Source organism: Hevea brasiliensis, chromosome 2, assembly GCF_030052815.1.
Source record: "Hevea brasiliensis isolate MT/VB/25A 57/8 chromosome 2, ASM3005281v1, whole genome shotgun sequence".
Taxonomy (NCBI): Eukaryota; Viridiplantae; Streptophyta; class Magnoliopsida; order Malpighiales; family Euphorbiaceae; genus Hevea; species Hevea brasiliensis.
This window is the reverse complement of record NC_079494.1, coordinates 4,303,315-4,374,663: the sequence shown is the minus strand read 5'-3', so window position 1 is coordinate 4,374,663 and position 71,349 is coordinate 4,303,315. Positions and strand designations below refer to the sequence as shown.

At 32.0% G+C, this 71,349-nt stretch overlaps 8 protein-coding genes and 1 non-coding gene across 28 annotated transcripts in view; 6 read left to right on the top strand and 3 right to left on the bottom strand.

The window, feature by feature from the left end:
• LOC110665243 (NAC domain-containing protein 83) overlaps positions 1-659 on the bottom strand; it is a 5,786-nt gene extending 5,127 nt beyond the window's left edge. For 3 of the 4 annotated variants that reach the window (XM_021825269.2, XM_021825270.2, XM_058132929.1), the window contains exons 1-2: positions 529-646; positions 37-75 (exon numbers count right to left, since the gene is read on the bottom strand). The gene's annotated coding sequence lies outside the window, so the exon portion shown is untranslated. Of the gene's footprint in view, positions 1-36; positions 76-528 lie in introns of all 4 variants that reach the window. The other variant, XM_021825267.2, reaches the window with a different exon arrangement.
• A 24,223-nt stretch (positions 660-24,882) lies between these two features.
• LOC110656867 (methyltransferase-like protein 2) lies at positions 24,883-29,113 on the top strand. 4 transcript variants are annotated; one of them, XR_009142696.1, is made up of 10 exons: positions 24,884-25,310; positions 25,391-25,616; positions 25,855-25,922; positions 26,135-26,168; positions 26,642-26,717; positions 27,554-27,731; positions 27,827-27,916; positions 28,007-28,106; positions 28,271-28,502; positions 28,634-28,964. XR_009142696.1 is itself a non-coding variant. In XM_058132904.1 (9 exons), the coding sequence occupies exons 1-9, from the start codon at positions 25,020-25,022 to the stop codon at positions 28,726-28,728; spliced, it is 1,230 nt and encodes a 409-aa protein (XP_057988887.1). In that variant the 5' UTR covers positions 24,883-25,019; the 3' UTR covers positions 28,729-29,113. The 4 variants fall into 4 exon arrangements, 1 of the variants encoding a protein (XP_057988887.1); XR_009142695.1 differs by having other exon boundaries at positions 24,885-25,310; positions 25,783-25,922; XM_058132904.1 differs by lacking the exon at positions 28,271-28,502 and having other exon boundaries at positions 24,883-25,310; positions 25,783-25,922; positions 28,634-29,113.
• Positions 29,114-29,322: 209 nt separating this feature from the next.
• Positions 29,323-29,394, top strand: TRNAD-GUC (transfer RNA aspartic acid (anticodon GUC)). The gene has a single exon. It is a non-coding gene; the product is annotated as a tRNA-Asp (tRNA).
• A 2,703-nt stretch (positions 29,395-32,097) lies between these two features.
• LOC110656865 (protein BRASSINAZOLE-RESISTANT 1) lies at positions 32,098-34,184 on the top strand. The gene is made up of 2 exons (XM_021813845.2): positions 32,098-32,522; positions 33,070-34,184. Exons 1-2 carry the CDS (start codon positions 32,280-32,282, stop codon positions 33,763-33,765), a joined length of 939 nt encoding a protein of 312 aa, XP_021669537.1. The 5' UTR covers positions 32,098-32,279; the 3' UTR covers positions 33,766-34,184.
• Positions 34,185-34,452: 268 nt separating this feature from the next.
• LOC110656864 (uncharacterized) lies at positions 34,453-37,987 on the bottom strand. Its single transcript, XM_021813843.2, has 4 exons — positions 37,386-37,987; positions 35,810-35,951; positions 35,572-35,713; positions 34,453-35,262 (listed from the first exon to the last, which is right to left on the bottom strand). Exons 1-4 carry the CDS (start codon positions 37,804-37,806, stop codon positions 34,930-34,932), a joined length of 1,038 nt encoding a protein of 345 aa, XP_021669535.2. The 5' UTR covers positions 37,807-37,987; the 3' UTR covers positions 34,453-34,929.
• Positions 37,988-42,578: 4,591 nt separating this feature from the next.
• LOC110656856 (hydroquinone glucosyltransferase-like) lies at positions 42,579-44,166 on the top strand. Its single transcript, XM_058129525.1, has one exon. It carries the CDS (start codon positions 42,683-42,685, stop codon positions 44,138-44,140), a length of 1,458 nt encoding a protein of 485 aa, XP_057985508.1. The 5' UTR covers positions 42,579-42,682; the 3' UTR covers positions 44,141-44,166.
• Positions 44,167-55,346: 11,180 nt separating this feature from the next.
• LOC110640057 (peroxisomal membrane protein 11A-like) lies at positions 55,347-56,426 on the top strand. The gene has a single exon (XM_021791227.2). It carries the CDS (start codon positions 55,358-55,360, stop codon positions 56,147-56,149), a length of 792 nt encoding a protein of 263 aa, XP_021646919.2. The 5' UTR covers positions 55,347-55,357; the 3' UTR covers positions 56,150-56,426.
• A 2,122-nt stretch (positions 56,427-58,548) lies between these two features.
• On the top strand, positions 58,549-64,156 carry LOC110640050 (lysophospholipid acyltransferase LPEAT1-like). Of its 2 annotated transcripts, XM_058132836.1 has the most exons (8): positions 58,552-59,279; positions 59,588-59,707; positions 59,829-59,866; positions 60,034-60,098; positions 60,596-60,664; positions 61,568-61,701; positions 62,816-62,956; positions 63,761-64,156. In XM_058132836.1, exons 1-8 carry the CDS (start codon positions 58,752-58,754, stop codon positions 63,866-63,868), a joined length of 1,203 nt encoding a protein of 400 aa, XP_057988819.1. In that variant the 5' UTR covers positions 58,552-58,751; the 3' UTR covers positions 63,869-64,156. The 2 variants fall into 2 exon arrangements, with proteins under 2 accessions (XP_057988823.1, XP_057988819.1); XM_058132840.1 differs by lacking the exon at positions 60,034-60,098 and having other exon boundaries at positions 58,549-59,279; positions 59,836-59,866.
• A 228-nt stretch (positions 64,157-64,384) lies between these two features.
• Positions 64,385-70,296, bottom strand: LOC110640051 (deSI-like protein At4g17486). Of its 13 annotated transcripts, none has more exons than XM_021791214.2 (7): positions 69,953-70,290; positions 68,692-68,774; positions 68,396-68,452; positions 67,898-68,024; positions 66,985-67,242; positions 65,905-66,192; positions 64,385-64,997 (listed from the first exon to the last, which is right to left on the bottom strand). In XM_021791214.2, exons 5-7 carry the CDS (start codon positions 67,193-67,195, stop codon positions 64,756-64,758), a joined length of 741 nt encoding a protein of 246 aa, XP_021646906.2. In that variant the 5' UTR covers positions 67,196-67,242; positions 67,898-68,024; positions 68,396-68,452; positions 68,692-68,774; positions 69,953-70,290; the 3' UTR covers positions 64,385-64,755. The 13 variants fall into 13 exon arrangements, with proteins under 13 accessions (XP_021646906.2, XP_021646902.2, XP_021646914.2 ...); XM_021791210.2 differs by having other exon boundaries at positions 67,898-67,990; XM_021791222.2 differs by lacking the exon at positions 68,692-68,774 and having other exon boundaries at positions 64,385-64,991; positions 67,898-67,990; positions 69,953-70,296.
• Between the last annotated feature and the right edge of the window lie 1,053 nt (positions 70,297-71,349).

The following is a 71,349-nucleotide window of genomic DNA, read 5'->3' as shown; positions in this document are numbered from 1 at the left end:
TACGCTAGTTAATATGAAGAAGGTATCGAAGGTTACCTGGGTATACTCGCTGGAGCTGCAAATTCTGTATCTGTCCTGCAAAATCAAAACCCAACAATTAAGATCAAAGAAAACACAATTCTAGACACACAATCAAGCTCACTGAAGTTTGGTTTCTGATGAAGAAGAAAACGAATAGAAACTATACAAGCACAAAACGAAACTTCTTTCGTTCCTTCCTACTGGGACCTCAAAAAACCCCAAACTTTCGCCAACCACTAGCAGAGTCAACATACTTTTTTTTGCCCTTTTTCCAATGAATTTCACAATAACACTTCTTTTCCCATATTTTTCCTCTATTTTCCCATCAACAAACAAAACGATTATCACCTTTGGCTAGATTTGTAGGGAAAAAGTAAAAGAACAAGAATACCCAGAATATACAAGAAAGAATATTCAATGAAACTATTAAGCAATAATTCAGAAAGAAACTAAAGTTAGTTTACAAAAAAGGGAAACGATCAACTAGCGATAAACTAAAGCTCTAACCTTTTAAAAGCAGACCAAACAGAGCAGCAACTCACTTCCTCATTACTGCGCCCTCGCATAAATGGGCATATTTATAGAGCGAGAGAATCAATGCTACTGTCAGTTAACCGTGGTTAAGCACACAGTTTAAAACATTATTAAGTGGTATTTCATCATTGGCTGAGATCAATCAATAACGTAATTTTGATCTTTGAGTAGACCCCACTTAGTGGTTCCCTAGTTGGATCGTACCTTCTTGGAAATTTCTACCCTGTTAACTCGCAATAGTAAGCTTTTCTTGTTTCTCGGCAAATAAGAGACGGCAATTGATTAGATAAGGACAAAGATTTTAGGACCAGTCACGTGAGCAGAGTCTTCATGTTCAGATGATGATGATGATGATGTCTGGGACAATGGCAGTTGAAATTTAACTTCTTGGATAGAGCTTCATTTGAACAAAAAAAAAATTATGGGGAATTTAGATATGGTAACAGGACCGATCGGGACGGGGATGGTTGCCGTGTTTGATGTTCCTATTAAAATTGTTTTTAAAAAAATTATTTTTTTAAATATATTAATAAAAAAATATTAAAATAATTAAAAAAAATTAAATTATTTTTTTAATAATATCTAAAATAATATTTTTATCAAAAAAAATATTTTCGGCCTCTAAAATTCTAAACAAAATAAGCTGGAAGTAGTTTGGATTGAGACGAGGATGAGCATTTTTCATCAGGATCAGGGCAGGGCAAATTTTGGTGTGACAAAAAAATTTTTTATTTTAATTTATTAATATATAATATAAATTTATTTATTAAAAAATAAAATATAATTAAAAAAATTTTATATATTATTTTAACAATATATTTATATATTTTATTAAAATTATAATATTAAATATATAAAAATAAATTATTTTTAATAAAAAAAATAATAATATATTATTGTATGATATGAATTATAAAATTTTAAGAAAAAAGAAAATTTTTCCATCTTTACCTCACATAAATTAAAATCAGGATAAAAATTAAAAAAAAAAACCTAATCGAATTCAGAATGAGATAGATTGAGAGAATTTCTTGCCTTTTTTTAGTTGGAAAAACGTGAAAATTCCAAGAAAAGTTGGTGTGTTTTTTTTAACGAGCAAGTAATGTCGATGACTTGGTCTTGATGCGTGGGTAAAAAACAAGTGGTCAACACAGATTGGAGTAAAATAATTAAGGAAAAAAATATAAGGTGGTCACCCAAAAAGTCAATCTGATGGCTACCAATGATCATGATCATCAAGCTATGCTCTATAATGCATATGAAAATCTCAGTCAAAATATCAAAGCATGAACACAGCCTATTTTGTCTTTTCGTACGGATTCCAGAACGCATTTTGCTTCCTCCTTCCAAATTCCCACCGACTGCTTGATTCATCTTGCAAGATTTGTTTTTTTTATTCTCTCCCTTGAAGGACAAATAAAATATTAAATATAATCATCAAAATTTCAACTTCAAATCTTTAAATTACTGTAAATTTAGGCTTAAATTTTAATTAAGCTATCTCTATGTCTTGTGCCTTCTTCCACCTCATAAATTTTAGGCCGAGAATTTTTTTATTCTTTCGCTAGGCAGACACACACACACACGAGATATAAGAATTACTGTACCAACATTCATACTCAGATAATTTTTGACTAGATGAAGCCTTAATACATGCCTGTAAACTCACACACACATCCACAATCAATGTAACAACTGAAAAGCTTTCAAGAATTAGCTTCATTTGAATTGAAAATTTATATAATATATCAACGATTTTAATTATTTAACTTTAATTTATTAAAATAAAATTATCAAATTTTAGCTTTATTTAAAAAAAAAGGCATCATAACTTACAATAGCGTGTTTTCTAATTAAAAAAATTACTATAATTATTATTTTATCCCTTTTTTTTTTCTTTCTTCCTCTTTTTTACATTCTTAATTTTTTATAGTCAAAATAATTGATACTCATTTATCATGAAAATTATTTTATTTTTAATAAAATTGTTACTTAATAAATTTATTAATAAATCAATTTATTTAATTTATATTGTCTGAGTATTAATAATTTTTATTATTAATTTAAAAGCATCAATAAATAATTTTAGTTTTTCCTTTAATTTAGAACACTTTTTTCAAAAAATTTATTTCAATTAAAGTTGATTAAGTGCCAATTAAATTACTTGCTCTCTTTTATTTTAAAAAAATAAATTTCTAAAATATAATTTGAATTAAACAATTAAATTCAAATCTCAATTTAACCAATAATTACAATTTTAGTTTATTTTAAAATAAAATAAATTAATTTTTAAATATTAATGGCAGTTATGTAATTAGACCATAATGGTAAACCTTAAATCCTAATATAAGTTAATAAAAAATCGAATCCAATCAAATCGAACTCATTCTTATCAAAATAATCGAATTTTATAATTCAATTTAATTATTTAATTTTAATCAAAAAATGCATAACCATAAAATAAAATTTAAAAGATTTATCTTATATTCATTTGTTAATTAATAATTGATTATATAGTTTTTCTTATAATACAAGGCCGCTTGCAATCCTCTTTCGCTATCATGTAAAAATAGCAACAAGTAAATATTATTCTATTCGAATTTGAATCTAATTATTATTTTTAATACTTAAACTCATTATAAATTTTATTATTATTATTATTATTATTATTATTATTCAAATAATATCTAAACTCGTTTAGTTTTATATATTTTAATTAATAATTATATAAAATATATTTTATTAATAATTTATAAATTTACAAATGTAATAATGTAATAAAATATTTATATTTTATTTATTAATAATATAATATATAAAATTTATAAATATTATCATAAAAACATATATCATTAATTAATATATATATATATATATATAATTATTTAAATAAACATGTTTGAATTGATTAATGGGTACTTAAGGGTAAAACTTAAACCAATCTCAGTATTATTTTTTAATGAGAAATTTATAATTTAATCCTTAAATTTTGTTTATATTATATACTAGATATTGAAAAATTAATTATTTAGTCCTCAAATTTTGTAATATATTATAATTTAGTCTTTAAATTTTTGAAAATTAATTATTTAATTTATAAATTTTATTTTTCATCACACTTTAGTCTTTATAATTTTAATATATAAAATAATTTAATTTTTTATTAATGGATAAAATTATTATGAATAAAAATTAAATTATTTTATATATTAAAATTAAAAGACTAAATAATTAATTTTTAAAAATTCAAAAATTAAAGTGTAATATAGCATGGAATCCAAAATATCAATCTGATGGCTACCCATGAACATGATCATTAAGGAATGCTCTAATCGGTATATGAAAAATCTCAGTCAAAATATCAAATGCTTGGACACAGCTATTTTCTCTTTTCGTAGCTCCTTCCATATCCCCACGGACTGCTTGATTCACCTTGCAAGATTATTCTTTTCATTCTCTTCCTTGAAGGACAAATAAAATATTAAATACATCTCAAGAGTCAAGGCCAAATTGCTAAATTAGACTACTTCTGTTTGAATTGAGTACAGTGGGAATGTATATATCATATTATATGGTATATTTTTATTGTTAATATAATTAAAAATATTTTACGATATAAAATTATGTAATAATCTTTAATTGTTTGTTTTAGATGATATGTTATAGTAAAATAAATATAAATATTATTAAAATACTCTTTATTACTATTTTAAATGTATAAATGATTTAAAGGTATTTATTTAAATAAATTATTAATTTATAAATAATGTTATTTATTATTAAAGACACATTTTATTTTTGTAATTAATCACTAAATATACTTTATAAATATATAATATTTTTATGAGAGAAGAAATTATGCAACAGATAAAATAAAAATATAAAAATTTTAAACCATTCAAAACTATGAATTTGATGATTTGAAAAGCTGTAATAAAATAATAGTTAGGAAACTATCGTTTCATAACCTAAAAATATTATTTTTTTTATAAACAATCTTTCTAAACATGTAAAATAATCATACAATATGAAACTATCACAAACCATTATCTAAACATAGGGTAAATTTAGGCTTAAAATTCAATTAAGCTATCATAATTTTAATTTTAATTGTCACGACCCAATTTGTGAGTCAGACCGACACTATGACCTGAGCTAGCATAAAACCCTCGAAGTCCGTAGTAAATTTTACTGTTCCCAAACCTATGATCAAGTCCACAATTTAGGCCCAACATGCATATAAAATAATTTAAATTAACTATTATAATTTTATTTATGGCCAACTTAACCCAATAATTATCAGAAATTAAAATTAAGAGAGTTCAGCTCAATCCTGTTACATCATTCACAAACTATTTAAAAATCATAAAAAAATTTCATTTATTAATACAAAACTTAAATTCATACAATTCATGATAAGATCAATACTACTGCTAGTACATGAGGAGTTCTAAATTACAAATTTAGAGAATAATAATACAATTAAGTAATTATCGATAACCTGCGAGAAAAGAAGTAGGTTATTCTGAAAAATGTCTCCTCCTGTAGCCTAGAAAAAAAAATAGGATGAACAGAAGTGAGCATTTGACTCAGAGAGTAAAATACCAATTTTAAGTACAATTTCTATAGCTATCTAAAATTAATGTGTCCTAACAGTGAAATGCAATACCATTATACATATCCATGCAAGTCACATCATAACAGCAAAAAGGTAATTTAGAGCAATATTCAAACTATACATATACGGGAGCTGATCCCCTGTACAGCTCTCTTAATCTAATCTCTGCTAGCGAGTGTCTCTCAAGCCATACTTTTGCTTAATGAACCAAATGCGGGGGCCAGCGAGTGTCTCTCGAGCCGTGCCTACCCCGAATTATCTATAAGAGGATCGGGTCCCAGCGAGTGTCTCTCAAGCCGTGTCTACCTGTCCTATCCATATCCAATACCACACACCACACGCACGCACACTGCTCCAAATTACCGTAAACAATATCCATGGCACTTCATCAATTAATAATGCAATATAAAATGTGCCTAGGGTCTAACTACATAGACACATATTAATAAGTGATGCATGTGCATGCTTGAACATATAATAATATTGAAATTATAATTAAAATTAATATTTTACTCACAGTACATCAGATATTACTGTAGAGGCTGAGTGCAGGAAGATGGTTGACCCTGATCACCTACATAATTTTATTATGAATTTATTAATGCTAATTCAAATAAAAATAAATTTAAAGAGACAACACATCCTAATTTATGCCGAATATTCGGTAGAGTTTCTCTTATATTTAGGACATACCCAACCTGCAAAAAGATTCAAATAACACTTCTAAATCTCAATTTCCATAATTACATCTTATCAACATCATATGGCCCCTCCTGGGCCCTCCAAATTAGACAATAGTCATAAACTTGAAAAATTATATTTTAGTCCCTATAATTGACGTTTTATAAAGATCCACTCAAACAAGCTCTAAAAATTCTAAAATTTTTCCTCGCTATCCTTAATAGGGTTATAAGACTATTGCAAAAAGAATTATAATTTTATAATCACCCACGAATATTTTATGAATTTTTATTCTAAATCGATATTAGCCGAAAATAAGCAACTTGGAGTTCGGATTTACCTATGCCAATTCTGACACCTGGAACGCGTCTAGAACACATCTGAAAATACTAGGATTGACTATAATATAGATCACGTTTTGAGATGGGTCGTCGAGCAGCAGGATCTGGCTAAAAATGTTGTCCCAGCGTCCGTGAGCTATCCTTGATCCGATTGCATCTAAACTAATTTCAAATTTTGTTATTAATTATCATAAAATTATTTTTAAATTTTGAAAATTGAAAAAGTTCGAAAATCTCACTAAGCGATTTGGACCGTCCGATTATCGCCTTTTTCCAACGATGTCTGATCGGAGCGGGGCTGGTCCCATCTTAAAGATTTCATCGCCCTGAGTCCATCGGTGATCTCAGATTCGCCGAAAAAGTGATCGGAAATTGATGAAACCCATATGATTTTTTCTCAACTTTTCCTCGCCGGATCATCTCTCTCCGGCCACCATTGGAGGTAAGGCTAGTTGGGTCTTGAAGCTTGCTGTGCCAGGAGTTGAACAAGCCCTCTCTTACTGGAAACAACCATCGGACGGCGTCGATACGAGGCTTGGAAGTTGCTGCCTTGCGCATACTTCTCTCCCTCTCCCCTCTTCTCTCTCTCTCTCTCTCTCTCTCTCTCTCTCTCTCTTTCTGCCGCTTACTGCTGGGTGGTGGAGCCACCTAGTGGTTGCCTCGGGATGGGGGAAGGCCGTCGGTGCCTTGCCGGCACTTGGTTGGAGCCCATGGTCGAAAATCATGAAGGAAATAAAAAATAGAAGAAGAGGGAGGGAAGAGAGAGAACGTGAGCATGGGGGGTGGGGGTTGCTGGGTTTCATTTTTTTTCATTTTTCATTTTTTTCCCTGCTATAACGTCCCTTCAACAGCAACTTTTGTGTTTTTTTTTTATTATTATTATTACTATTATCAATTCCAATAAAACCATTAAATAATTTTTTAATTAAATTTTCTTAAAATCTAACCAATTAATAATTTTTAAATGCTATTACTAAATATTTAAATATTTCATTTAACTAAGTATAAATAATAAAAAAAATCTAGGTATAAATGAAAGCATGGTAATATTAATACTTTATTACTTAGTATAATGTTAAAATTCAAAACTAATCATTTAAATTTAAAATTGAATTTTGAAATAATTTTATAAAATATGTTTAAAAAAAATAACATTAGAAACATATAAATGATTGTATTGCAAAAATTATAATTTAGTCAGGTAATATTAAAATAATATATGAATAATGTAATAAAATATAAAATTTATATTTCAAAAATTTAGGTTATTACAATCTTTTCTCTTTAAGAAAAATTCGTCCTCGAATTTTCAAACAAAATGGGAATAAAGAAAAGAAGGATATTGGGATAGATGCGGGCATTTACTCCTCCAGCTATGCAAAGATGGTTGAAACATTTTATTTTTCAAACTCTTCGTATATTATATATGATATTCTACTGCTTTCTAATTCTACTATAGTGTCCTATCTGTCATCATCTCTTTCTAGAAGGCTTTTATCTTGTAACTATTCATTGGTCATTTTTCTGACATTTCAAGTATTCGCTATACCTCACTGCTCTTGACTTGATGTCTTATTGAAAGAACGGAAGCGTGAAAAACATAAGTTTATACCATTTAATTCAAAAATTTTCACCTAATGACAGTTATGTAATTAGACCATAATGGTAAACCTTAAATCCTAATATAGGTTAATCAAAAATCGAATCCAATCGAATCGAACTCATTCTTATCAAAATAATCAAATTTTATAATTCAATTTAATTATTTAATTTTAACCAAAAAATGCATAACCATAACATAAAATTTAAAAGATTTATCTTATATTCATTTGTTAATTAATAATTGATTATATAGTTTTTCTTATAATACAAGGCCGCTTGCAATCCCCTTTCGCTATCATGTAAAAATAGCAACAAGTAAATATTATTCTATTCGGATTTGAATCTAATTATTATTTTTAATACTTAAACTCATTATAAATTTTATTATTATTATTATTTAAATAATATTTAAACTCGTTTAGTTTTATATATTTTAATTAATAATTATATAAAATATATTTTATTAATAATTTATAAATTTACAAATGTAATAATGTAATAAAATATTTATATTTTATTTATTAATAATATAATATATAAAATTTATAAATATTATCATAAAAACATATATCATTAATTAATATATATATATATATATATATATATATATAATTATTTAAATAAACATGTTTGAATTGATTAATGGGTACTTAAGGGTAAAACTTAAACCAATCTCAGTATTATTTTTTAATGAGAAATTTATAATTTAATCCTTAAATTTTGTTTATATTATATACTTGATATTGAAAAATTAATTATTTAATCCTCAAATTTTGTAATATATTATAATTTAGTCTTTAAATTTTTGAAAATTAATTATTTAATTTATAAATTTTATTTTTCATCACACTTTAGTCTTTATAATTTTAATATATAAAATAATTTAATTTTTTATTAATGGATAAAATTATTATAAATAAAAATTAAATTATTTTATATATTAAAATTAAAAGATTAAATAATTAATTTTTAAAAATTCAAAAATTAAAGTGTAATATAGCATGAAATCCAAAATATCAATCTGATGGCTACCCATGAACATGATCATTAAGGAATGCTCTAATCGGTATATGAAAAATCTCAGTCAAAATATCAAATGCTTGGACACAGCTATTTTCTCTTTTCGTAGCTCCTTCCATATCCCCACGGACTGCTTGATTCACCTTGCAAGATTATTCTTTTTATTCTCTTCCTTGAAGGACAAATAAAATATTAAATACATCTCAAGAGTCAAGGCCAAATTGCTAAATTAGACTACTTCTGTTTGAATTGAGTACAGTGGGAATGTATATATCATATTATATGGTATATTTTTATTGTTAATATAATTAAAAATATTTTACGATATAAAATTATGTAATAATCTTTAATTGTTTGTTTAGATGATATGTTATAGTAAAATAAATATAAATATTATTAAAATACTCTTTATTACTATTTTAAATGTATAAATGATTTAAAGGTATTTATTTAAATAAATTATTAATTTATAAATAATGTTATTTATTATTAAAGATACATTTTATTTTTTTAATTAATCACTAAATATACCTTATAAATATATAATATTTTTATGAGAGAAGAAATTATGCAAAAGATAAAATAAAGATATAAAAATTTTAAACCATTCAAAATTATGAATTTGATGATTTGAAAAGCTGTAACAAAATAATAGTTAGGAAACTATCATTTTATAACCTAAAAATATATATTTTTTTTTATAAACAATCTTTCTAAACATGTAAAATAATCATACAATATGAAACTATCACAAACCATCATCTAAACATAGTGTAAATTCAGGCTTAAAATTTAATTAAGCTATCATAATTTTAATTTTAATTGTCACGACCCAACCTATGGGCCGGCTCAGCACTAGGACCTGGGCCAGTATAACGGCCCTGAAACCCGTAGTAAGTCTTACTATTCCCAAACCTATTACCAAGTCCACAATTTAAGCCCAATATGCATATAAAATAATTTAAATTAACTATTATAATTTTATTTCGGGCCAACTTAACCCAATAATTATCAGAAATTAAAATTAGGGGAGTCCAGCTCAATCCTGTTACATCATTCATAAACTATTTAAAAATCATAAAAAATTTTCATTTATTAATACAAAACTTAAATTCATACAGTTCCTGATAAGATCAATACTACTGCTAGTACATGCGGAGTTCTAAATTATAAATTTAGAGAATAATAATACAATTAAGTAATTATCGATAATCTGTGAGAAAAGAAGCAGGTTATTCTGAAAAATGTTCTCTTCCTGTAGCCTGGAAAAAAAATAGGGTGAACAGGAGTGAGCGTTTGACTCAGAGAGTAAAATACCAATTTTAAATACAATTTCTATAGCTATCTAAAACTAATGTGTCCTAACAGTGAAATGCAACACCATCATACATATCTATACAAGTCACATCATAACAGCAAAAAGGTAATTTAGAGCACACACACACTCAATAATATTCAAACTGTACATATACGGGAGCTGATCTCCTGTACAGCTCTCTTAATCAAACCTCTGTCAATGAGTGTCTCTCAAACCGGACTTTTGCTTAATGAACCAAATGCGGGGGCTAGCGAGTGTCTCTCGAGCCGTGCCTACTCCGAATCATCCATATGAGGACTGGGTCCCAGCAAGTGTCTCTCAAGCCGTGTCTACCTGTCCTATCCATATCCAATACCACACACCACACGCATGCACACTGCTCCAAATTACTGTAAACAATATCCATGGCACTTCATCAATTAATAATGCAACATAAAATGTGCCTAGGGTCTAACTACATAGATACATATTAATAAGTGATGCATGTGCATGCTTGAACATATAATAATATTGAAATTATAATTAAAATTAATATTTTACTCACAGTACATCAGATATTACTGTAGAGGCTGAGTGCAGGAAGATGGTTGACCCTGATCACCTACATAATTTTATTATGAATTTATTAATGCTAATTCAAATAAAAATAAATTTAAAGAGACAACACATCCTAATTTATGCCGAATATTCGGTAGAATTTCTCTTATATTTAGGACCTACCCAACCTGCAAAAAGATTCAAATAACACTTCTAAATCTCAATTTCCATAATTACATCTCATCAACATCATATGGCCCCTCCTAGGCTCTCCAAATCAGACAATAGTCATAAACTTGAAAAATTATATTTTAGTCCCTATAATTGACGTTTTATAAAGATCCACTCAAACAAGCTCTAAAAATTCTAAAATTTTTCCTCGCTATCCTTAATAGGGTTATAAGACTATTGCAAAAATAATTATAATTTTATAATCACCCATGAATATTTTATGAATTTTTATTCTAAATCGGTATTAGCCGAAAATGAGCAACTTGAAGTTCGGATTTACCTATGCCAATTCTGACACCTAGAACGCGTCTAGAACATCTGAAAATACTAGGATTGACTATAATATCGATCACGTTTTGAGATGGGCCGTCGAGCAGCAGTATCTGGCTGAAAAAGTTGTCCCAGCGCCCGTGACCTATCCTCGATCCGATTGCATCTAAACTAATTTCAAATTTTGTTATTAATTATCATAAAATTATTTTTAAATTTTGAAAATTGAAAAAGTTCGAAAATCTCACTAAGCGATTTGGACCGTCCGATTATCGCCTTTTTCCAACGATGTCTGATCGGAGCGGGGCTGGTCCCATCTTAAAGATTTCGTCGCCCTGAGTCCATCGGTGATCTCAGATTCGCCGAAAAAGTGATCGAAAACCGATGAAACCCATATGATTTTTTCTCAACTTTTCCTCACCGGATCATCTCTCTCTGGCCACCATTGGAGGTAAGGCTAGTTGGGTCTTGAAGCTTGCTGTGCCAGGAGTTGAACAAGCCCTCTCTTACCGGAAACAACCATCGGACGGCGTCGGTACGAGGCTTGGAAGTTGCTGCCTTGTGCATACTTCTCTCCCTCTCCCCTCTTCTCTCTCTCTCTCTCTCTCTCTCTCTCTTTCTACTGCTTACTGCTGGGTGGTGGAGCCACCTAGTGGTTGCCTCGACGTGGGGGAAGGCCGTCGGTGCCTTGCCGGCACTTGGTCGGAGCCCATGGTCGAAAATAATGAAGGAAATAAAAAATAGAAGAAGAGGGAGGGAAGAGAGAGAACGTGAGCATGGGGGGGTTGCTGTGTTTCATTTTTTTTTCATTTTTCATTTTTTTTCCCTGCTATAACATCCCTTCAATAGCAACTTTTGTGTTTTTTTTTTTATTATTATTATTACTATTATCAATTCCAATAAAACCATTAAATAATTTTTTAATTAAATTTTCTTAAAATCTAACCAATTAATAATTTTTAAATGCTATTACTAAATATTTAAATATTTCATTTAACTAAGTATAAATAATAAAAAAATCTAGGTATAAATGAAAGCATGGTAATATTAATACTTTATTATTTAGTATAATGTTAAAATTCAAAACTAATCATTTAAATTTAAAATTGAATTTTAAAATAATTTTATAAAATATGTTTAAAAAAAATAACATTAGAAACATATAAATGATTGTATTGCAAAAATTATAATTTAGTCAGGTAATATTAAAATAATATCTGAATAATGTAATAAAATATAAAATTTATATTTCAAAAATTTAGGTTATTACAATCTTTTCTCTTTAATAAAAATTCATCCTCGAATTTTCAAACAAAACGGGAATAAAGAAAAAAAGGATATTGGGATAGATGCGGGCATTTACTCCTCCAGCTATGCAAAGAGGGTTGAAACATTTTATTTTTCAAACTCTTCGTATATTATATATGATATTCTAGTGCTCTCTGATTCTACTATAGTGTCATATCTGTCATCATCTCTTTCTAGAAGGCTTTTATCTTCTAACTATTCATTGGTCATTTTTCTGACATTTCAAGTATTCGCTATACCTCACTGCTCTTGACTTGATGTCTTATTGAAAGAACGGAAGCGTGAAAAACATAAGTTTATACCATTTAATTCAAAAATTTTCACCTAGGGTCACATGCATCATGTAAGATTTATTTTTATCTATTTGATTTCAATGATAAACAATATATTAAAACTCTTTTAATATGTTTTTGGATCTGTATTTGCCATTTAAAATTTTAAAATTAATCAGATTAATTTTAGAACCCTAGATTAAATCAAGAACGATTACACTAACCTCTTGATGCACTGCAGCGTGTCTGCGCCTTTGAGATTCGTCTTCAGGACACCAGATGTTGTCCCTCTAGCTTGTCCACACCAAAAACACCTATGGCAGCCCTTGAACAGCTTCTAAAGCTTTTTCTATTAATTAGAAATTCAAGTTCTGCCTTTTAAGAGATTAGAGATGTAAACAGGACACTAGAAATAATTTATAGTGTTCTTAATTCAAGAGATTGATGGCTAATCTTTTTGAATTGATGAGAGATGAAGAAGAATAGATGAAAAGCCTCAAAGTGGCGTAACAAAGGAGAGGAGTGGCTGCTGGTTGCTTTTTCTTTTCATAACAACACTTAAATAGCTAGATTAACACATTAAACCCTTGCCACATGTTACTCTTTGATTAGCTCTAGGTTTAAGTGACCCAATCACATTGTGCCAAGTGTCAAACCTATATTTAATCTTGATTGTAATCATCTTATATTATTAAAAAACATTTGGCAAGCTTATGTGTAATCCCATGTGTCACCATCTCATGGTGCCACATGTCACACTGTGAAATGACCAAAATGCCCCTGTGTCTTAATTTTGAGTTCTTAACCCAAAATAATTATTTTTCTTCTTCTAATCAATTTATATCAAATATAAATTAATTAATTAATCTCTATTAATTAATTTCTCATTAATTAAATTCATATTTAAACACTTTAAATATAAATTTAACTTATACTATACATCCAATAATCTAGATTTGGTTTCAAGTAATGCTAGGAACTTTGTAATTTAATTGCAAACCAAACCTATTTAATTAATCAATTAAACTCTTTAATTAATTAATTAAATCATATTTAAATAGGTGATAACTTGTGTATGTGTGTGACTTACTAGGCTCATCACTAATTGGCAATGAGACATGATATCAACTCTTAATATCATCAGAACTCTTTCTTACTATAAATGATTTCTCTAAATCATTTTATGAACCTCATAGACCATGGTTAACACCTAGCATAGCATGCCATGGCTACCCAATTAATAATAAGGTTTACCTTAAATGAACCTATAATCATATGTTACCATGCACTAGAATCTCTCTGTTACAAAATCCCAACTCAAGCTGGAGTCATGGTTTATGTCAAACTCCATTTGCTATGAATATTATGTTCTCTTTTAATTCCAGTTCTTGATTAAAAAGATTTTTTCATCAGAAACTCTTTTCTGAATAAATCTATCTGTCCTTGCCAGGAACTTGAAACATCAAGAACAATTAAATGAACATAGGATTTTATCTCTATTTACTTAGAGGAACAGATTCCGTCTTGATCAACACCTACCTCCATATATAACTAGTAGGAGCCAACACATACCCATATACCCATACATAGTACAAGTATGAAAGCAGTATCAAACTCAAACTACCTATATACAAGATAACTGTGCTATCTCAGATCTAAAGATTATATGCACTGATATGATTTATGACAAAACATTGACAAGAGTAAACTCCATGTGCTTGTCATAAGTGTCACTGGTTCGGCCTACTTATCATTTATAAGTGCCTATCATGTTTGTTATATGGCATGAGACTCACCATTCCATCTTATTTATATCTCATATAAATAACTTGGGAACAAACATGAATACAATCTTTCTGGATAAGTCATGTCCTTATTATGAAGTATCCTCGATTGTGAACCTATTTATGATACTTTGTGCTAGAAATATTGTCACTCATATTCTTAACAACTTAAGAATAATATTTCTAACAAAATATCAATGGACATTTTCTATTACACAAAAATATATTATATAAACGAAAAAGTGGAAATGCCTTTTATTAATAAAAATATGTACAAGATACATACTAAATGATATGCTCTAGGGCATACTACTAACACTTATAACTTCAATCAACTTGGTGGTTAGCTCTCTTATATAGCACCCTAACACGCCTCTTAGTGATTTTTGTCTCTATTCTTCATTTTTCAACAATTCTGTTTCTCAAGGTCATGACTTATGTTCCTTATCCTAAAACATCCTATAAGAAGCTTTCTTGTAGCACCTAACTTAGGCATCTTGTTCGAGATCTTTACTCGTCCTATGACCTTAATGGTCAATAGCTATGCATATTCTCACTCCCATGATACCTTGAATTTCTAATTTACTTTTTGTCATTACTAAGGTCCTCATATCAACTTCTGTCCATCTTATGTAACTAGTTATATAAAGCTCCATCCCAATGTTGAACATCCATATTCTATCTATCAAACTAGAAACTGAACTGGGTTCCTTCTCTGTCCTGTCAAAAGTCTATGTATCCCTAAGCTACCCAATCAATATATCTAATCATATCCTACTTCCTTTTTGAAAAAAAAAAGTCCCCGAACTTCTGCTTGAAACTTCTTACTATCTGACGTGCTTCCTGACAACCTAGTTAACACAGCCTTATCATTTCCCACTCTTTCTCTGGAATGGAAGTATCTTAACTTCTTCCTAAAGCTTTTGATTGTGTAATGTACTTTCTGACACATTGGCACTTAGATCGAGGCTCTACTAGTCCCTTAATCTATCATCTCACTATAACTTATTTTAAACATTCCTTAGTGTGTCCTTAGCATACTTATTCCTCCTTATTCTCATCATTGTAACCAACTCTACCGAGCTTTCTTCTTGTCCTTTGGATCTTATCCACTTTCTTTTCCTATTTCTGTTATTATTGATATCTTTTTAATCTGTTGTACTTATTCCTTTAACCTTTTTCCTCTCTCATTCTTATACTTTCTCCTTAAAGGATGTCCATTCCATCATCAATTTTAACCTTTCTTTTATTTCTTAGTCTTATCTTGATTACTAGTTTTATTACTTCTAGAATTCTAATCTTACGATTGACTCCTACCAGCACATCTTTCACATTATGTAACACTTGTAATTAACTATAGAAAATTCTTTTTGTATCCCCTTTCCTAACTTAACTATCAGAACATTACCATTCCCTACCTTCCTTAGTAGGAAATTGCTCATCCTGGATGGATAGAAGCCCCAGAAACTATAAGTTCCATATGAACTAACACGGTTCTGGGAAATGTGTGCCATGCCTTACTTCCAAACAAGATACTTCACGTGTTTATTCTCCTTAATACAATCACATATACTGCCCACAGCTTTCCAAACTTCAGCCTCAACTTTTCCCATTAGCAATAATTTCATATATTGAGACTCATCCACAAATAATACTTCCTCTAGCTCATAGTTTAAAACAGTTGCAAGCCTTGGTAACTAACTCAATTTAACTCCTGTCACTACTCTGATCGTCCTTTCATACTTAACATTAGGTATGCACTTACTGTCATTCTCATATCAAGAGATTGTGTATGAATTGGTGCTTACCAAACTCTCAAATAACTAGGTCTCCTTAACTCAGTCTCTGTTCCTTATATAACTCTCTAGAACCAAAAGCATGAGTTAAACTTGAAGAGAAAGAAAAATATCCTCTTATAGCCAACTACGCCCGATTGTCCATATAATAATGTTTAACCTATGTTTCTTGGTCTTTTTCTTCAAATTTCATCATCTCTTAGCACAATTGTGCTCTACCTATAAGGTATCATTTACATGAACCCTTTACTGTACCATTGTCCTTCCTGACATAATATTTTACAATTTATTAACTTTACTTATACTCAATCTATGATTGATATCTATCATCATTTATATTGTGCCCTTAACTTTTGTTGAATCCTGAAAGATTTCTCTCACTAATAGATTCTTTCAGCACTAATTTAACCCTTATCTATGGTTATTAAATTGATCATTGAACTTTCTAATGATTTATAACTACCCATACTTGTCACTTTTTGTTCTACCCCTACTGTTGTTCTATCATTATTGCTTCACTGCAAAGTGATTCTGTTGATCACACTAAATCGTTTGCCTGACATTCATAATGAACCTGTCACACCCCGGCTTAGGGGGCCCCAGCTCAAGCCCCTCTATGGGTGGCCTTCTTGCCAGCGTACCCTTCTAGAGGCCGGACCTGCGACTCACAAGGTACTGTCAGCTCAATTGGTGAGAGGCGAAGCAAACCCGTGAGTGATAAGGGTTCGAATCCTAGCTCTGCAGGGCGAAGGGATTTAATTCCACAAAGCGGACAGTACCTTGTGAGTCGCAGGTCCGGCCTCTAGAAGGGTACGCTGGCAAGAAGGCCACCCATAGAGGGGCTTGAGCTGGGGCCCCCTAAGCCGGGGTGTGACAGAACCTCTAACTAGCTTCTCACCATCTCAAAAGTCTAACCTAAAGCCTATGTGTCATTGTTTATCATTTTTTCTTTCCTCTCATCATACCTATTTGATCCATTAGATTGACTTTTATTCAACTTACTACTTACTAATTTATTTTCTCTGCCTGATTAGATAGTTCATAATACCATTACACACCTTCTAGCATTTTGCTCAGTATTATTGTATTCCTTGCCTAATCTTCTTGATATTGTTAACAAGTTAAAGGAATCTTGCCTCATTGCTCTCCACTTCATTTTAGGAATAGGGAATAAATAGAGTATGATCAAATCATGCAACTCCAAGCTCTATATTCTAGCCCCTGGCACTCTCTCAACTACATCATGCTATGAGTATCATATCACTAGATTTCATACCTCCATCACTATTCTCACTAATGTAGTCCCATTTTGGGTTCTCCATCCTTGTCATTCACCTTGCCAAGGATAACACTTAGCCTATCCTATATCTTAACTTGTTCCTTTTATTCTACACCCTTCAGGTTGTCTTTTCATTTATTTCTTTTATCTTACCCACAATAGAACTTGTCTATTCTATCCCTGGTTCCATTATTCTTCCTAACATGATAGCTGTACTTGCTAATTGTATCTTTCAAAGTCTCTACCAGGTTATCACATATCTGTGCTACTCAATTTTGGTTTTTTGACCACTCTAGCTAGTACTTCCACTGGTATTTAAATTATGTTGCATATGCAATCAATTGTTTAAATTTTCATTCTGCACTTTCTCTATCCACTGGCCTTCTGTGATTTTTCTTCTCTAATTTATTACTCTTAACACTATTATAATTAGATTATACTATTGTTTTGAACAATATGAAGTTAGAAAGAAACTTAGGAAATTGCAATCATACATTTATTGTGTGATCTCTATTCTTACCCTTTAGCCTCTATAATACCCTTACTACCTCGAGAACTGATTCTGTAGCAGTTTTATTTTATTATTATTATTGTTTTTTTCCATGTATACTCAATTAGCCAAAACTTAAGATACTGGACACCCAAACTCGTCATTCAATTCAAGGGCTTTACATCATAACTGATTGCCAAAAAGGTATTACATCTACCACCTTACCACAACCATGTCAGGCTATTTGCTCTCTTATCACACTGCAAACCCCTTAAAGCATCGTTTCACAGGCTATAAACATCATTCATAGCATCGTGTCTCCTTTTAGGAGCAAAGTTGTATTCTACACCTTATTGCCACGCAAAGGAGATATTATTGTTACTACACTCTAGGCAAAACATCCACCGTACTGCAAAAACTGTTCAAAGTCTCATACCAAATACCAGATGGTCTCACTCTATAAGTGTCACCTTTAATTTATGACTATACTATAATCTCTAGTCTTATAGCAATTCCTAATGTAACTCTCATCTAGGCTAGGGTAATCAAGTCATTGACTTTAGTTACTGCTCACTGTAACTTTTGATGTTCTAGCTTAAAGGTTTTAAACCACAAACTAGGAGTTTCAACTATTTTGCAGAAATAGAATTCTATTCTGGCATAACTGTATCAAAATAGAGACTGTCTGCAAGCATCATCGCCATGAGTACCGCGGGAAAGCATGCAGCTCTATATAATAATCTCATGTCGGTATCGTAATCTGCAGCTTACAATACAAATATAAAAAACATTACATAGTTACTACGGTACGTCCCACATACTAGATTTCCCGAATCTATTATCTCTCTTGAATTCACTAATACTATACATTTACTTTGATGGGGTATCCACTGATGACTACTAGCAGTGGTACCCTCGCTCCCATCTAAAGCAACTATATTTGCCAAAAATCACCTTTAGGTCCTCGTGCCTTGCACTAGATAGATACATCACTTGGACCCATACTGATAGAAACATAGTGTTTCTTGGAGTACGTATTTCCATGGCAGACCTCAATATGTCTGCTAAATCTATTTCACATTATCATGTACTTCACAAAACTGAGGTGCTAAACTGAAGCACTCTTATATTAACCAAGGAATAATGCAGAATCTAGAAGCAAGGAATTACAGAAGAAGACGAAACATTATCCTATACTCCACATGTGACAACTATAGGTACACACTTTCCCATGAATCTAAAGCCTAAGCTCTGATACCACATTTGTCACTATCCAACCTATGGGCTGGACCGGCACTAGGACATGGGCCGGCATAAAACCCTCGAGGCTTGTAGTAAGCCTTACTGTCCCCAAACCCATGACCAAGCTCACAATTTAGGCCCAACATGCATATAAAATAATTTAAATTAACTATTATAATTTTATTTCGAGCCAACTTAACCCAATAATTATCAGAAATTAAAATTAAGGGAGCCCAGCTCAACCCTGTTACATCATTCATAAACTATTTAAAAATCATAAAAATTTTCCATTTATTAATACAAAACTTAAATTTATATAGTTCCTAACAAGATCAATACTACTGCTGGTACATGCGGAGTTCTAAATTATAAATTTAGAGAATAATAATACAATTAAGTAATTATCGATAACCTGCGAGAAAAGAAGCAGGTTATTCTAAAAAATGTTTTCTCCCGTAGCCTGAAAAAAAAAAAGAGTGAACAGGAGTGAGCATTCGACTCAAATAGTAAAATACCAATTTTAAGTATAATTTCTATAGCTATCTAAAACTAATGCGTCTTAACAGTGAAATGTAACACCATCATACATATCCATACAAGTCACATAATAACAGCAAAAAGGTAATTTGGAGCACACACACACCCAATAATATTCAAACTGTACATATACAGGAGTTGATTCCCTATATAGCTCTCTTAATCCAACCTCTGTCAGCGAGTGTCTCTCAAGCCGGACTTTTGCTTAATGAATCAAATGCGGGGGCCAACGAGTGTCTCTCGAGCCGTGCCTACCCTGACTTATCCATAAGAGGACCGGATCCCAGCGAGTGTCTCTCAAGCCTTGTCTACCTGTCCTATCCATATCCAATACCACACACCACAAGCACGCCAATGCACGCACACTGCTCCAAATTACCATAAACAACATCCATGGTACTTCATCAATTAAGAATGCAATATAAAATGTGCCTAGGGTCTAACTACATAGATACATATTTATAAGTGATGCATAGGCATACTTGAACATATAATAATATTGAAATTATAATTAAAATTAATATTTTACTCGCAGTGCACCGGAGATTACCGTAAAGGTTGGGTGTAGGAAGATGGTTGACCCTGATCACTTACATAATTTTATTATGAATTTATTAGCGCTAATTCAAATAAAAATAAATTTAAAGAGGCAACACATTATAATTTATGCCGAAAATTCAGCAAAGTTTTCCTTATACTTAGGACCTACCCAACCTGCAAAAAGATTCAAATAACACTTCTAAATCTCAATTTCTACAATCACATCTCATCAACATCATATGGCCCCTCCAAATCAGACAATAGTCATAAACTTGAAAAATTATATTTTAGTCCCTATAATTGACGTTTTGTAAAAATCCACTCAAACAAGCTCTAAAAATTCTAAAATTTTTCCTCACTATCCTCAATAGGGTTATAAGACTATTGCAAAAAGAATTATAATTTTATAATCACCCACAAATATTTTATGAATTTTTATTCTAAATCGGTATTAGTCGAAAATGAGTAACTTGGAGTTCGAATTTACCTATGTCAATTTTGACACTTGGAATGCTTCCAGAACATCTGAAAATGCTAGGATTGATTATAATATCGAGTTTACGAGCCATCGGGCAGCCGGATCTGGCTGAAAATGCGATCTCGGAGCCCGTGAGCTATCCTCGATCCGATTGCACCTAAACTAATTCTAAATTTTGTTATTAATTATCATAAAATTATTTTTAAATTTTAAAAATCGAAAAAGTTCAAAAATCTCGCCAAGCGATTTGGACCGTCCGATTATCGCCTTTTTCCAACGGTGTCCGATCGGAGTGGGGATGATTCCATCTCGAGGATTTCGTTGCCCTGAGTCCATCGGTGGTCTTAGATTTCCGATCCGACTGTCGGATCGCCGGAAAAATGACCAGAAACCAACGAAACTCATATGATTTTTTTCTCAACTTTTCCTTGCCGGATTGTCTCTCTCCAACCACCATTGGAGGTGAGGCTAGTTGGGTCTTGAAGCTTGCTTTGCCAGGAGTTGAACAAGCTCTCCCTTATAGGAAACAACCATCGGACGGCGTCGTTACGAGGCTTGGAAGTTGCTACCTTGTGCATACTTCTCTCCCTCTCCCCTCTTTTCTCTCTCTCTCTCTGCCACTTACTGCTGGGTGGTGGTGCCGCCTAGTGGTTGCCTCGATGTGGGGGAAGGCCGTCGATGCCTCGCTGGCGGTTGGTCAGAGCTGATGGTCAGAAATCATGAAGGAAAAAAAAAAGAGAAGAAGAGGGAGGGACGAGAGAGAACGTGAGTATGGGGGGGGGGGGGGGTGGGGGTTGCTGGGTTTCTTTTTTCTTCATTTTTCATTTTTTTTTCTTCCATGCTAGAACGTCCCTTCAACAGCAGTTTTTGTGTTTATTATTATTATTATTATTATTATCATCATCATCATCATCATCATCATCATCATCATCATCGATTCAAATAAAACCATTAAATAATTTTTTTTAATTAAATTTTCATTAAATCTAACCAATTAATAATTTAAATACTACTACTAAATATTTAAATATTTCATTTAACTAAGTATTAATAATAAAAAAATCTAGGTATAAATGAAAGCATGGTAATATTAATACTTTATTACTTAGTATAATGTTAAAATTCAAAACTAATCATTTAAATTTAAAATTGAATTTTAAAATAATTTTATAAAATATGTTTTAAAAAAATAACATTAAAAACATATAAATGATTGTATTGCAAAAATTATAATTTTGTCAGGTAATATTAAAATAATATCTGAATAATGTAATAAAATATAAAATTTATATTTCAAAAATTTGGGTTATTACATTAATCAATTAATTTCGTCAATTAATTCTTTATAATATTTGCATTTCACTAATTAAATCCAATTATTAACCCCAATATTCATAAAATCTCTAGACTTTTTTGCACCTTTCTTTTAATTCAGATATCAATTTCATTGAAGGCAAATTCTATATAATATTGGAAGCATATAAATTTAGCACTCTTTCACTCATATAAGAATGAGCCTCTAATGAATCCCTTTCTTCTTGAGCCTTAAACTAATCCTGTGTCTTGTGCCTTATTCAGCCTCATAAATCTTGGGTTGAGAATTAGCTTCACTTGAACTAGATTGATATGGGTTAATTACACCAATGAGATCTCAACTTATAAGAAATTATATAATATAACAGTAATTTCATATGTGATATTCTAAATGAAATGACAAGGTCAATAAGAGTCATACACATGCATAAGTGGAATCTATAAAATTCAATTTTATCCATATGTAGAAAAAAAAACTTTTTTTTTATAAAATTTAGCTAACTATTTTAATGAAGTATCATTTTATGATTTGTCTATCATTCCATGTATTAATATTACATCTAATAGCCAGGCTACAATATAAGATCTCTCATCTTGAGTGATTGTTTTATTTCAATAATTTTAATACATCAAAATAAAATTCTTCAATTTTAATTTTATTTAAGAAAAAGTCATCAATATTTACAATAGCATGTTTTTAAGTAAAAAAATTATTATTTTATCCTATTTTTTAGAAAAGAAAATTATTGTTTTACCCATTATTCTGTTTTTTTTCTCCGTCTCGCTTACATTCTTAATTTTTTATGGTCAAAATAATTGATACTTATTTATTAATAAAATTATTATTTACTAAATTTATTAATAAAGTTATTCATTTAATTTTTATTTTCTATTTATTAATATTTTTTATTATTAATTTAAAATATCAATAAATAATTATAGTTGCCACTTTAATTTTTGAACACTTTTTTTCAAAAATTTTATTGCAATTAAAATTAATTTAAGTGCCAATTAATTTACTTGCTCCCTTTTATTTAAAAAAAAATAAATTTCTAAAATATAATTTGAATTAAACAATTAAATTCCAATCTCAATTTAACCAAGATGATAATTACAATTTTAATTTATTTTAAAACAAAATAAATTAATTTTTAAACGTTAATGACAGTTATCTAGTTAGACCATAATGGTAAATATTAAACCCCAATATAGATTAATCGAAAATGAAATCAAATTAAATCGAAGCCATTCTTATCAAAATAATTAAATTTTATATTTGATTTGATTGTTTGATTATAATCAAATAATGCACAACCATAACATTAAATTTTAAAAGATTTATCTTATATTCATTCATGAATTAATAATTGGTTGTATAGCTTTTCTTCTAACACAAGGTTGCTTGCAATCCTCTTTCACTATCACGTAGAAATAATAATAAGTAAGGCACCTATAAAAATTATTCTATCTAAATTTAAATTTAAATACATTTTAAATTTGATTATTATTATTATTATTTAAATAGTATTCGAATTTATTTACTTTTATGTACTTTAATTAATAATTCTATAAAATATATTTTTATTAATAATTTATAATTTTATGAAATTAATCAAATATTTATATTTTATTTATTAATAATATAATATATAAAATTTATAAATATTATCATAAAAAAACATATCATTAATATATATATATATATATATATATATATATATATTATATTTAATTAATTATTTATATAAAAATATTTAAATTGATTAATGGATACTTAGATTTTGTTTGGTTCAATTTTATGATAAAATTTATTTTATTTATTAATAAAATTCATTTACAAATGAATTTATTTATTTGGTATATTTTATATTAAATATAAAAATAAATTTTGTGTTTGAAATAAAATAAAATAAAATGATATATAATAAGAAAATAATTTTGTCACTTGATATATATATATATATATATATATATATATATATATTAAGTTTGAAATTCATTTATAAATTTATATAATTTTAAGTTTGAAATTCATTTGTAAATTTTATCAATTTTAGTAAATTTTGATTTAATTATAATAAATTTTATGAAATTAATTATTAAAAATTTCGAATGAATATTTATTTAAACCAAATACTAAAATTTTAGATTTATGAATTAATTCTATCAAATTTTGTTGAATTTATTTACACTAAATATTATCATAAGGGTAAAACTTAAACCGGTCTCAAATATTATTTTCTAAAGGAAAATTTATATTTTTGTCCTTAAATTTTGCATATATTATATTTTAATTTTAAAAATTAATTATTTAGTTCATAAATTTTATATTATATTATAATAGTATTTGAGTTTTTAAAAATTAATTATTTAATACATAAATTTTATACTATATTATACTTTAATCCTTATATTTTTAATATATAAAATAATTTAATCCTTGTATCAATAGTTAAAATTATTATAAATATTAAAATTACAGGAACTAAATTATTCTATATATTAAAATTAAAAAAATAAATAAATAAATTTTAAAAATAAAATATAATATATTGTAAAATTTATATATTAAATAATTAATTTTTTAAATTTTAAAAATTAAAATATAATATATTAAAATTTAACGACCAAATTGTAAAATTTTCTTTTCTAAACTATACCATCTAACCCATTCCAATCAAGTTACGGATCCAATACCGGAAAAATACCCGCCATCCCTACTGCCACACCCCTTCCGTTACCTAATACGACGGAAACCTTTCTGTCATCTTTTGTCTCGATTAACAGAGCAGGCGAGATTACAACGATGGAGGACTCAAAAACGAGGGATCGGCTATCTGTATTTTTGGATTCTGGGATTTACCGATTCGAATGTTCAAATGTTGTTTTTATTGACCCGGTTCGTGTGTTAAATCTGTCCTATACCCGTTTTAGGGTTTCTCCATCTGCCTACTATTCTCGTTTCTTCGATCCCAAGTGCTCCGGTGAAGATCGCCATGAAACTAAGTTGTCTTCAAGTTCAAAGAAGCGAAAGCGAAGAGAGAAGAAACCTCACTCCTTGAACGAAAGAGAAAGAGCTGCTGATCAGCGCCACCAGGCAAGCATTTTCAACTATTTTTCGACTGGATGTGAATTCGACTTGTTATAGTTTGATTCTGATAATGGTATCCATGGCAGCAAGCGAGGCCTATGTTGTTGAAGGCATTGGAATGCTTAGTGGCGGCTACTGATCTCTTAGCGATTATGAGAAATTTAAGGAGTGTTTTTTGTCCCTTACAATGCAGAGAATTACCAACTCCTCTCAATGAGCACTCTTTTACGGAACTTTGCCGCGTTTGGCAAGCTCCTTTCTACGAAATCACTCTTAATTTTCCTCAACATCACGAGCCAAGCAGAGATGCAGGTAAGTTTTTGTACATCTAGAAAATTTGCATATTTTTTAAATTTTAATTCCCGAACAAGTTTTTAGTGCTGATAATAGAATGCGTCTGCTAAGCATTTAATTTTAAATTCATGGGCTAAAGTCTTGCAAGATGGGTTTCCTTATGCCTTTCTAATTGGTTTCTCAGGTTCCCTGATTGATCCATGCACTGGCCAAAGAATTTTTCCAGTTTTCAATAATTTGGTTGTTAATGAGACAGGCAGTGATGTAGATGCGGCATTTCTAAACGAGAAATATATACTACCCAAGGAAAGTTGCTTTTACATGGTATGTATGGCTTTCAAATTATTTTTCCTCATTACCAATTAGATTTTGTTGATTGTCTGGCTCCATTAAATTTCATATCTTTTGATCCTGTTAAGTGTTTAGGTTTTTGTTTTATTTCATTATTATTTTTTTATGCCCAACTACTTAACTATATTGTTATAGTTTATTTTTCTTACATGTTTTTGCATGTCCCATCTTCTATTACGTCAAAGTCTGAGCTGGAGCAGATTCACAACCTTATTCCTGGTAATTCTTGGATATACTACTGGATGCACTTTCTTGAGTTTTTTTTACTTGCAAGAGTTTTTACTTCTGTAGTTGAGAAATTTTAAGGTCTCAACTTTATGCCTGCAGTTGATCAGTGACTTAATGGTGAACATGTTAGTATTCAGGGAAATGCAGCATCATATTACTATGCTGGCTGTTCTATTGGCATGTCAATTCTATGTTTTAAATTTCTTACTGTAGCTATCACTGCTGTGGCAAGAAAAGAAAATTTCAAGAATTTTGGTGGGTACCTGTCACGATATATGATGTTGAATCCATTCTGTTGATGAACATATCTATTATGTTTCTCATGGGAAAAGTATGCTATTTTTAGCCTGGCCAGTATGATCTTGTTAATGGTGCCTCCATTGCCCCCATTCTTTATATTCACAAAAGTTTTTGCTAATTCTATTCTACAAATTGTGGGAATTCTCACTTGGCTTTTAATGCAGCTGAGGCTGATTGTGGATTCAATCTAATAGTGGTTGATCCACCATGGGAAAATGCAAGTGCTTCTCAGAAACTCCTGTACGTAATTTCTTTTTGTGGTGATTGAAAATTGAAACGCTTTGTGGTTTGTCAAAATCTTATAGCTTATGCTGATAACTCATGTATATATTTCTATGACTTCATTTTTACAGTACTTCTGTAAATAATAATAAGGCAATTCTATTAATATGAGCAGTAATTAACCATGATAATTTCATTAAGCTGTGGTAAGAACAGTGACTGACTAATATTTTTCTCAAATGGACGTTAGTGTTGTTTATCAACAAATTATGTCTAGATTTTCGGCATTTTTTTGTGCATGTGAACATGAGTGGAGTTGCAAATGAATGAAGAAAAAGAATTCACTTCTTTGACCCATGGATGTAGCCTTTCTGTTATCTGTTGTAAAGTCTTGATAATATGCTCTGAGACAAGTTTTAAGCTGCAATTATTGTATTCAATATGACTAGTTGACTACCCTTCTTCATCAAAAAAAAGAGAAGAATTTAACTAATTTTCTATCAGCTATAATCAATAATACGTGCCAATTGAGGATAAGTTGAGAGAAGGGAGATTGAGTTGGTTTGGTCATGTGAAGCGTAGAAATACGGAGACTCCAGTTAGACAAGTAGAGCACATTAGGTTAGAGGATAGAAAGAAAAGAAGGGGTAGACCTAAACTGATTTGGAGGAGAGTAGTACAACATGACCTAAAAGCATTACACATTTCTGAGGATTTAACCCAAAATCGTTTAGAATGGAGAAAGAGAATCCATATAGCCGACCTCAAATTCTTGGGATAAAGGCTTAGTTGAGTTGAGTTGAGTTATAATCAATAATAGTTGTTAACCTTGTTTTTTCCCCTCAAAATTATAGGTACCCTACATTGCCAAATCGGTATTTCTTATCTCTTCCTATTAAGCAACTTACTCATACAGATGGAGCACTTGTAGCCTTATGGGTGACAAATAGGGAAAAATTGCGTAATTTTGTTGAGAAAGAGCTATTCCCCTCATGGGGAATCCGTTATGCAGCTAGTTTTTACTGGCTGAAGGTGATCTCTCTATCTTACAAACACACACTCTGTTTGAAGGTGACTGCTTTTACAGGTTATCATGCCACTGATCCAGTCATACTTAAGTGATATAGGTGAAAGCAGATGGCTCATTGATTAGTGATTTAGACCTCTTTCACCATAGACCCTATGAATGCCTGCTATTGGGGTACCTTCATGGGGAGGTAAGAGGATACAGACGAGGTGGATTTTGCTTCAATAATGATCCTGTAGCTTTGGAATTTGTAAGTTGCTTATCATTATGATTCTTGCAGGGTACAAATTCTGAACAGATGTCAAGCTGGAGAGCTGTTGAACATGACAAAATCATCATAAGTATCCCTGGGGATTACTCAAGGAAACCTCCAGTTGGAGGTAATCTAGTGTTGACATGGAATTTGGTTTCTCTTGCATGTGCATATGCTAGTGGAAAATGCATAAATTAAAAGAAACATAAACTTTGAAGTGATAGATTAAATAATGTGGTCAATACACTCAATTAGTCAATTTCTTAAATGTTCTTCTTCTATGACCTTTAGAGTTGCTGCTGGAGCATGTTCCAGGCCCTAAACGTGCTCGATGTATTGAACTATTTGCTAGAGAGATGATAGGTGGGTGGACTTCTTGGGGAAATGAGCCTCTTCATTTTCAGAAGTCAAGCTATTTTATAGAAAGATAAGGACAGCACATCAAGATGAAATGCACTTTTACTGTAACTACAAAAGGGGACCTGGAATTTATTGCTTTCATTTTTTCCAGGACATGCTTTGTGTAAGTAGTTATTCCTATCCTTGTTGAAGTGCTAATATGTTGTGATAAAATGAGGCAAATGTTTCATTCCACTTGTAAGGCATTCATTAGCCTTGTGCAAATCTTTGATTACACTTTCTTTCATGTCACAGGGCAATTTCGAGGTGTGAGTAACAAGACAAACAGACTAGTTGACAACCAACTAACCATGGCGAAAAGCCTAAGGCTGTGGATGTGGGAATTGTGATTTTCAGGATCTGCTAATTATTGGACATAACATATCATGTGGATTTATGGATATTGAGGACAAGATTAGGGAGGTCATGAAAGTGATGTTTAGAAGATAGGATGGGAAAAGAAATGGACCTGCTTTATCTTTTGGGTAGGCAGCGTGGGCTGTTAAGGCATGTTTGTTAACTTAAAGTACAGATGTGTTCAAGCCCCACTTTCTATTAAACCATGAATGCTCAATTATTTATGGCATTGTTTCGGCTTATTGCTCACAGTAAGTGAGCCAGATGCTACTGAATTTTGAGTCGTCCTGTTAGCATTTTATAGTGTGGTTTTCGTAAAAAGCTGTATCATTACATAAGATGTTTGAGAGTTAATTGTATGATTTAATTACATAAGCCCATATTGGGTCCATGCGATGGTTAATTGGTTTTTTTGGCAGATACCGTAAAGATGCTTAATATTGCACGATCAAAGATAAAGAGACTGAGGGTATTAGTTGATATATTTTGAAAGCAAGCGTTGGGTATGGAAGGGAAAATGCGGCGTGCACTGTGGTGCGTAAGAAGATTATTGAAGTTTTATTTTACAGGCAAAGGCGTATCAAACGGTCGTTGTAGTATAGTGGTGAGTATTCCCGCCTGTCACGCGGGTGACCCGGGTTCGATCCCCGGCAACGGCGATTTGTTTTTTATTTTGCCTGGCTACAAAGGGATGCACTTTGGCCCGCCGCCCGCAAAGCTTTCACTAATCACTATCAAGCGAACGCGACGCGAGTAGAAATTAAACGCCATGCCCATACGAGGGAGCAAGTCAAAAGGGTTTGGGAGGGATAGGAGGAAAATCGTCAAAAAATATTTTATTTGAATTCAAATTTAATGTTGGAATTCATTTGAAATTCAATCAAAATATATTCCAAATTATTTGATTTCATTTTCAATTTAATAGAATAAAGTTTAATTTTCTCTTTGTACTTATTGAGAATATTTAATTTATTTTAATTTTAACTTTTTAATTTAATTGAAAAGTTTTAATTTATATCTAATTTAACTCAATTTAAAAAAAAAAGTGTAATTCACTCGTCACTTTAGTGTGTGAATTATTATTTTTTATTTTTTAAATATTTTAAAATTAATTATTTTTTAATGTTAATTGCTCAGTTAATTATTTTTAATTTTAATTAATTAACTATAATTAGTTATTTTTATATTTTACTTTTTTAATATTAATTGATAATATGAAAAAATAATATTTTTAGTTTTATTTAATTATAATTTTTTAAAATTAAAAGTATGAAATATAAAAATCATATTTTTTTCATTTAAATAATTAAAATTTTAATTAAGTAAAAATAATATTTTTATTTTTTATTTAAATAATTTATATAATTTAAAAATAATATTTTAATATTAAAAATAATTAAATATTAAAAAATATATATATTAATCAATTAGGTTAATTTAAACATAAATCAAAATTTATGAATTAAATTAGATTAAAAATTAAAAATAAACTAAATTAAACCTTCCAATAAGTACACGAGCACATTGAACTTTATTTTTCAATTTAATTATTATTATTTAAATAATAATTAAATACATTTTATTTTAAAATTTAAAAATTCCATCAAATATTTTTATTTTATTTTATTGAAAATATGATATATAAAAATAATAAATATTATTATAAAAAATATATTTTTTATATTTAATTAATTATTTATATAAAACAAATTCAAATAGTAAATACTTATGGACTTGATTGTATACTGATTAAATTCATTTCAATAAAACTTCATCAGATTAAATATTCAAAAATATATATATATATGTACTCTTTACTTCTTTGTGTCCTTTTCTCAAGCAAGTTAGCTTGTTCGCTTTCATACTTGTACTTTTACAACATTTTTTTGAAAATCCAATGCATTGCATTAACAAGTCTAGTTGGGTGAGTATATCAAAATCATATTACATAATAGGCAAAGGCCATACAGTAACCTAAACCAATAGAATTTAGCTTCAGGAAAACCACCATCAACCCAGCAAACCATCAAAATCTTTCCTAACCATAGGAACAAGAAATCGCCATAACCACGAAGCAGCATCTCCAGACGCTTCAGGGCCGAAGCCGGTGCAGCAACTATAGTCTATCTATCCATCTATATCTATAAAGTAGGTTAAATTTTCCCCACTTTGACACTTCTTGAAGAGAGTTTAATTTGCAAATTATTAGTTTATTTCTTTAGTTCAATTATATTAATGATTTAATTTATCTTTAATCAATTATGTTAAAAAATAATTTTTATTTTATTTTTATTATTTATCTATCGATAATCATGATGACACTTATTTTCTTTAATTTTTTTATTTATTTTAATAAATAATAATATATTTTAATTATATATATTAATTAATTTATTTTTTAAAACAAATATTATAAAAAGTGGTAAAAAAATAATTTTATTAAAAATCTAAATTAAACATATAAAAATAAAATATTAAAGTGAGAGTATTATAATTATATATTATAGATTTTAATAATCAAATTATATGAAAAAAATATTTAAAATAATTTTAATAAGAAATAAAATATTAAAATTTAAATTAAATATAAAAAATTAATTTCCACAAAATTTACGCATAACATAAACATTTACTAACTTTTTGATTTTTTTAATAATTAATCTTTTCATTAGTAATTTAGTAAGTAATATCACTCCTTTTAGAATTTTTATAATTTTATACATAAATTTTTCATTTTATAAACCTTTTTATGCAATTTATTAATGATTATTTAATTTATTAAATTTTGATTAAATAAAAAATAAATTATCAATAAGAGAGTTATCTCCAAGAAGAGGATGGATGGATTCATGAATGGACCACTTATCAAATTACAGAAAACATTGCATGGGCCATGTCCCAACACCATAGCTCATTCTATTATGGGTGGGCCCGACACTCAACGGCTGGACCCCATCTTGCAAATTATTAAGTCATTACAAGACTCGCGCCATAAACTTACACGTGACAAATTATGCTAAATTAATAAAAAGAATTATTTTTAAATATAAACGGAAAGTTCTATTTCACGAAGTTAAAATATTGAGTTTAATTAATTTTTAAAAATTAAGAGAAATATGCATAATTAAAAAAAATTTATTTGATTATTTTTATTATTAAATTAAATTTTAGTAATTTAAAATAAATCTTATTATACAAAAAATGAAACTAATGAGAAAGTTATCCTTGTCTGGCCATTCACGATCTCAAAACGACACGACGCCTCCGTTGATTAGGACGTATGATCTAAACCCTTTCCTTGCACCTGCACACACCCTAACATTTCTTGAAACCAACCTTTTCTTATTCAAAAAAACTCAGCTAGGTCCTCTCCTCTCCTCAGTCCTCACTTCCAAAAAGAGATTCTTCTTCTTTTACATCCAGCGAAGGAAAGCGTATTCCTCGTGACCTCTCTTTCCCTTCACTGTTCTTCCTGGGGTTTAAATCCCCAGCTACGCGATCCACCTAGCTCGCCAGAGATTGAGGAAGGCTTGTTCGCTGGAAAATGACGTCAGACGGGGCCACTTCGACGTCAGCGGCTCCGAGGAGGAAGCCGTCCTGGCGAGAGCGAGAGAACAATAGGAGGAGGGAGAGGAGGAGAAGAGCCATAGCTGCTAAGATTTTTACTGGGTTAAGGGCTCAAGGGAATTACAATTTACCTAAACACTGTGATAATAATGAAGTCTTGAAGGCTCTTTGTACCGAGGCTGGTTGGGTCGTTGAAGATGATGGCACCACTTACCGTAAGGTACTCTTTTTTCTTCTTTTAATTCGATCTAGTCTTGTTGCTTTAGATTTACCTTGTTTTTGCTCTTCTCTGCTGTTGATTTGGGAAGGAAATGGATCTTTTTATTTGGATCGAGCTTCTATCTTTGCTTCGCTTGCTTTTAGATTGCTTATTTCCTCGGGATTTTTAGTTTCTTTGAAAAATTTATCCTGGGTGTTTGTTTTAGCTTTGTTGTATTGTATCTCTATTTCATGTCTGATTTCTAGTGTCGATTTTCGTGCTCTATACTAATCCCTTTCTATTCGCAGGGCTTTTAATTTTAGAACTTGAAAAGTTCAATGAATAATTGTTTAGCTTTTGATCAAGTAAAGAAACTCTAATTGTTAGTCTTTCTCTTTTTGAACAATTTAAAATCCTTAGTATTGAGACTCTAATTGCTCTGTAGGTGTTTTTAATCTCCTGTGGTGTGCGATCTGTAACTTCTTCCACCACTGTTTTTTATACCCATTTCATATTAATGGTAATCATAATCTGATATGGTGCCATCATTCTTGGTTTGTTGATCCAGGGATGCAAGCCACCCCCAATTGATTTTGTAGGCACCTCTGCAAGAATTACTCCATACTCTTCACAAAATCCAAGTCCACTATCTTCATCATTTCCTAGCCCAATTCCTTCCTACCAAGTTAGTCCCTCTTCCTCTTCATTCCCTAGCCCATCTCGAGTTGAGAATATTGCTCCTTCTAATCTCCTTCCCTTCCTTCAAAATGCCATTCCCTTGTCTCTCCCTCCTCTCCGAATCTCCAACAGTGCACCTGTAACTCCACCTCTCTCATCCCCAACCTCAAAAAATCCCAAGCCAATTCCCAACTGGGAGTTTATTGCCAAACAATCCATGGCCTCATTAAATTACCCTTTTTATGCTGCATCTGCCCCAACAAGCCCAACTCACCGTCAATTTCATGCTCCAGCCACCATACCTGAATGTGATGAGTCTGATACATCCACTGTTGAGTCTGGTCAATGGATAAGCTTTCAAAAATTTGCACCTTCTGCGGCTGCAATGCCAACCTCTCCAACCTACAATCTTGTGAAACCTGTGGCTGAGCAAATTTTGTCCAGCAATGTGATCAAAGAGAATGGGAGGAGTATGGAATTTGAGTTTGGCAGCGGACAGGTGAAGCCATGGGAAGGAGAGAGGATTCATGAGGTAGGATTGGATGATCTGGAGCTCACACTCGGAAATGGGAAGGCTCGGAGTTAAGGTGAGCTGATATATCCAGTTGAAATCATAGTGAGGAAATGCTGGAATCAAAGGGAATATACGGTGAGCAGGTGTTGGAACAGAAGAAGTATTCTTACTCTAGGTTGTGGTACATTGAGCATTGGTTTGGAAGAATATTTGCAATCCATTGCTCCATTGTTTTGATGGGAAGTGCATACGTAGCAGGGAATTAAATTTTCATGTTTAATTTTATGTTTATTTAGTTTCATTCTCTTTTACTCATTTGACAGTCACATTTGCCAGAAAAGTTTGGGATGTTTTCGCAAGCATTACATGTAGATAGTGTGCAATATTTCTGGAATTGATGAGTTTTTTTTCTACTTCGATGAGACCTGATAAAATGAAATCATTTGTTTGTTTACCATATCAATGGATGTACCTTGTTACAAAGGACCCAACTTGCTTTTTGTTACATTTAAGATTTTCGTGTTGATAGTTTACATTGTACTCTTATACTTGTGGAAGCTGGGAGTGGAAGATATAAATCCATATCATAGTTGCAATGGTAAAATTGTTATATGGTGCTTATGATACGCCAAGCAGATCATATACGGTCCCATTGCGCATCAACCAACTGAACAAGGCTGGCTCTGGACTTGCATTGCCCGACAAGCCCCGCGTTCGCTCATGCGGATGTTCAAATATAAAACGAGAGAATGTACAAGAGGAAAACAAATAATAGGAGATTTAGCTTTATCTCTTAAATTTGAGATTTCTATTCTTTTTGTCGTTCAGGGCACGAAGCTTTGGTCATCTGATGCGTTGCCATATAGCACCATATTGACCTAGCATTTTTTAAAAAAATAAAAAAAAATATTGTTCAAAGATTCCCTAGATTATTTTAGAGCATTAAAAGACAACGAAAAATACAGAGAGGACAATAGTGAATCAGACAGGAACCTCCTTAGAAACTTCATGAATCCTAGATGCGCAGAGAATGCATGGAGTCGCAAGAAATTTTCATTGTAGTAATATCTAGTTTAGGTCAATGATTCACTAGTGGAAGAATAGCTTATGCAACTAAAACATATAGAAGAAGGGAGTCCTAAGTCATTACTTGAGAACATCTGCGGTCTGCCCTCGTATTGCTACAATCATAGTAGTGTGATTTGTCAGAAGAAAGTTGTAGTTGAGACCACTTGGTCATTGAGATAAGCATGTGTTCTCCAATGCTTCAGTTACTATCTGTGTCTTTTCAGTCTCGGGGTTGAAATTCTTTTTCACATTTGTATTACACTCTTGGTATCTGAAGCATGTTACAAGATGATCATTAACAATCCCAGCAACCTGCATGAATGAATAAACAACAGTAGGTCCAACACAATGAAAGCCCCTCTGCATTAGATCCTTGCTTATAAGTTCTGCTTTTGGCGTCTTGACTGGTACTTGACGTGCATAACGGAATGTATTTCTTAGTTGCTTGTTATTCACAAAACGCCAGCAATAGTTGCTGAAGGAACCAAACTCCTGCTGAACCTGCAAATATGAGCAACAAGTGGATTCAAAATTAAGTTTAATCTTTGTATGAATGGGTCCCAATATATTTTTTTTCTTGAAACACAGTTCTGTACAATCAAGAGATATCACAATAACGTTAAGTCTCGATAATGGAACCTATATTAAGGAACATCACGAAGGTGATGATGTTAAGCTCAGGAATATATAGGAGAGCTGAGTTTTCAATATCTTTCAAAAATCTTCCTCTGTCTTTTCATTAACTCGGCCCCATAAGCAAATATGTATCCATGAAGTCCCTAGAATTGATGCCTTGGCCTACAGAATTACCTTAAGCAGGCGTTTAGCATTCTCTACTACTGCACGAAGCTTTGGTTCCGATAGCAATAGTTTGCCATTCACTTTCAGTGACAGCAGCTTCTTCTCGGTTAACTGTGCAACCGACGATGGATCGAAGTTGTCAAAAAGTTTCCTGACACATAGATCCAACAATAAATAAAAATCTGACAAAATACATGAAGACATTTTTTTAATTGACGCTAATAAACAGAAAGTGAAAATGACATACCTGAAAATGTCTCTCATGTGAAGAATTGCTGGCCAGCTCATTTCTGCTAATGCTTGTGAAAATACAAGCAACTCAAACAGCTTACTATCATCATGAACTGGGACTCCCCATTCTTCATCATGGAAAGACATATAAAGTGGATCTGAAGTGAAAAGTGCCAAAAAGCCAATGAAAGTTAAAAGCCACAGAGAGTTAGCTATCTGATAGAAAGACTTATAAAGTGGATCTGTTGATGAAAAGTACACAAATGTTAACCATAGAACATTAACTAATTTGATTTTCCAATCAGACAAGTTAACATTTGAGGCATCTGAGAAAAACAAAGGAAATAACCTGAAAATAACACTAGATTAAGTTCATTTGTTGACATTTTAAAGAGGAATTATAGATTTAAAAATCCTAGGGAGCAAGAAAAAGTGGCTTCTTAAATAAATAAATAAATAAAAAGATTAAATTAGCATCAAATAAAATGAGAGGAAGGGTTGTAAGAATTTATTTACATGTGGTGCTACCTTGCTCCTAGAGTATGCCAGAATACCTTCGGAATTAGGCATGATGCGATGTTCACAAGAAAATAAATGCATCATGGACCAAAAGTTCCTATTTAATTGAATATATGGACCAGAAGCGAATTTAGCTGGCTTGTGATATCCTCAGTAAGTTGTGTGCACAATTCTGCAATGTCAATGGCCAGTCATGGCATTTAAAAGTTTTGCAGACATGCTGCTAAGCCAAAGAATTAAAAGCACAAAATGTTAGTTGAATTCAATATAATTGTCCCACATGTTGTTCACCTAGCTAGTTAGACACAGTGAACGCAACTTGGCCTAATCACATTGGCATGTTATTATTAAATTAGCAATACTAATATCAGTTTTGAAGAACCAGTTTAAACTCTCTATGTTATCAATACAATCAAAACAACTTAGAGGCAATATCTAGCACCTTCCAGGACCAGTTTAAACTCTCTATGTTCTCATCAATTTACTTTCGAAATTCACCCATAATTATTAACATATAAATTACATTTTGACTCAACTTCTGCAAGGTCTGACGGACATTCATCTCTGTCGGTGCCTGTAAGGGATCCTATTCTGGACCAAAGAAACACCAACTCCAGCAAGTAGGATAATACTCCAATATAACATTTATTAGTGGTAATGGGAAGAAATTTTTTAGAAGCCTGTCAAGCCGTGCTATTTTACGACAGTAGAAAGGATGAAAATAAATTTCCACATTGAGCAAAATAGAAAGGCATCAGTGACCAAATATAATGAACAAAATTGCGATTATTCTTGAAATTTAGCCCTTCCTAGTTGTCAACCGTTACTGTGTTAGGGCAATAAAGACTTGGCAACAAGCCAACAACCCCACAAACTTCAATAACTTGGATGGCTTATACCATTTTCAATTACCATTCCTTAAACCTCTGTGTCATTATCTTAATTTCCAAATCCTACCATCTCTCTCTCTCAAAGAAAAGGGAGGAAAAAAAAAAAAAAAACTCAACCCAATTGAATCAAACAGATGATGGCGGCAAAGTGTTGCGTAATAGCTTAACTCACTTATGACTTACCAGAATGCGGCGTGATCCAATCACACTTCTTCGCAGGCACGTTCTTCTTTGGCGAAATCCCATCAAATTCACCACCGTCAGGTACAACCTTGACAGCTCGTAATCCATTGCGCTTCACAGTCCTTCTCGGACTTGCCACCGTCGCCGAAGACCTACTCGAAGAAGAAGAAGACGATGAAAAATTGGAATCCGAAGAACACGAGCTGTCCACCGACAAATTGTTCTCAACTACAGCTTGCTGCATCTCCGAAACCGCGGCCTTCGCAACTGACTTCTTTGGTCTCTGCTGTGCCTTCTCCAAAACCTCGCTTTTCCTTCTGGACTCTTCAGAAACTCTAACTCTATTCCCAGTGGGAACGAGAATCGCTCGCTTCTCAGGTACCGGTTTGGCCGAAGATTGAAGCTTGGAAGAGACAGACATTGCTATATACGCAATGTTTCTCCACAATGTAAGCTCCTTGGCCTTGTTTCCAGCTAGAAAATGGAGTATGCAATTGAAATCAAGAGAGGAAATTAAAATGGGAATGCTGTGAGAGATAGGGCTTGAGGAGCAGAGACAGAGAGAAAACAGAGGAAGCGTACGACAGGGAAGGGGGCAAGAAGGACACAAAAACGAACGGGTTTTTGGAGGTATTTAAAACGGATACCCGTGTTGGGTAAGATACCGGTTATTGCCGGTTGTATTGCCTACGTGTCAGTATTGTTTGACCGTATCGCATTTGAAGGGGATTAGAATTTGAACCCCAATTCCTTATTTGCCATCGTTCGTCCTTTTGTAGCATTAAAATTGCGAGTAATCCAATTATTTAATATATAAAATGTATATAAAAAATATATAAATTTATATATAAATATTTAATATAATAATTATTAAATTTATTTTTTTAATTCAAACTTATAATAATCACACTCTATTAATATTCTATATTAATAAGGATGGTCATTAAGATGATAGATAATAATTAGGCTAATAATTTTATAATTAACTTTTTTTTAATTAAAAATTTAAGGTACTGAATCAAAGGCAGTGATTATTGAAAATGGAAAAAGCATAAATGAATTATGAAAGCATGATTTGGAAAAAGGAAAAACAAATCAACTGCAAAATGAGAGTAGGGAAATGATCAAGGTTGTAATGAGTAGGAAGGGCATAAATGGAATTGTGAGCGGAAGAGGAAACTGGGAGTTGGCGGTTGGGAGAGCAGAAGAAAGAAACATTAGGCTTAGGCTAAGCGTCGCATTCAGTTGGTGAATAAAAATGGCTTTTGGTGGGGAAATTCCCTACCGTTAAGAAAAGGAATCCAAAGAAACAACCTCACCAAACAAAGAAGAATAGTGGGTAACTAACGGCTATCTTACGTACACTACCAAACCAAGGTCCGGTTCAAAGCTTACGCGATTAAGAGTATGTTAGTATTTCTGTTAAAATTATCGTAAAAAATATATATATTTTTAAATATATTAATTAAAGTATATTAAAAGATAACTTAAAAATAAATTTATAAATTTTATTTTATTTTTAATAAAAATTATTCGGTATCCAAAATTTATTGATCTGATTAATTAAAATTCACGCTGGATAAACCTACGAAGAAGAGTAAAGTGATTCCTTCAAAACTTAAAGGTACCTCATACTCAGAACTCGAATCCGAGACCACTGCTCAAGGGAGAAAGGATCCTTGTCATCCCATCTCACCTCTTGGAGGTTATAAATTTTATTTTTTATGACACCATAATGGTAAAATAATTATTTTCAATAACATTTAAAATGATATTTTTTTTATAAAAAGAATATTAGAATAATAAAATAATTTTATTCAACAGAATTTAAAATGATATATATTTTTTTAAAGCAGTTTTGATTTTGAAAGTCAATATCAAATAAACATTGAAATTGAATCGAAGAATGAATATAGCACATATAAAAAATAAAAATGACAGAGAATCATTTAATATGGTTTCATCATGTATAACACAAATAATTAAATGTTTTAATGTAAAAGTGTGATAAGTTAAAAAAAAAAAAAAGTGTGAGAAAGAAAGTAGCAGATATAAGATGATATAAAAGTAAATTGTTATATGGCTAATTATTAGATACATCGGCAGTACTAAAAAATAGTACTCCCTTTCTTACAGAAAAGTGGGCCATTTCAACAATATGGGGAGTGAATACCACATGATTGTGAGAGATGATGTATGTGCACCGGGAACACCTAATAATCTCTCATTGTTATATGTAGGGGTGTGCAAACGGTCGGTTCGGTTTCGAACCGAACCGAACCGATAAACAGAAAATCAAAAATTTTAAAAATCGAACCAAATCGATTAATAAGAGAAAATCGAATAGAATCGAACTGATAAATATCAGTTCGGTTCGATTTTAAACCGATCAAACCGAAATTTATAAAATTTCATATTTTTAACATTAAATCTAAATAATAAAACATAAATAAAAAGAAAATAGAAATCAAAACTAAAAAATCTCAAGGTTCGGTTTGGTTTTCTTTGATTTCAGTTCGATTCGATTCGGTTCGATTCGATTTTCTTTGATTACCTATATATATTAATAATTTCAGTTCGGTTTGGTTTTTTATATTTATTTTTTATGAAAATAACTGAACCGAACCGATTAACAGAAATTATCAAAATTATAAATTGAACCGAACTGATTAAATTTAAAAATCAAATCAATTAAACCGAATTGAATCGATTCGATTCGATTTTTTGATTTAAACCGAAAACTGCTCTCCCTTAGTTATATGGGTTGGGGTTTCAATCGGCATTGGACGTTCACATTTTTGTTATAGCCCGAACCTTGCAAGCTAGGGAAGGCCCATTTGCAAGTTTCTTAATTATAAATTTTATGAATTAATTTGAGTATAATATAGTGAAATAAAAATCTATTGGCCAGAAAAATTTAAAATTTTATATGAATTGCTCATTCTATTTAATTCTTTAAATTTTGGATAATTAAATCATAAACTTCCAATTTGAATAAATTTTATTTAATTATTAAAATCAAAATTGAGAATTTTAACTTTTGCCTTAAACATACAATTTAATTTATATTTCTATCAATATTTGTATAATGAAGTTTTGCATTTTCTACTTTAATATTTATAAAACTGCTTTTATTTTTCATTCACAAAGTTGAATTTAGATAAATTACACTTCACTTAAATTATATAATTAATTTTAACTTTAATGTGTTTATCTGGCATTTCAATAATAAAAATAAAAATTTTAATTTGAAAATTATATAAAATTTCTTCGATTCAAAAAGTTTTGATTTAATTATTTAAAATTTTAAAAAATTTTGAATAAAATAATTAATTTATACAAAATTTTAAATTTTTTCAGCCTAAAATAAAATATTGATTTTTCTTTTTATAAAGTGCCAATAGTGCCATAACGAATTTCGCAGATAATGCTCTTCCCTTCGCTCTAGCCATTCTTTTGTTTAGCTTTTGAATATATATATAATTCAACTCTGGTAGGATATATAGATTTATTCAGTTCAAATCCCTGATTAAGGGAACTTGGTGTAGCCTTGGCCTTCCAAATATTTTTAAAAAATTTTAATATATATAATAAAATTTATTTTTTCATTAATTAATCTCTAAAAATTTATATTAGTATTTATAAATAATATTAAATAAGTGTAATAAATATTTATTTTTTAGTAATTGACCTTCTAATTAAGTTTTCTATTGATCTCTAATAATTTGTCATTTATATATTATGGATTTATATATTATGGTTTAATTAAGTTTTCTATTGATCTCTAATAATTTGTCATTTATATATTATGGATTTATATATTATGGTTTAAATTGAAATATTAAAATTACTTAATTGTGATTAAATAAATATATATAAAAATTTAATTAAAAATTAATTATTTAAATTTTTATATTTATAAATTAAAATTTGATTGGTATTTGTTTTTTGATAAAAATCAAGTACAAAAATTAATATGATAATTTATATTATAAAATGTTAAAATCATATGGGATTTTTTTTTATTTTTCTCTAATAATTTCTTATAAATATAATCTTTTTTTATCTTCTCTCTCATTTTGATTTCTCTCCTTTATACCATTCTCATTTAAACTTATATTATTTACATTTTACAAGTAAACAAAATTAATTATCTCAATTTTCATGTACATTTTAAATCGAGAAGCTTAAATTAATCTATATCTAGTTTTATATGATAAATTTACTTTATTGTTTTACTAATATCCAATTTCCATGTCTCTTTTAATTTTAATAATTATTATTTTTTTAATTTTATGCTATTTCTCGTATAATCTATTTCTTTTATGTTTATATTTATCTTCTAGCTTTTGAATGTATAAATTTTATATAAAAATTTAACATAATACTTTGATTATTTTTATTTTTTAATAATATAATTTATATTTTGAAATTATATAATAATTAAAATTATAATTTTTTACTACTTATATTTCTCATAGAGATTTTGTTATAATTTTTTTAATCGATAAATAATTTTTATAATTTAACATTTATATTATTTTTATTTATTATATTTTGTAACTCTACTATATATATGTGAGAAAATATTTTATTAATTGATGTATTATGATTGACTCCACAATTAGGGGACTGTTTGACATTGTTGTTAAAACAGCTGTTGAAAAAATTATTTTTTTAGATATACTAGTCAGAAAGCATTAAAAAATAATTTAAAATTAAATTTAATAAGTTTTATTCATAAAAATACTAAAATAACAAAATAATTTTTTTTAAATTATTTATTTAATAGTATCTAAAATGATATTTTTATTTAAAAAAATAATTTTAAATCTCTAAACACAATGTCAAACAGGCACTATAATTTTTTAGCTCCGCATCTAACCCTATTTTAGATGTGATGGGAATTTTTCTAAATGCGTGTAGATATGATAAATATAATATCCTCTTTTGGGTGTCGTTAATTTATTTATATTCTATTTTCTCTTAAAAAAATAATAAAAAAAGTCTCTTAAATATATATAATAAATTAAGAAATCGATTTAATATTTGATGGTTCAAATCAATAGATGCTCCCACTAATTACATAATTTAGATTTCTTAATGTAAATATACTTTTAAAATTATTGAGAGCTGAATTCATCAACTTGCAATCAAAATATAAAATATATATTAATTGACTGATCTCTGATCTTTTCCTCTATAAATTAATGCATTCGCCTTGCACATTCATTCAGCATTAAATCTTGCATGCTCCTATGTTGGCCATTTGACAACCAGCCAAATAGTGAAGAAAAATGGTAGTAGCTCAAGCCATAAAGCCCCACGTCGCAGTCCTGTCAAGTCCTGGCATGGGGCACATAATCCCTCTTCTTGAGCTCGCCAAGCGTCTCGTCATCCACCATCACTTCCATGTCAGCTTCCTTGTTATTACCACCAACGAAGTCTCTGCAGCACAGGACCAGCTTCTCCGTTCAGAAACTCTTCCACTCGGTATTGACGTCGTCCGACTCTCTCCTGTCGATGTCTCAGCCATCACCACCGACGATATGCCCGTCGGCACCCGCCTCTGTGTCATTGTAGAAGAGAGTCTCAGTAAGTTTTTGAAAACTGTCCTCATTGAGTTAGGCAAGCCAATTGCTCTTGTCATCGATTTCTTCTGCACCAAAGCTTTCGATATCGGCAGAGAACTATCAATCCCAACGTACTCGTTTTGCACGACATCCATCGCATTTCTTGCATTTTCACTGTATCTTCCTACTCTTGACAGGGAAGTGGACTGCGAGTTTGTTGATCTCCCTGGAACGATTAATATCCCTGGCTGCTCTCCACTTCAAATCCAAGACCTAGTGGACCAGGTCAAGAACCGGAAGAGTGATGCATATAAACGGCTTCTTTTTTTTGCCAGCAGATTACCTTTGTCCGCTGGGATATTTCTCAATTCTTGGGAGGATATTGAACCAATCACGCTTAAAGCTGTTATAGAGAATCCATTCTTCAAAGGAATCCCCACACCACCAGTTCACCCCATCGGACCAGTGATCAAAGAGGAAGAACAGCCAACAGATGACTTGGGTATTGAATGCTTGGCATGGCTAGACAAACAACCGCCCGAATCAGTTCTCTTTGTAGCACTTGGTAGCGGGGGCACCTTGTCATATGAGCAACTCACTGAACTAGCATGGGGGCTGGAACTGAGTCAGCAGCGGTTCATCTTAGTTGTCCGTAAGCCTACAAATGGCAGCAACTCAGCTGCATTTTTCACCGTAGGAAGTGATAACGTTAATCACCTAAAGGCTTATCTACCAGAAGGGTTCTTAGACAGAACTGCAGAAAGAGGGTTGGTTGTGGCATCATGGGCACCACAGATGGCGGTGCTTAAACACCCATCAACCGGAGGTTTTCTATCTCACTGTGGGTGGAACTCAGCGTTGGAGAGCATAACTTGTGGTGTCCCGATGATCGCATGGCCACTTTACGCAGAGCAGAAAATGAATGCGACGATGCTAGCAGAGGAAGTTGGGGTGGCAACGAAGCCAATTATCAATGTAGAAGCAGAAACGTGCATTGTAGGACGTGAGGAGATAGAGAGAGTTGTAAGAGTGTTGATGGAAGGTGAGGAAGGCAAGGTGATGAGACGAAGAGCCAAGGACCTAAAGGAAAGCGCTGCTAAGGCGTTGGCTATCGGTGGGTCGTCTTATGATTCTCTTGCTTGTGTGGCCAAAGAATGGAATGCCAATCCCTCTATGATTTAGCATCTGATTGGGCTGTATTGCTATTGATTAATTAAAAATATTTAAAAAAAAATAAAGAAAGAAAGGACAAATAAATGTTTAAAAATAAGAGCATAAATGAGAGCTAGGAATATGTGTGTGTGTGTATATATATATATATATATATATATATATTGGAGAATCTAGCTATATCAGGCAATCACACAATATTGTCATGATGAAGAATGAGATGCTTGTTATTTTCTTTTTCTTCCTTTCAGATGAGATGCTTATGTATAAATTCTTATAACGGAGGAATGTATAGAGCACTAGCAGCTGCGGTTCCATTCTTTAGAATTATGATTTTTCATCCACTGGGAATTGGTGGGCTCAATTAAGTTTCTAAGGTGCTTTTCTTTATGAGGAAGATCGAGGTACTGCTTGTGAAGGGATCGGTTCAGGTCCTGAATCAAATTCAATTCAACTTAAATTATACTTGGAATTGGTTTTGATTAATTGTTTGTGGGTTTTATCAACCTTAAACCTCATATAGGTTAGGATTTTATCTCCCTTCTCCCTCTAAATTAGAAATGAAATTTGTATTTCAATTTGACAGTTGAATTCAATATGAACCATTAAAAAAAAACGATATGGCGAAAGGAAGAAGACCATATATGAGCCAACCCACTCATGTTATGTGCCACGTGTAGTAAGCGCCATGTGGTGCCTTTCTGCTTTAGGCTATGTTACCCCTTTAAATTTTGCTCTTCCTCCAACCGTCATTTGATTGTTCAAAGGGGATTATTATCTTTATTTAAAGGTATTATTGGGAATATCACCATTACAAGCATTAATAATAGATAAAGGAAAATCAAGCAAAAACAAAATAAGATCCAAAAGCTATTGGGAAAGCAATGCCATCTCATGGATTCCTTTATTGCACAACTGAGGAACATATTGCACACTCACTTGAGAGAAGTTTGCACACAGATCCTTAAAGTTCTCCATAATCAAACCCACCGTATCAATACCTTTGACCATAACTATTCAAGCAAGACGCCATAATCTAAGAGTATTTTAACATCGACAGCACAATTCGATACTTGCAAACCAAGCTGCTTTCCCATATTCCTTGTAGTAAGACTATCATGAAAAATCTTCATAGAAACACTTTAATTTTTAGAGGCAGATTCAGGGCCTAAACTAGCTTCCAATTTATATGAGACTGGATATTGGAACCTATGGGACAATACATCATCATAGACTTCTAGGCAACATGATATCTTGATCAAATGGTATAAATGCCCAACGTCACTCTTGGCTAGCATAATGAGTCCTCTAGCATTCGTTAACTTAAGGAAATTTGGAGGATAGCTTCTCTCTCCTCAACAGAGAAAATGGAGTTCATCAATGCAACATTCCACTTACCATAGGTGAGGTCTATAAGGTCTCGAACACAACCATCCGACGGTAACTAATTAACCATTAACGGGTGACCACCTGACAAATAAGGCAGCCAAGGATCCTTCCAAATTTGATTATTCTAACAATTTCCTACTCTTCAAGCCAACTTATTTTTTATTATGTCCTAACTTTACAAAATGTTCCTCCAAATATAGCTAGGATGACCATCCACAGATGATTCCATAAAATCATGCATAGCAAAATATTTGGCCTTGAAAATCTTGATGCACATAGAATAAGGATGTTTTACGAGGCACCGCCCTTGCTTTGCCAGAAGGGAAATAACTCAATCCAAAACCTCCATCCCACTTAGCAATACACAGAGTATCCCATCACAGGCAATTAATCTTTTGTCATCAGAATCGCCTCTCCACCTGTTAAAATTATAATTCAAAATCCTAGTAGGATTTGAAGAGACATTTTCTTAATTTGAATGAGAGAAATATTTTTTAGGATAGATGAATATTTTCTATATAAAGTAGAACTCTTATTTTAGTGTTATTCCTAAATTGAGTGGGACTCTTAATCAGATTATGATTGAGGAAATTAACACTATAAATAGGAGAATAGTGAAAAAGGTTTTTTTTGGCTTTTAACCCATGGAGTGAGGCTATTGCCCATTATAGAGAGGGCCTTTGCCAATTGCTGAGGATTTGGCTCTGCCCATTGATGAGGGGCACTTGCCCATTGATGAGGGGTACTTGCCCATTGCAGTGGAGAGAGGCTTCGGCCTAAGGTGGAGTAAGGGCATAAAATTCAAGAGAAAGAAATTCTTGTCTATTAGTGAGAGGGTTTTTGCCCATATAGTTGAAGACACCCTTTATGGTGTAGTGTTGTAATAGTAAATATATTGGGTTATGTCACACCTTACCCCTCTGTAAGGCATAACACGATCCCGTAAATTACCTAATGAACTACCGAACTTCACCTACTGATAACTCATTAAGTACCCTACAATGAATTTTAAAATAATTTTCTTATTTTTGATAAGTGGTGAGCATTTCTAATAAGTATTTAAAACATGTAATTAAGTGGAAAGATAGTTGGAAATTTGGGCCCATTTTATTTTTTCGCAAATTTTATAAAAATTTTGACAGAGTTTCCTCTGTATTTTGAGAAAACAATTCTTCAAATACCTGTAAAAAAACACTTCTAAAAATTTTTCTCAACAACTGCTTCAATTTCATATTCGATCTCAATCAATTTCTCAACGCATTTATCAACTTTCAAATTTCAAATCTACTATCCAATGATCATCAAAATACTAGTAATCCATTTTATTCAAATTAAATAAAATAGTTCCATTCATATTTCATTAGAAACAAAACAATTTAGATACATGATTACAAAATTTACCTTAAGAGAATTTCAAACTACGATATATATTACAACTTTATACAAATTTTATATAAACTGCTCAAGACTCATTTTTACATGTCCATACATTTATGTGCAATATATATACATCAAAAGAAATATTTACAGTTAGGGTATAAATTATACCCGAAGACTTCAAGCTGAATGATCCTCAATCTTCAAGACTCGATCTCGCTCCTCTAGTCTCTAAATCTGCGACAGCAATAAAAGCTATCGCTGAGTACTAGGACTCAGTGGTACACAACATACTAAAATAATCTTTATGCAAAACTTAAATCACATTTATTCAAAAATTTGGCTGAACATGAGAATTAAGTACAAATCAAGCATTGTGAGATTTTAAATGCAAACCAAGTTCATTTCAAAGTGTCAAAACACATTTCATAAAACCCACAGTTAGATCATGCCATTCGAAACAAATAAAATCTCAATAGCCAGAGGCTAAAGAGAAATCACATCATAAGGCTAGCTAGCTCAAATATATGGATATCCATTCACATCCTCTTCTACTGGCACACCTCAACACTTCTCCAGAGAAGGAATCAAAATTCGAAACTAATTACCCCCACTAGTCGTGCTAGCGAGGTATTCAAATATATGGTCATGACACTGTGGTTTCAAAACTTATCTTAACAATTTGCTAAACATTTTCATTTCAAATATACACAATAACTTTCACAATTTAAATCAAACATCATAAGAATGCCATAATTCAATATTTCACATTATTCAAAACAGTAAGCAGAAGATAATTATAAAAAGTATACGTTGTGCACAAACCTCAAACGAGTCGCCTGTTGGCCTTGACTCGACTCCTCAGGTTCTGTCCTGGTATTCCTTTCCACTGAAACACACAATTTCACAGTTTTTCAGTACCATAACTTAGCATAAATCCAAAAATAAATTTAACTTCACTTTTACCTAGCTCTAACGTGCTAAATTCGACGTTCTTGAAATTTTGTGTTTCGGGTTACTATTCACTATACTATTCAAGTCAAATTATTGACTTTCTAAGGCTTAATAGGTATGGGAATTCCAACTTTACCCACATACCACATTTTGGTCACCAAACTTGTTGGTTTTGGTCATTTTCTCAAAATTTAGGTCTTTTAGGCAAAATTGCCAAATTTTCAATTTTTGTGTCCCTAATTGTACTGTTTCATTGGTCAGTTTAATGTTGGAATTTGGCAAAACTTTCTTCATATAAAATGTTCCTTATTGTCTTAAGTTTATTTTCCTTTTTGAATCACCCCAATTGGAGTTTTGTAGCTCAAGTTATAAAGCAAATTACTATTACTGTTCATGCTGCAGAATTTGGTTCTGCAGATTTGTTAATCCAACTTTATTCAGTAATTTGATCAAGTTAAGTCCATAATTTGATCTAATTTTCTTCATATGAAATGTTCTACTATGTCTTAGGTTTTCATCGGTTCAAGAATCGCCTAAATCGAAGTTTTCTAGAGAGAGTTATAGCCATTGAAACTTTACTGTTCATATGGCAATCTGCAGTTCTGCAGATTCAGGTCACCAACTTTGCTCAGTAATTTGATTGGGTTAATGGCATAATTTGGGTTGGTGTTCTTCATGAAAGTTTTAGATCTATATCTCATCTAATCCTTGGTAAAATTTCAGGTCATTTTGACCTGCCTAGCATGAGTTATGACTAAATGAACAAATACTGTTCATTTGGTCAGTTTGTGCAGAGGCAGCCTACGATTTTCCGACTTCGGCCACTTTGTTCACTAGGTTTTAGTCACTTTTTGGGCAGGCTTCCTAAATGAAAATTGTGTCATTTAGTGCTTTTTTTCATCCCCAATTGGTCGCATATCCATTGGACTTGTAAAATTTCATTTTTGGTCCCTCAAAGGAAATTTTGGTCATGCTGCCAGCACATGACCTTATCCAATCCGAATTGGCTTTTAATTCCAACACTTCTAACACACCTCATTTGGTCACAAATGACCATTTTTCACTTCACATTAGGTCAAAGACACCATTTACAAATTTCTCCAAATTTTTACCTCAAACCCTAGGTTTCAAAACCCTAACTCACTAATTTTGTTGCATTTAACCAATTCAAATCATACTAACATCACTCCATCACCCAATTAAGCTTCCATACATAGTGAATTCAATTAAATTCATGCATACACACATCAAACCCTAGCTGGCCTAAATTCAGCTTTGGTCCCTCACAATTATTTTTGTTTCATTTTAAGTTACTTTCTAAGTTAATTAAACTAAGAACATAGAAATTTAACAAAAGAATTCAAATTTACATACTAACCTTTGTTTGATTTTCCAATCACTAATTTTCTTCCCTTTTTTCTTCTTTCTTGCTTCTTCAATCTCCTCTTCTAGTAGCCCAAACAAAGCTTAATTATAATTTAGTGGAATTTTTAGGGAATTTATGGGGTTGATTCAAGCTTTGAAAGCTTGAATTTCATGGCTATGGAGGAAACTAAGGAGATAAAAGAGAGAGAGGAGAGATGCACGTTTTTATTTGAAGAAGAAGAATGATTTTTTTTTCTTTCATTTTGTCTTTTATCTCTTTAGGAAGACCAAAAATCCAAATAAGTAAATAAATTAATTTTATTCTTTATGGCATCATGCATGAGGTCATGCATGATGTCATCACCTTTTGACCTTTCCATTTTCTTTTTTTTTTAATTTTTTTATTAGTTCTTTAATTTAATTCTTGATTCCGAAATTTTTTTTTCTCCGATTTTATTTAACAGTTAGGTCAGAAGTCAGCTCTCGGGGTCAATTGACCAAATTGCCCCTCGCTGGTTCATCCCGGTTTGCAATTAATTCCATATTTCTTCCGGCTCCCTGACCTAATTATTTGACTGGTTTAACAGTTCTTTTTCATGATCTTCTCTTTTCCACTGTGTTCATAAGGGTCCTAAGGACCGCGGCGTCACATTTTACGGTTCGAAATTTGAGTTTAAAATGACTTCGCAGTCGTTCCCGAGAAGGTCACCCATCGCTGTGACTCTCGGCTCGTTTAACTTCTTCTGTTCTGTTTTTCTTATTTATACTCAACTAATTGAACATTACTAATTATTTGTGTTTATAGCTTCTCTAGTTGTCTTAAGTGTGGTTCTAATCTCCTTAATTGTCCGGACCGACTCCGGTCACCGGAATAGTGAAATATATCAGGCTATGCAAACGGGAGTGTTACAGGTTATGTCTAGAGGAGATTGAGAGGGACTAACTAATATATTTACTATGAGCAGTTTGATTGATTTTACTGTGGGTTCTCTTGGGTGTAATTGGATTTATGGGTAGTATAGCTTTGAGCTTATAATGATGATTTATTTATTGATAATAGTGGAAGATGGCATGCCCGTGGATGTAATCCTATGTTGAGAGGGTGAACCAAGTAAATATTTGTGTTTTATGTGTTTACTTTATTTATTTGCAGTTTACACGCTTCCGCAGTGCACAACAAATTGGTATCAGAGCATGGGGATAATCTTGGTGAGTTTGGTTGAAGATGGAGCTGCTGCGACATGTATAAAGTCTCATATGCAACAATAGTGATGGTGAAGAGTTGAATTTAAGGTGGAGCTCTTGATGCAAAATCAAGATGATTAATGGCGTAAAAATTTTTTGAAAAAAGAAGCAAGTTACACCGAAGATGAAGATTGACGAGATTGATGATTTGAAGGGTTCAAGCTCAAGCATTGAGATTTGATGACACCCAAGAATTCGAGGTATGCAATGGTCTATGGATTTTGAGTCAAGGTAGAGATTGTTAGAATTATGACTCAAAATCCTAGTGGGATTTGAAAAGACATTTTCCTAATTTAAGTGGAAGAAATATTCCTCAATAGGATAGATGAATATTTTCTATATAAAGTAGAACTCTTATTTTAGTGTTATTCCTAAATTGAGTGGGACTCCTAATCTGATTAGAATTGAGGGAATTAACACTATAAATTGGAGAATAGTAAAAAAGATTATTTGGCTTTTAATCAATGGAGTGAGGCTGTTACCCATTGTAGAGAGGGGTTTTGCCAATTGCTGAGGATTTAGCTCTGCCCATTGATGAGGGACACTTGCCCATTACAGTGGAGAGAGGCTTCGACCTAAGGTGGAGTAAGGACATAGAATTCAAGAGAAAGAAATTCTTGTCTATTGGTGAGAGGGCTCTTACCCATATAGTTGAAGGCACCCTTTGTGGTGTAGTGTTATAATAGTAAATATATTGGGTTATGTCTAGAGGAGATTAAGAGGGACTAACTAATATATTTACTATGAGCAGTTTGATGTACTGTGAGTTCTCTTGGGTGTAATTGGATTTATGGGTAGTATAGCTTTGAGCTTGTGATGATGATTTATTTATTTATAATAGTAGAAGATTGCATGCCCATGGATGTAGTCCTATGTTGAGAGGGTAAACCACGTAAATATTGGTGTTTTGTGTATTTGCTTTGTTTCTTTACAGTTTACACGCTTCCGTACTACACAACACCACCAAAATCAAGCAACTAGTTTTTGAATATCATCACAAAGTGTCACAAGCGATTGGAAACAAGTTATTACATAAGACGATATGACTTAAGCAACTAATTTAATGAGAACTTTTTTACCAACTTATGTTAGGAAATGTTCCTTCCAACCCTTTAGCTTCTTTCACACCCTCTCCTTAATATTAGCAAAAATTTATTTCTCTGAACATCCAACTATAGCAGGCAAACCTAAATAAAAGGAATGAGCTTCAACTAACTAAACTCTAAAGAAAGAACTAATGAAATCACATACCTAGGGTGGCACTCTAAAAGAAACTATAGATTCCTCAAAATTAATTTGTAGTCCCAAAGCCATCTCATACTTCTTGATAATTTCCTTTAATTTATGGCATTTAAGTTGCTTAGCCCTAACAAAAAGGACACAATCATTTACAAAAAAGAGATACGAGACTTTTAGAATATTTCTGTAGACTGGCACACCATGTAATTCTCCATTCCAAACTGCTTGCTTGATTAAAGTTGAAAAGATTTCATCACACAAAAGAAATATATAAAGATGTAGAATCGAGAGCTTACTACCGTGCCAAAAGCTTAAGTTGTTAGCAGAAGCGCAACTCCTACTCCTTAAAGTATAGCAGCCCATGTGCCATGGGCCAAAGGGATCTAGGCAGGATGTTAGCCCACTGGGTTATCCCCACCTAGTACCAGCAATCCCCACCTAGTACCAGCAGGTGCTAGAGATTCGAACCTATGACCTTGACTCTTATATCAATTGTAGGATTAAGTGTTTGTCACCATGCCAAAAGCTTAAATTGTTAGTAGAGGCGCAACTCCAACTCCTTATAGTGTAGCAGCCCAAGCATCATGGACCGAAAGATCTGGGTAAGATGCTGACCCACTAGGTTACCCCAACCCAGTGCCAACAAAAGATATATGGGATCACCCAGATGCAATTCATGATCTGATCGTAGAATACTCAATGAGGAACCATTCATTAGGAAATAGCAAGATGCAAAAGTCACACAATGCATCACCCTATCAATAAAAATACTGGGCAAACCCATCCATTGCATAATTACCTCATGATGAATCCACTCTACCCTATCATAAACTTTACTTATATAAAGTTTAAAAGCAAAATAACCTTTTCGCCCTTTTAAAGAGATGTTTCATAGAGTGAAAACCTTTAAAGCCTACCAAGGCATTATCAGTTATCAAATTGCCTGAAATGAGAGACTTTGAGTTTCATGGATCAACCGGGGAAAGAGCACGCCAAAGCCTGTTTGCTAAGACCTTCGTTATCAACTTATATAACACATTACACAAACTGGTAAGGCGCAGGTCCTTCAATATTTCAGGATTACTGAACTTTGGGATCAAAGTCACAAAAGTATGATTCAAAGAAGCTGGCATAATCCCAGAATTTAGGAAATCCAATGCACACTTCGAGGCTTCACTATCCATCACCTGTCAATACTTTGCAAAGAATAGAATAGGCACACCATTCGGCCAAAGATTTTAGGGGATGCATTTGCTTTAAAGCACTTGATTCTTATAATCCCAACATGATAAGTAGATAACTTAATTATCGTATAATTAAATTTAAGCTAATTTTTTTTTTAATTCCTGTTATGTAAAACAATTTGATGTATAATTTTTCTTTTCATTATCTAAGTTAAAAAATGTGGTGTGTTTTTTTTTCATATATTGTTATGAATTTTTTTATAAATCGATTTTTTTTTTCTTTCTCTTGTATAATTTTTTTTTCTATTTTATAACTTAAGAAATAAAATGTTTTTTTTTATGTATTGTAATGTATTTTTTTGATTTATATTAATGTGATTTAACAATATATAATATTTTAAAATTAATAAAATTTATTGTGAAATTATTATTCTAGAAATTTCATACTCTTTGTCCCTAATTTTAGAGAGAACATTTTTGTTTCTCAATTTTTATGTTTTAAAAAAAATTAGTTGATTCGGTTAAAAATTAAATGAAATCACTTGAAAAATAAAATTAAATCAACTTAAATCAAAATTATAACCACTATTGAATTGAACCAAATCTGACATAAATCATCGGAAACTTAAAATCTGCTTGAATTGCCTTGGACTAATCACACTATTGATTTGACCTAAACCCAAACAACAGCTAGGTTTAATGGTTGGGAGTAGTAGAAGATTGGAAGATTCTATCATATGTCTTCAGTTATTAAATTTAGTTAAAGAAGCAGATTCAAATATGTTAGTATTTTTTTTTTTAACATGAAAAGGGTTTAGAAGAGTTAATTTCTTTTTTATTTGGTCTGGAGTGACCCGTTAAGCTTTTTTAATGTAAATTATTGATCATTATTAAGAGATATGAAATTTTTTCTTTTATAATTTCACAGTAATTTTTAATTTTTAATCACAAGATATAGAACCGTATTATAGTGTAGTTTGTATTTAAATATCACACATAATAAGATGCAAACTAATAAAATAGAATGTTAATCAAGTAATTGAATGAATGTATCTTTACCATTAAACCATTATTGTGAATAGCTGGATTTGGAAAATTAGGAATAAAGGAAAAAGAAAAAAAAATTGAATTTTGACACATGAAAGGCCGTGGTTTAATTTTTATCAATTTGACGCTATACGTTTTCATCTGTTAACAAATGTAATTTAAACGGTTGATTACTATTAAACGATGCTATCATGATGTCCAAGTGGAGCTAACATGGCAACACATTAGCACCATGTATTCGTCACATAAGTATCAGTTGGGTGCTACGTAAGCATTATGTGTATTATGTGTCTCTATGTCAATACTATATGTTTGTTACATCAATGTCTTTTAACGATAACTAACGGTTTGAACCACGTTTACTAAACACAACGTATCAATTTAATAAAAATTAAACTATAATTTTTTATATGTCAAAGCATAAAATCATATAGTAATTATTTTTTATATTTTTCCCAAAACTCAGAACCAATATTTATACAACATTCCTTTATATAAATATGAAAACCAAATTTTACATGAAATTAATATATGTTACATCATTTATTAATATACTCAATATATTTAATAATTAATTCTTTCTATTGGGTAAAATTTATATTTGCATAATTCTCATTATATTTAGAGCTTATATAAATTTTTGTCTAAAAACTAATATATGAGATAAAGAATTTTCTTTTTTTATTAAAATTTCAAAAATTTGTAAAGAAAATGGAGTTTATCATGTTTGAATATCCATAATTTTGTCCATTTTCCTCCCATTGCTTTAGTTATTTCATACTTTTTTTTTTAATTTTATTTTCAAAGTTTACTATTTCTAATAGAATTTGATTTAATTATACGCTAACAATTTCATAAAATTACAAATATAAAAATTTTCTAGTTAGCAAAATATCTAACTAAATAAAATTTTACTATTTATTTAATATTTAAAAATAGATTATATATTTGAGATATAAATCATTATTATATTCAATAAAACTATATCACAAATTATTTTTACCCAATTGGTTAAGCTAGTAAATGAATTTTCAAATTATTCAAAAAAAAAATCAATATTAAAATATTTAAAATTAAAACTTGTACTTGAATTTTGTGATCCGGACTTGACCCGTTTCAATTATGGACTCGCTCTTCACGTCCAACGTGATATTGGACTACAGGCTCGTCAACAGGTTTATATATGGACTCCGGACTCGGGTTCAGTAACTTAAGGCCCAATATTTAAACGGATACTTTTGTCGCCACTCGCCAATCATTATTGCGTGTGGCACACACAACAATGCAAAGCAAGAGCGACAGGTACCAAACCAACCCATTTTTAGTGCTCAACGCTGCCGTTTTGCCTGCTCCATCCTGCGGCGTCGTCTCCATTTTCTCCGTTTCCATTGAAAAAATTTGTTCCAACCCAACGGGCAGCTACTTCTCCATGGATTCCGAGACTTCGACACAGAAGCCAGCGATCGCTCCAGCACCAACCCCTGAAACCCTAGCTCCACCATCCCCAACCAAAGACAGAGACTTCCTCAACCACCTGGAAGCTTACCTAGCTAAGCGAGATGGCGTGGACAAGCTACTTAAGATCTCGCGTTACGCCTCCAAGATCGTTTTGGCCTCCTCAGCTCTTCCCGAATCTCTAATTTTAACTCAGCGGTTAAAGAGCTTCGAGTCTAGCGTAGGACTGAGTCGCAAAGCCTTTCGACTCGGCAAATTTGTTCAGGACCTTAACGCTCTTAGAAACTCTCATTTCCATTCGAAACAAGAAATTTTCCTCGCCATTATTGCTTATGGAGGCGAAGGCTTGTATTATTTTGTCGAACAATTCGTTTGGCTGGCTAAAGCAGGCTTGATCGATAGCAAACACTCAAAAAATTTGGGAAAAATCAGTGCCTGGTTTGAGTTTATAGGATACATAGGTGGTATTTCTCTCAAAATTAGGGATTTGAAGAAATTAATTGAAGATGAGGTCTATTTGGAATCGACCATTGAGGTTGCTGTTGTGAGAGGAAATGGGTATCGAGTGGAAGAAGAGAAGATGAAGAAGCTGAGAGAGAAGAAGTTGATGAAGAAACTTTCGATTATACAGGACTTAGCTGATGGGTTAATGGCGTTAGCAGATATTCGAGACGGGAAGGGGCGGCTCTCGGCGCCGCTTTTGGTATCGTTTGCAGGACTTTTGTCTGCCTTGATTAGTGCTCACAAGAACTGGGTATCTTGTTGAGCTTGGCATCATTTCAAAAGGTATGACTGTTGAAGAATTAGGCTTCTTTTACATTTATTTAATTTGTGAATTTCAGGTTTTCTATTGGCAGAAGAAAATTAGAAAGCAATGATGTTATTTTGTAGCTGAAAAATTAAGATAAAAGAAAGGGGTAAGAAAACTCTTTTGCTGTTGGGATGGAGAATAAAATGTCCCCCCTCTAAAGCGCAGTGACTCCCTTGTTTCTAAGCTTCTATCTTTTTCATAATAATAAAATCATACACTTTGGTTTCTTTTTTCTGGAAATCCATAGTTTTAAGTGATAGTTCTATGAACAATTAGTAAAAATCCAACTCCATTTAAGATTCGAAGTTCTGGCTTATAGGAACTTGCTTGGTTCCTTTGATTTGATTTCTGTCCTATATGATTGTTTTTCTCTATCCTTACATTTCATAGATTTTGAGCTGAATTCATTATTTCTTAATCTTGCTTGTTAGTGATCATAGGGTGCTTGTCCATTACTTGATTTTGAACTATAGTATTTTGTGCTAAAATCTTGGTTCATTTGAGTCTGTTATTTGAAGATACGATGGATTGAACATCCTATATATCCTCTCAGCTAAATATCATTATCATCATCTCTTTCCATTTTGGTTCTGAAGGGTGTGCTCCTTTTCTGTACTTCTATCAAATTGTTTAGAGATAACAAGTTTATGATGGAAACTCAACTCAAAACTTGCAACATTTGAGTTAATACTGCAAAACAGACTTGTGGGATTGAATTTTGGCAGTCAAATGGGAAACTTCCGTTATCAATGTATTAGTTTTGTTTCATCTTAGGGTGTGTTTGATAGAACCTTAAAAAATCAAGGGTTAAATGTTATTCTTGTAAGTTTTAACCTTTAAAGAGAGTAATTATTAACCTAGGCTCTCCAAGTTAACATTTAACCTTCTTCAACCTCATACCAAACACCTCCTTAGTCCTTAGCAGTGATAAAAAAGTGAAGGTCCTCAAGTTGCTAGTAGCCTAACGATCAAACAGTTGTGTCAAAATGAAGAAAGTTAACGTTTGGAATTCTTCACAATTTAGTTGCTAGGCCAACGGGTCCCAAATAAGGCCAAGCTTGCCGATTCATCAGGGCATATATTAGCCTTGATTTCCATGGCTCATTAACAAAGTTCAGAAAGCAAAACTCCTATAGGCCTGCAGAGTTCAGTAGTTCCTGGTACTGACTCGAATGATTGGGAGCTTGACCTAATCTCCCATGTTTCTTCTGGGTTAGCAATTTTGAATCTCTGATTTTTAAAGGCACAATTTGCATACTGGTGGTGCCTCTCAGAAATCAGAATTTTACCTGCATTTCATCTGGCTTATTTGAAACAAAACAGAACACACAAAATGAACATAAATTGTCCCCTTGTGCGTCCTATACCAATTATATCAGCTTTCAACAATGGAAACCAGTTTCGCCTATTTCGTTGGCTGCTTCAGCGCTGTTGACAGTCCTATTATTTATTTTATGCTTATGCTGCAGAATTTTGCATGACGAGAGAAAGCACTTTTAAGTTGTGCAATTTTTTACTGTTGTTTTAAAAAGAAAGAAAATCCCTAATATTTGTAAACTAACAGCAACTTACTACACTCTCTAAAAAAAAGAAAAAAGAAAAAAAAAAAAAAAACCAGCAACCTACTATACTGCTATACAGTAACCTTAACATACTTGTTTGAACATCGAAGGTGGAAACAAAATTCTACATCGACAATGGGTGATAAATGGAAAGGACATGTAAGTTCAAAGCAAACCAAATTAAAATGATGTAATTTATTTTGGTGGAGAGTTCGTTTCAAGCCAAGTTCATGAAGGAGTCCTTTTTGTTTATGGATTTGCGCTCTAAAATCCGTGATTCTTAATGTGGCGTCAAAGCTGTGAGATTTGGCAGCTATAGATATGGGACTCGAAACTAAATTCATATATATTTTTTTCAATATAAGAGGATATTATAAATTTTTATTGAATTATCGAGGATAATTTAAAAGGTGAAGATAATAGAATTTTAATTATTAAATTATGCTAAATTTGAATCATATTGATTGAATTAAATAATATAAAAAAATTTATTTTCAAATGAATTGTAATTAAAATTTAAGTTTATAGTTAATTGTGTAAAATTAATGATTTCCATAAAAACTGGTAGATTTGGTGAGAGGCTTTAAATATGCATAAAGCTAATTATCAACCGTTTTTTATTAAATACATGAACATATATATATCTTAGGTCGCATTGTATGTGGAGTGTGCGTGCATGGAACTTATACGAGTGTGATAGTAGTTCGTTCCAGTCAATGGATATTGCCCACTAAAATCCAGATCAGAAACTTCCATTTTGGATATTGCTGGGTCCCATTATTCTAAATTTGTTGGCTTCAAACCTCCATCATCCATTCATTCAAATCCAACGGCTATGAACCAGCGAATCCCATCCAAGGTACTTTGCACGTAACTTTAATTAAGGATTTTTTACGCGAAGCCGTACCCGCAACCTCGGAGACAGATAGATAGAGATAGATGCGCCAAGTACACGAAGCAGCCAATAAAATTTTCCTTAATTCTTCAATAAAACAATGGAGACGGAACTTAAAGACGAGAATACGGAGCGTTCCAAGCCCTGCCCACAGAAATCTCAACCGGAAGTGGCCCCCGACGATGCCTCCACCATGGATGACCTTCCTCTCCTCAAATCTGACTCCAACCGGATGGCGACGGAGAATATCCAAGAGCTGGAGAAGAAATTCGCTGCGTTCGTGCGCAATGACGTCTACGGGACCATGGGACGCGGCGAGCTGCAGTTGGCCAAGAAGGCCCTGCTAGGCTTCGCGTTGGTGACTTTGTTACCGATTCGAGTTATGCTTGCAATGATAATATTGTTCTTTTATTACGCAATTTGTAGGATTTGCACGCTGTTCTCTGCTCCGAACCGGGACGTGGAGAAGGAGCAGGAGGATTTCGCGCATATGGGAGGGTGGAGCAGGGCCGTGATTGTGAGGTCTGGGAGGTTTCTTTCTAGAGTTATGCTTTTCGTGTTTGGATTTTATTGGATTAGGGAAACCTATGGAATTCTAGAGCAGCCAAAAGACAAGTCTTTTTCTCAGGTGATTTTCACTCTTGTGCCATATACGTTATATTTACAAGGACGTGGCGTATAGAATATTATTTCCATAATCTGCATTAAGTGAGAATAGAGGATATCGCGTTGTAATCTTGTGCCAATCATTCTACAAGTGCAATTTTTTGCTGTTGGGACCTTCTTCTATTGATTATGGATTCTGTATCTATCACATTCAGTGAACAGCTATTAAAAGAAAGAAAAGTTCTATGCTTTTTAAAGTTCTATGCTTTTTTCAGAGTTCTGAACTGATTCTTTTCCCCGTTTCATTTTCTGTTTCTTACTTTTGAACAGAATGAGGGCAAAAATCAATCTGGAAAACCTGAAAGACCTGGGGCAATAATCTCCAATCATGTTTCGTATTTGGATATTTTGTGTCACATGTCTTCTTGTTTTCCAAGTTTTGTCGCCAAGGTTTGTTAGCATCTGCAATTTACTTTATGTTGGAGTTCAAGTGGTAATTATATTTGTAGACTTTTCTGGTTTGACCATCTTTTAATCTTGTTGATTTTGACCCGGTGTTTTATTGCTGAAGAGATCAGTGGCCAAACTTCCTCTTGTTGGTCTCATCAGGTTATTTCACTGTATATGAACGTTCTCTAATTGTCTTACAGATAGAACTGCAATAAAATAATATAATTCTGCTGGCTTCAACCCTCCTCCCCTCCTCTTTTCATTGGAAGTTTATTTAAAGTATTTTCTTTTGCTATTCAATTCATTTGCTGGCTTGTTTTTGGCAGCAAGTGCCTTGGTTGTGTCTATGTTCAAAGAGAGTTGAAGTCATCTGACTTCAAAGGAGTTGCAGGTAGATAGATTGTTAATGCCATTTTTTTTAATGCGTGAGAAAGTGGTGACCTATATTTCTATTATATTTTACCCCTACTGTTTGATTTTGTGGTTGGACAATTTTCAGAGCATGTTAAGTGCACCTAATAGATATCAAGTGCTTTGATGTGGGTGAAGCTGAGTAGAATAGTTTACCAGCTGCTACTCTGACCCAGCTCAGGTGTTCTTGGGCATTGCTAGATAATAAGTTTTTATTTCAAGAAAAAAATTTATTTACATTAGGTCTGCATTAGGAAAAGAGGACTAATACGGGATTTCATATTTTATGGTAACTGACATAATCATGGGATACATGCATTCCAAACCTCGAAGTCATATGTTAATGATTTTTTTTTTTCTAAACTGTGTAGTTTAGAGTAATAGCACATATATATACTCCCTTTTGGCTGAAGTAATATCTTATTATAAAGAGCATATGGCTTTTGACTAGATTTCAATGCCCTCCACTTCTTATAGGTGTCGTGACTGAAAGAGTTAGAGAAGCTAATCAGAATACATCTGCTCCAATGATGATGCTTTTTCCCGGTTAGTATAGATATACTTTGTTTGCCTAGTGCATCCTCCATTTTTTTTGGTGCATGTCTAATGAAATGCATTGCTACTTTTATATTTTCTATTCTCCATAGTGGTTTTTTTTTTTTTTTTGTTAATTTGGCAGCACATTTGTGTTATTTAAGTAAGCTGCATTCATTTGTGAGGAACATATAAATAATGATGAATAAGTGATACAAAGAACATAACAGATATTAAGGATTGCAATTCAGCACTTGTATTGCTACCATGGTTCATCAATGGCAAAGAACAATTTATGGAGTTTCATCTTCAACGTTTCCAAGCTGTATTTTATGTCTTCAGGTCCTGGAAATAACTTTATAAGGAAATGCCACTGATTCTTGTTTCATGCAGTTGGCCCTGTTATTTTGATTTTCTTTTAAGGCCAACAGTCTTAACGTTAGATTGATTTATGGTACCAGAAGTATGTGGAAGTAGGTTTTGTAAATCTTTTTGAAATTAAGAATTTATTGGATTCGTATTGCCAAGGAAATTAGAGATGAGAATTTAATTATTTACCCTGGGAATCAAAGAAATATGAAAGGTACTTAAGTCATGTGGAACATTCCATGGCTTGTGAAGCAAGTCCATAAAATGATATTCCTAGGTTCTCTTATGGTGTTCCCTTGACTAAAAAGTGAACTGTGTTTTCTTCTATAAATTCCAAAATACATGCTCCTCAAAGGGTAGCAAAAGTTTTGGAGTTATTTGGTCTTCTGAACTTCGTTGCAAGGCCAAAATGAGGAATATGAAAACCACTTTCAAGGAAAAGTAGCTTTGCACCTACTGTAGGAGTCGAGTGGTTGAGCAGTTGTTAAATCACTATATATGATAAATAAAACTCATTCAGTTAATATATCTTCAATTGTACTGCAGAAGGCACCACTACAAATGGAGATTTTCTTCTTCCATTTAAGACAGGCGCATTCTTAGCTGGTACTCCTGTACTTCCAGTGATTCTGAGATATCCTTACCAAAGATTCAGTCCTGCATGGGATTCAATTTCTGGGGTGAGTTTTCTTATGCAAGCAAAACCTGCGTGGCTTTTAACAGGCTTAGATGATAAAATCGCATTAATTCCCCAATCTAATTAGCTTTTTTATACATTGTCCAGCATCACCAAGGTCTAAACACTCAAACAACAAAGTTTTACATTTGAGTTATTGTGCAGTGGATTTGGTTCTTGGAAATTATGTAAATGAATTTTTTTATGCCTAATGGACTCGTTGTACTTATCTAGGCACTCTAGATATTGGTGCCAAAGGCCTTCACTTCAGAAGTGATATAAGATCTCATTCAAAATGAGTCTCGCTTCATTTAAGCTAACAAAAACAACAACTAAGCCTTTATCTGAAATTAGTTGAGATCGGCTATGTAAGTCATTTTCTGCCATTCAACTCTATTTGAGACAAATTCTGCATGAATATTAAAAAAATGTAAATTTTTTTTATGCTACTTGCCTCCACGTCATTTTAGGTCATCTCTCTTTCATTTTATCCCCAATGTGTGTTACATGCACGAATATGGCCATCTTAATCTTATTTATTATCATAATACCATACATTCGTCTTAATATCCGCATTTCTGCAACACTCATCTTATGGATATGTTGTACTTTAGATGTTCAACATTCACTCTCATACAACATGGCTAGTCTAACCACAATTATGCAGAACTTAACTTTTACTTTGTCAAGGACCTTATTGTCACATAGCACACTCTTCGCACTCCTCCATTTAAGTAGTGAGAAATCAAATTTTGTTGTTGAAGATGCTCCAGAAAAATGATCAACAATGCAAATAATTGAGGTGGAGTCCACATTAAACCACCCTTTTACAAGGAAGTAAATTAAGAAGCCAGTTTCTATTGCATTAGGGCATATATTAAAATATTTCAAGGATTATATTTTCCTTGGAATCTTTATTCTTTCTGATCTTTTTTATCTCTATTTTTCATATATTATGATTAAAGAAATGGCATTAATGCCTTGATGGTGATGTGAAATCAAATTTGTCAACTTGTGTTACTTTTTACTGTTCATATATAACTATAATGCAGGGAGAAGATGTTGCATTTTCCATGACAATCTTTCAGTTTTGATCTTATACATATTTCCCTTTGCAGGTGCGCCATGTGATTTTTCTCCTATGTCAATTCATAAATTACATAGAAGTCAAAAGGTTACCTGTTTACTATCCATCACAGGAAGAGAAGGACAACCCAAAGCTATATGCTTATAATGTCCGATGGTTGATGGCTCGTGAGGTTTGCTTTTCTGATTAATGTCAGATAGTAGGATTTGTGAAATGAATTTATATAAATGTAGAACCTATACTTCCCATTTAAGGTCAGGAGGGTTAGTTGTGAGCTATGATAGGAAACACAACTACTTAGAACATCGATGTTAAACATTCTGCTAGAAATCATCCTGCAAGCTTGATCAACAATGTTAAATTTTAGATATTTACAGAACTCAGAAGGCCTTGCACCATGAGGACTCAACAGTGAGACCAATAAATCACAGCCATACCTTAAACAACTTTGAATGGAAACCTGTGGCTTGGCATCATTACTGATGGTTAAGTCCCTTCTTTTGAGGGAATAATCTATGCCTTTTGCTCTCAAGGCGCAAAGGTATGGTTTCATCTAAGGATGGTCATTAAAATACATGTGATGGGATGCATGGTAGAAATTTAAGTCAAAGTTTTATTGTATAGCAATAGCGGCTGTGATGCAATTCCAAGTTCTGTTATTTGGACCTTTTGCACCTATATCTACAAGAAGTCCTGGCCAAATGGTAATGATAAGTTAACACACTCCACGAGATTATTGTCAACCATGACAAAGTTATATACAGTTCTAACTTGTCTCTTTAAGATGGTGATCTTGTAAGATATTTGTCAATATAATTTTGCTGTATCATTTAAGCATGGCAACAAGAACATCTGAAATTTCTTGGGGGTGTCATCATGCTGATTCTATACCTTAATTTGGATTTGATAATTTATCTAGACATTGGCATTTATATCAAAACATTAGTTTGTCTTTTGCTTTTTGTCTTGGCTGCAGGGTGATTTAGTTATGTCAGATATTGGACTAGCTGAGAAGCGAGTATATCATGCTGCTCTCAATGGTAATAATAGCCTGCCTAGTATTTTGCATCAGAAAGACGATTGATAATTTCATGGAATCCAGTCTCAGTGGAGCTTCTTAGTTTCTAGTGGTATTTCCTCTTAAAATGACAGCCAAGACATGGGGTGGTTCTCTCCCTATGCTGCCAACAAAAGATTAAGCTAATGTGCCATTATTGTTTTGTACATTCTCATTGAATACATTTTTAAATGTGATGGTAAAGCATCTGATTTAAGAGCTTCCTGGGATTTTATCTGTTGTACATGCACTCCCAATGAGTTCACAAATATCCTCAAAACCTTTAGATAAAACATTGGATGTGTAAAGCTGAAACATCTCTTTCCTCTTCCTGCAGCTTTGTTTTGATTATGCTAATTCAGATACAACATCTGTACAATTCATTGTATGATTCTAGAATTAACAGAAAAGAAAAAATCATAGAGAATCATGTGCAGAATCAGTTATATTGATGCCATTGTTTTTTGTGGTCCTCGTGGTAGTAGAGCTATACTGGCATTTTTGAACCAGGCCTAGTATAAAAATGAAATTGGACTCCCACTCTTAACAATTCTCTCTTTTAACAAGCATCAGAGTGCAGTTTTATGTACAAATAAAATGAACAGTCACTACAGCTTGAATGAGCCAACGGATGGATCCACAGACCATAACTTCTATAGACACAAAAATGACTGGGGGATGGTAATCAGCATTAAAAATAAAAATAATAATAAAATAGGATCGAACACAGCTTTTAACACTCAAATGAGGGCGCTGGGTTGATCTGGCAAGCTTCTTCTCAGGATAGGAAGAATTAGGTTAGCATCTTAATCATTTTCACACCGGATGGTAACACAATCATGAAACACAAAAACCATTGATTTCAGCCACTGCCCCCATCAGCTCATGCTAAAAAATACTCTCCATGAATTCTTTCATCTTTCCTTTAAGGAACCATTGATAGACCTTTTCAGCTCCCATGGGAGGCAGCCTTTCAAGGGTGATTGTAGAAACATTGAAGAAGTTGATAGCTGCTTTTGTCGCATTGAGATTGAAGACAGGCAGCTGAAAGCACTTCTCAACCTTCTCCTCTCACTATCATAAGATTGGCCATCAGGATCATGCCGAACAGCAGATATCTTCAGAGATTCAGGAAGTATACAGTTGCAAACTGAACCTATCACAAGCCAATTAAAGATATGGGGAAAAAAAATAAACAACACAATATCATGAACTTTTAAAAGGTGAAATCAAGTAAACATGGATTCATATATGAGCTATTTCAACTTCTAGTAGAACTAGTTTATATATCAGCAAGATAACAAATTGTTTTAAAAGGGTAAAAAAATACTTTGAAATTGAAATTTGTACAAGATTCAAGTTCCATTAAATTTGGATACTTTAGTTCATTGGAGACCACAAAAATGAATGCTCTACAATGAGAATGTCCATAAGTTGCGAACTAGGGATGTTGCGGCAGTCCCATGTAATAATGAAAATCCAAAGAAGCAATCAGGAGATAAATCCAAATTTTTATAGCAAGAAAACTTACTATTGTGCAAACAATATTTAAAAAATATTATTGTCAGAACTTGACCGTACAGCCATACGACCGGCTATGTTATATGGTAGTGAATGTTGGGCACTGAAAGAGTCGTATGCATATAAGATAAGAGTTGCAGAGATGAGAATGTTAAGGTGGATGAGTGGCCATACTAGACTAGATAAAGTCCGTAATGAAAGTATTAGAGAAAAGGTAGAAGTGGTGCCAATTGAAGATAAGTTGAGAGAAGGGAGATTAAGGTGGTTTGGTCATGTGAAGTGTAGACATACGGAGGCTCCAGTTAGACAACTAGAGCACATTAGGTTAGAGGATAGAAAGAAAAAAAGAGGTAGACCTAAATTGACTTGGAGGAGAGTAGTACAACATGACTTAGAAGCATTACACATTTCTGAGGATTTAACCCAAAATCGTTCAGAGTGGAAAAAGCGAATCTATATAGCCGACCCCAAATTTTTGGGATAAAGGCTTAGTTGAGTTGAGTATTGTCAGAACTTGGATAATGGGTTATATAATAAAGTACCTATTTTTGCTAGTCGATTTACCCATTTTGGAATTGGTTTCCCGGTTAACTTGTAACAGATGTCTTTGCAGAAATGATTGCAATTTTTAACAATCAAGTGATATGTATCACCATGGTAGCTTGCAGCATGCTGCTCCATGAACTCCCTGACCTGAACAGGATCCAAGCATGTGGTCCCAATCAATATTGATTTCCTGAACTTGAAGCCTGGACATTGCTGAGGTTCCACCTCAAAAACACCACTTGTTGGGTAGTCATGAGCACCAAATGCATATTCGACACCATGAACTGCACAGAGGAGATCTGAACTCAGACTTGAAATTGGAGAGCAATATAAATAAGAAATTTAACAAGGAAGAGCACTAACCCTCTATTTTTGGAATCCTATTTGTGTCGGTTAATCAATTTATTATGAGAACATCAAATAAATCTAAATGCCGAATACATTCAAATAAATCTAAATGCACTGTTTATTGTATTCGTACTTTGCCTGATAACGAGAAAGATGGAAAAGGTAGGAGGAAATGAGGAGGAGAAAATCTCCCTACTCATTTCACTTTTACGGTTTTACCATGCTTTCATAGGAGGGGAAGAGGCAGAGAAAAGGTCTTTCACATTTAAACTTTAAAGTAGAAAAACGGAAGAATGAAAAATATGGAGAAGCATTTCCACTTGTCCATATACTGTTATCAATGAGATCTGAAAGAAAAGTGGAAATTTTTGCATCACAATACTGACATTTTTCTACATTAGATTACTCAACTAATAATCACAATCTAGTTAAAGTCGGCTATATGGATCATTTTCATCCAGTGTAATTAGTTCAAGACAACACCTATAGAAAGCTTTGGAGCAGCTAAATCCTTTTTCTAGATGCCATTCTAGGTCTTACCTCTCATTTTCAATCATGTTTTCTTTTAACTTTTTCATACCTCTTTAAAGCATATTGTTGAAGACTAATTCTTTTTTCCCACCTTCCCATTCCTTTCCTTTTTATTAAACCTTTCCATTCATTATTAATATTTTGTTACTCTGAATTAGCTCATATTTGAAATGGAAATAAAAGTGTGTAAGCATTACCTTCCACGCCAGAGTGAAAGATACCAAGGCCTGCCCAATAGACATAGCCATTCATGGGTGTCAAGTCATACACATTGAGATAAACTGGCGCACTTCCTGGACCGTAGCTAGTTGACCGTGGTTTGGGAAACAAACAGAAGCGGGGGGCTGATTTGCCTTTCAAACGAAGGGGCACAATGGATTTCCATCCTTTCTTTGAACCAAATTTCATATTTCCTAAAGGGGAAGGTTAGAATTCAATTAAAGCCTTTCCCCAACCTGCAAATGTGGTAGAACATAAAGAACTTGCCCATTAAAGCATGAAATATTTGGGATTAAAAAGAAAGAAGAAGGCTTTAGAAACATATTGTTATTGATTATATGCAATACAATTATCATGGAATTTGAAAAATTTTGATATCATATAAGATTTCTTTGGATAAATGACTGATTCATGACAAAATTCAGGAAGTCACAACATAGCTAAATGGTTGGAATCTTGATAATGGAAGTTCAAGATTCCAAAATGTCAAAAATTAGAGTTTCAACTGGGGAGAATAAACAGCAAATTTTTCTTGAAAGAAAAATTGTATATGATATAGAAGTTTGAATCAAAATATCAAATTTTTATTGAAAGAAAAAACCATGGTCAGAAGAATGGACAACGTAGAGAAAAGCAGAGCGGAGATCACACCAAAAAATGAGACAAGGAGGAGGAACTACAGACACAAAGGCAAAACTACAGCAAGAAGATGACTAGCTTCCTAGGAGAATTTTGCAATTGGAAAAAGTGATATTTTTCACTAATCTAATGAGAAGAATGAAAATGAACAAATGATGGTCTGACTGTAGTGAAGTGCTCAAAGGATGCTGTCCAGGAGAAGCAATCAAGATAAGAGACTCCCATATAATTTGATTTTGTGTATGCTCTTACCAACTAGCAAGGAATCTAAAAAATTTTGTCCTCAAATGATTGTGCCAAAGTAGTTTCCACCCCTTGGCATGATGCTGCTACTTCAAGAGTTGTCTGCATAAATTCCATTTTCCAAGTGAACATCAACCTAAATTCATGTGAAGTATGGGAATGTTGTCACAGTACAACAGTAATGTTACCAGCAGGAAAGGAAAGGATCTTAGATTCAAATCCTATCATTGCACTATACATATACTATGGAACACCATATACCAATTCAGAAAATTTTTCCCTCATTAGTAGATTCTTTTGTATCCTTTTGATGTTATTTTGTCTTGTTTTGATGTTAAAAAGAGAAGTGGACACTCAGTTGTGAAGCAGATAACAGCACACCATTGATTATAATTATTTTTCCTCCATCCCACAGGATATTTGGATTTCAACTCATTATTTTTAAGAAGAAAAATATACTGTTGACATGGATAAATATGATCAGTGAGGCACATATGGGAAACTAACCTGCTAAGCTTTAAATTACACCAATCATGCACATAGTATTGCAGTCCCTGAGTCACCCTGAAAAATTGATGAAAGACAAAATCGCCTTGGTAATTTTACAAATAAGCAATATATATACTAAGTTAAAAGTTGATCTCCAAAAGTTACTAAAAGAGAAAATTAAATTCTCACTATGTCATCATTACTCCTCTTTAATAATTGTGGGATAAAACCATTTCCTGGCATTAGCAATTCCCTCGATCAAATCCTATTTAAAATTAATTTTGAAATTTCAACAACATTGACAAACATCTTACTCTTGAGATTCTGAATCTTTTTGAACTGATCCAGCATCTTTCTACCTATCTACTTGAGTTAAATACACGAACCCAATGTACTGCTGTTCTAATTCAAGCATGATGACATAGGGGTCAGGACATTATCAGGAAAAGTCCATAAATCTACAATAAACTTCAAAACTTCAAGTAGAGTACTCCATGGTTTTTTTTTTTTCTCCCTAATATACTAAAAAAAGAGAGAGAGAGAGAGAGAGAGAGAGAAGAAAAATGAAGAATCTGCAAACTTGTCAACACGTTTTTGCAGTAGCACACTAATGTATTCTAAATAATTAGAGAAAACTAATTAAAGGCCACTGACATCAGCTGGAGTAGAGAGAGATATGAAAGAGTCGAGTCAAAAATTTAACAAATTCTTATTCCAACTGGTTAGAGTTGGCAAACGAAAAAAGAATGGTAAGCCAAAATATAAACAAAACCTTCAAAATAGAGTAGTTTGGTGCAAAAATCCCATGAACTCTAATGTTCAGTAGAAACTAAAAGCAATCCCCTTCAAGCTGTGAATACTTGGAAATTTCACATGGAACTCTACTCAAAAGCATAATGAACTGATAGTGGAGTCACCCCCAACGATAAAACAGCATAACATAAATACAGCTAAATATCCTAAGTACTGGTTTTCTGAGTATGATCCAATCTTCTTAATTTAGGAGCCGCCCAAAAGAAAATTTTATGAAATTTAGTTACTTTAACTCCAAATTTCGACAATTAAGTTTTGCATTTTCCTTTAAATACTATATACAAACATATTAATCCTCAGATAATCTGGATTGCAGCATTGCCTTCAAAACCCAAAGGAAAACTCTCATTGAGTGCTCGAGGAAAACAGTGACGGCTCTAGATTTTATAATATGATCAGAATTACCTCAGATCTAGTGAATCCATTGCACGGGCAACGTAAAATAAAGTAGGTACCAGCCAGTAACTATGAAGAAGATAACACTCAAGAATTGTTCATTTCAGCTGAAAGGTTAAAAATCACAAGAACCCAGAAGAAGAAAAGGAAAGGGGAAAACTTGGTATCTTACATCGCCCCGTTGCTTCGCAAACCAATAGGGGAAGAAGAAGAAGAAGAAGAAAGTTTTGGTTTTTGCTCTCTTGAAATTTTCCAGGAAGCAAACGGACTATTATAAAGCTAATGACAATAAAAAAAAATGGAAAAGCGCTGAATGAAAACAGAAAAAGAACAACAAGAAAAGAAAAGCAGAGTAGAAGAACTCACAGATTTAGAGAGAGTAGCAGCCATTAGAGTCCATTAAGACACATTCATTAAAAAAAAAAAATTCCACCCTGTTGAAAGCAATAATGCCAGCTTTAAGAAAAAACCAAAGGAGGCCTAGTTGAGTCTGAAACACTCACTCATCTCTGGCAGAAAGGAACAAGGGAGAAAATTTGAGAGAGAAAAAGTCCAAGAGGAAGCTGAAATTCCCTGTGAGCGTGTGTGGTTGTAATACCAGTTTTTAACTTTTGAGGGTTAAATCACAGGGAAAGGCATCACTCTGCCATGGTTAACGTGATTTTGCCAAAAGCCCGAAAACGATTATGAACCCGAAATTGAAGCAAATTAATCAATTTGATTTAATTTAGTTCATTTACAGGTTCAACTTTATTGGATTCTCAAATTTTAAGTATTTAATTATTTCAATTCAGTTTAAAGTGGAATTATCCCAATGCACACATTCATTGGCCCTTTACAAAATTGCTATATTTTTGTCAAGGTGGGTGTCCTATCCCTCATCTATGTGTCTGCTTTGTTTACCTTTAAAAAAAAAATGGAATTTTTTGAATAAATTATTATTTAGTTTTGTAATTTAATATAATTAATATATGTTGTATAATAAAAATAGATTTACTTTTAATTTTATATAAATAATAAATATAATTAATATATTAAAGTAATAAATTTTATTCTATATTTTCATAATATATTTTTTTACTTGTATTGCTAAATTAAAAATTAAGTAACTTATGTTTTCAAAAAAAAAAATTAAATAACTTATGTTATTAAAATATTTTGAAAATTAATAAATTTTATTTTTTAATGTATATTAAATAATAACACATTAATAAATTAATAAATAAATTATTATTTAAAAAAAAAGTAACATATAATTTGAGATAAAAATAAAAAAAGTCTATCAAGCTTAATACAAGTAACAACCACCAACTTAAATCACTTTCACACGTCATCTTTTAAAAACTATTTTGTCAATAATTATTTATTATTTTTAAAAATTTAAAGAGTATTAATTTTTTTTCTAATTTTATCTTTATTTCTACTAAATATAAAAATTATTATATAATTTTTTAAAACTCATATCGTCACCTCCTCTTAATTAGAAGAAGTAAAGAGTATTTTAATCAAATTAAAAAATATTTTATTATAATTTAAGTAATTTAATTATTTTTTTAATTATTTTATAAAAATATTAAATAATAAATAAAAATAATATTAAATTAAATATTTATATTAAAATTCATATATTTATTATTTTAATTATGTATAATCTTAGTTAATATTATACGAATCTCAATGCAAATATTTGATTTAAGTGTTGTAAGAATTGCATAAGGTGGTTGCATCATTTTTATACTTTAATTTGTCAATAATGAACGCCT

Coding starts and splice junctions, on each gene's coding strand:
- LOC110640050 (XM_058132836.1), top strand. CDS start 58,752: ATGGAGACGGAACTTAAAGACGAGAATACGGAGCGTTCCAAGCCCTGC. Junction 59,280..59,587: donor AAGACAAGTCTTTTTCTCAG/GTGATTTTCACT, acceptor ACTTTTGAACAG/AATGAGGGCAAAAATCAATC. Junction 62,957..63,760: donor GATGGTTGATGGCTCGTGAG/GTTTGCTTTTCT, acceptor TCTTGGCTGCAG/GGTGATTTAGTTATGTCAGA.
- LOC110640057 (XM_021791227.2), top strand. CDS start 55,358: ATGGATTCCGAGACTTCGACACAGAAGCCAGCGATCGCTCCAGCACCA.
- LOC110656865 (XM_021813845.2), top strand. CDS start 32,280: ATGACGTCAGACGGGGCCACTTCGACGTCAGCGGCTCCGAGGAGGAAG. Junction 32,523..33,069: donor ATGGCACCACTTACCGTAAG/GTACTCTTTTTT, acceptor TTGTTGATCCAG/GGATGCAAGCCACCCCCAAT.
- LOC110656867 (XM_058132904.1), top strand. CDS start 25,020: ATGGAGGACTCAAAAACGAGGGATCGGCTATCTGTATTTTTGGATTCT. Junction 26,718..27,553: donor AGTGCTTCTCAGAAACTCCT/GTACGTAATTTC, acceptor TCAAAATTATAG/GTACCCTACATTGCCAAATC. Junction 28,107..28,633: donor AAGGAAACCTCCAGTTGGAG/GTAATCTAGTGT, acceptor TTCATGTCACAG/GGCAATTTCGAGGTGTGAGT.
- LOC110656864 (XM_021813843.2), bottom strand. CDS start 37,806: ATGTCTGTCTCTTCCAAGCTTCAATCTTCGGCCAAACCGGTACCTGAG. Junction 35,952..37,385: donor TTGGATCACGCCGCATTCTG/GTAAGTCATAAG, acceptor TTTTCACTTCAG/ATCCACTTTATATGTCTTTC. Junction 35,263..35,571: donor ATGCTAAACGCCTGCTTAAG/GTAATTCTGTAG, acceptor TCATATTTGCAG/GTTCAGCAGGAGTTTGGTTC.
- LOC110640051 (XM_021791219.2), bottom strand. CDS start 67,195: ATGAAATTTGGTTCAAAGAAAGGATGGAAATCCATTGTGCCCCTTCGT. Junction 66,193..66,984: donor CTTTCACTCTGGCGTGGAAG/GTAATGCTTACA, acceptor TCCTCTGTGCAG/TTCATGGTGTCGAATATGCA. Junction 64,998..65,904: donor AAATCGACTAGCAAAAATAG/GTACTTTATTAT, acceptor GGCTTGTGATAG/GTTCAGTTTGCAACTGTATA.
- LOC110656856 (XM_058129525.1), top strand. CDS start 42,683: ATGGTAGTAGCTCAAGCCATAAAGCCCCACGTCGCAGTCCTGTCAAGT.